At 38.4% G+C, this 72,089-nt stretch overlaps 1 protein-coding gene across 1 annotated transcript; it reads left to right on the forward strand.

The window, feature by feature from the left end:
• Positions 1–12,856: 12,856 nt before the first annotated feature.
• LOC145984120 (vitellogenin-like) lies at positions 12,857–32,104 on the forward strand. Its single transcript, XM_083117555.1, has 21 exons — positions 12,857–12,932; positions 14,447–14,470; positions 15,019–15,164; positions 15,943–16,251; positions 16,466–16,708; positions 17,639–18,621; positions 19,274–19,442; positions 19,806–20,413; positions 21,019–21,238; positions 21,526–21,769; positions 22,493–22,733; positions 22,881–23,169; positions 23,626–23,857; positions 24,417–24,599; positions 25,015–25,187; positions 25,341–25,484; positions 26,883–27,053; positions 27,683–27,980; positions 29,624–30,069; positions 30,329–30,730; positions 31,769–32,104. Exons 1-21 carry the CDS (start codon positions 12,902–12,904, stop codon positions 31,910–31,912), a joined length of 5,700 nt encoding a protein of 1,899 aa, XP_082973681.1. The 5' UTR covers positions 12,857–12,901; the 3' UTR covers positions 31,913–32,104.
• Positions 32,105–72,089: the final 39,985 nt, after the last annotated feature.

Raw genomic sequence — 72,089 nt, forward strand, 5'->3', positions numbered from 1 at the left:
CCCACTGGTGTGCATGAAGGGAAAGTGTGTTTTCAAAAGGTCCCCGACTTCCCAGAAAGGGACGGCCCATAAAATCACTGCATTTCCTACCAATGCATCCGTTTGTGTTCAACCAAAGTGTATGTCACCGTAGGATCCGAGCGCTTCGAGTTCTGTCGGTTGCGGGACTTCTTGAGTCTTTTGTCAACATGGTGTCAATCATAGTTTCTTTCTGACAAGGTCGTTGCACCTATGAATCGGCTCTTCAGCTTGAGTGGCAAAAGACATGTACGGAGGAAAGTTGCACCGGAAAAATTACCTTCTTAAATACGATGAAACCTGTAAAACATCCACAGATATTTATTCGGTTGTGATCCCTTTGACAAAACATCAATATTCTCAAAATTCTTCGAACGGACTGTGTAAAACATTGCAATACTCCAAAAACTGAACCTGCTCTGCAACACAAGGAAAATGCCTCGTTTAGCAATCAATGTGCCTTTGTTAAGTTGGTAAGTTCGGTATGGCACTACATTTTAAATAATGCTGATGGAATAAATCAATAAAGTTTTTTTAAATGACAACGACTCCTTACCACAAGAATATAATTATTCTTTACGGATATCCCCTATAACGGTTGGGTGTTTGACGTGCTGACCCCACGTCACCCCATTACTGGTTAAAGATCTCCACAACTCTAAAATTTTAGGTAGGATTGTGGGAGGGACTGGCAATCGGGAGATAGACCAAGGTCCTTCCAGGGCTGTCGAATCACGGGTTATTATTTATTAATAGATACTTAAATATATGTGCAACCCATGTCTTTCCAGTGACTTATTGCAAGGGTTAGTTATTGTACTTGACTCAACAAAATAAGCTTAGTGTGTGAGGCAGATTCATACGAACCAAAAATACCCAAAATAATAACAATAATAATAATAATAATTTACTTCAAAATTACAAAAATGTATTTACTTGTTCTTGTTTAAATTTTCGATTCTTCGAAAAGTTAGTTAAGGAGTTGAGTTGAGTTGGTGTTTTTAAGTTCACTTTATGCACAGTAAGGCTAATCGGGACTGGACCTACAGTTTAAAGTAAGATCCGGACCACTGTGTACCTCCACCCATGTATCGAACCCGGGGCCCCTCGATTACAAGGCAACAACGCTATCACTGCGCAATCGGGGAGGCATCGTTTGTTAAGGAGGATTCTCAAAATATGTCTTCACGATATCGAGAAAAATATGCGACTCGAGAAATCGTACAGTTTGTGAAGATAATTACTTTTAACACGTTGCGTGTTTTAGACTGTTTCAATAGTAGAATAGATATTTGGTGCGAATAATACTACTTACCCGGAGATATGAGGCATCCTGCCACCATTATACTTATTTAGCGTGTATTGCGCTCTGATTCGGGACCAGTTGTAACTGTTTCCATATATGTGGTTTACCGCTGCACAAGCGGTCGTTCTTCAATCTACTCAAGCTCAAAACATTGTTTGGATGCAACGGCAACACTCAACGCCCAACCCTGCCTGTTGTTGACCTGCGACTGCTAGGGGTGGAAAGACCGCTTCCTCAAAATTTCGAGAAACAACGAAGTTCTAGGTTCCTACACTGACATCCACTATAGCTAGAACCAGGAACACAAGAAAGAAATGTGGTTTTGGGTTCGTGAAACTCAAATTAAGAACAGTGTTTCTAACTGAAAGAAAAAAGTTACTGAAAAATTATTTTGCAATATTTGTCATGAAGGTAAAATTTTCAGCAAATGTAGAACAGTTTGCATGGGCCACGTGACCGTTTCGGGGGGCCAGTGCCCTCCCGGGCCCCCCCCTAACGACGTCCCTGGTGTATGTTTACTGTTCCGTGCAAAGAAAGGGAAGGGTGATTATCAGCAAGAAATGGACAAACCAAGATTTGAATCCTGGTAATAGCAGCAGACAATGCACTCCATTGTATATATCACCAATAACAAATCATGCCTTTTCTGGTGGTATAAACTTAAAGTCTTATAGTAAAGGTTGTATTGCGAACGAAGCAACCAAGTTTCCATAAATGTATTTCTTTCTCAACCATAAACAATAATGTGATATTAAATTCAAGAGGGGCTTATCGTTGTTTACTTTTATCTTCTTTTTTTTTGTGCTCGAAAAATACACACACATGCTGTCATGTTTCGAAGATATTTTTCGATTTATATTAAGTAATGACACATTTATTAAATAATCTATGCGCAGCAAGTACTTTAAAAATTTTATGTTTCAGAAGCAAAAATGCATTCCGCTTGACATGCATGCGGGTTTTGATGTGTTGTGTGCGGTTGGCAATACTGCGGATTTTCTCAGTGTCTGCGGTGTAAATAGCTCGGCGGTTGAGGCAAGACTGGCACGGAAGATTCTGAGCTCAGTTCTCGCGTGGATTGATACATAAAACCTGCTGCAAAGTTAAAAGAAGAAAGAAAGAATGAAAGAAGAGCTTGCGGGGGTGAGTGGTGCCCGACCTGAGTCAACCGGCAACTACCCCTTTCCAGCTTTTAATCTCGCCTAGTGTCTCAACTTTGCCTCGTAAGACTGATTGAGGCGGCCGGGTTTGGTTGCAGCCAGAGGGTAGCCCTCCTCTGAGACAACAAATCCAGGTTTAGCTGGATGTGGCCCCTTTGAGGAGACCTCCATTCATGCACTATACTGTTTTAATTTTCGAACTGCGCTTCAAGGTCACGGCATCGTCTCCCCACGCAGTCGCCTGTTCCCCTCCAAACACAACCAACACACGCCTTCTGCCCGTTCATTGGGTGCTGCACGGGAAATGCATAGGAGTGGGAGTGAGGAAGAGGGAAGCGCGGAGCTGGGTGGATGTCCTTGAACCGCACATTCGAACTGAAAAAAATATAGTAGCTAACTAACTACAGGATGTCGGATATCATGCTTCCTAGTTTATAGTCTTGTTAAAGAAGACTTTTACCAAGTGTCGAGATTAGAAAAGATGTTGGAAAAACTAGAAGAGAGAGATAAGGGAAGCTCAAAGGATAAAAGTCGGCGAGCCGGTAAAAACCTCGGCTGCGTCTGAATTACATTAGCTTCGTTTAGATTCTGATGTGTAAAAAACCCTTACGTTGAAGGGGAGGGAAGAAACACACACCCTAACGGTTCCTAGCCTAAAGATGCCTCAAGCGGAGGGAGGGATAAGGAGAGGAAGGTTTTTGGGTATTTTGGCCTTGCGGCCCACCAATTTTATTGTTAGTAGGACCTACTCATGCATACCTAGTTCCTTCTTGTGGATCTGAAAAAGAGGCAAAACGGCCTTTGTAAGGACCACAAAAATGGTTAAACACCGAGGAACGAAGAGTATGCGTAGGACCTGTGCCCCTGTTCGGGAATGTGACGTGGTTTTTATGGATCAGTTTGGCTTTCAGCTATCCGGCCGCCCGGTGCTCCAGGTCACCTGGGGATGTGGGGGCTCAACTTCTCCCCATCGTGTGCAGAAGTGCACCCTCCAAGAACAGGACATAGTTCAGGAACACGGGAACAGGCTGCAAAGTTAGCTTGACGCGCGGCTTATATAGGTAGCCAGCAGACGACCCTCGGCAAAAAAGGAGCGTTCGGCATTCTTTGTAGATCTTCGGCTCTGTCTTCGGCATAGGAAACGCATGACCGCCACTCATTCCAGCCTCACAGTTTTTTTCGAATTAAATCCGCCTAAAATAAATTATTTTGCAATATTTTTTCTTCATTTACAACGAATTTAGTGTTGTCAGTTATACCAGTAAATTTCATGTGCGTTATTCTGGAGTTTGTATGAAGAACATAGGTTTAAACATCATACTTAACAGTTGACCAAATCAGTGCGGTTCAATTGACTCGAAGGGACTGAATCCACATAAGTCATTCCGGGTCTTGTGGGAGCTAGCTAATGGTCCGGGGGAGAGAGTAGGTGGCTGCTGGAAACACTTTTCGTCCAGGGCTTGAGATCAAGAAGTTTTGAAGAGAAGAGAGGGGTTATTTCTGGTGTGGATCAATATCCGATTTAGACTCTACCTGGTGTATTAGAGAAAAAAATGTGTTAGACATTTTAATCCAGACTAATGTGGAATAATAGGTGGTTGCAGAAGAGCATTAAAACTCTAATGTTGGTTTTGGGTTCAATTTTCAAATGAGTTCTGCTCCTAAGCCCACTTCATGCGTAGACAGGCTAATCGGGGCTGGACATACAGCTTTAAAGTGGGATCCGAAATTCTATGTGCCTCCACCGGGTATCGAACTCTGTATCCCTTCATTACAAGGCCACTCTGTCATCCGGAATGACCTATTTTCAATAAAGAAGTTCAGGTTTCCATGATATGAACAATTTTCTTAAACATCACAGCGTCATCGGCAAACTCAAATCCGCGCTGAAGTTCTCCTGACAACATTTGCAACTATGAGAAGAATAAACTTGCAACAAGATCAACAGCGCAGACTGGAGATAATGAATCAAAAGTAGAGATTAAAGTTTTTACAATTAGTTGATAAAAAGAAGGCAATAAAAGTTTTTCTGAAGATATTTTCTTATTGAGTTATGATCAACATTTGACGTGGCTTGTCACAGAAGTGAACTAAGTGTCGATTATTCCTCAGATTAATGTATCTCGATGGGAGAACGAAAAACTTTGTTTTACTTGAAGGAAAGCTTTTTTGAATTGTTCAAGTTAGGTGACAAATACTTCAACTATCCAACCTTATAGTTGTGTGTACGTTGGTGGAGGGAAGAGGGAGTAGCTACTTTTTGCACATATTCCATGGTATATACATTATATTAGTCTCGACAATTTTGTCACTGAGGGGGCCCCCGATATTTTATTTGCGGGGGTGGGGGGCGCATAAAACTGCGCTACGCCACTGTGTACAGCAGTTGTTTACATTGGTAATGCACAAGGATCATATCATAGTTGTCGAGCGCTTCTTCATTCGGCTTCGCAACCAAACTTTATCAGTTCGAGAATGGCGCAAATGTTGAAATTGAAAAGGACCAACAGGGTGTCTCACATGAATGGAATAGGCGCATCGGAATCAAAAGCGTGTCACAGCGTTCAAGTCACTGTCAAATCAAGATTAAATGCTTATTCTGTCACATTAGAATTTGTCGTTCTGATTGAAATAAAACAAGAACTGCCAGCACTTCCGATTAATATTAACAATTGAAATATTCCCCATAATATTCATTTGGCAGATCCACAATTCAATACACCTCAAAGAGTAGACTTACTGATCGGACCGGGAATATTCTTCGACTGCTTTGCATAGGTCAAATACGTCTTGCACCACCAAGGTTGCCAACTCTACACAAAACCACTTTCGGATGGATCGTGGGAAGCAAATATGATATTACGTCACATCATGCATCACCAAACGTATGTTGTCTTAGCATAGAAGAACAAATCGAGGATCAACTGCAAAGATTCTGGTCACTTGAAGAATGCAACACTAAGTCTAGCTTATCCACAGAAGAGATTGCTTGTGAAGAACATTTTAAGGCTAATTTCAAGAGAGATGAAACTGGAAGATTTATTGTTCGATTGCCAGTAAAAGACAGCATAAGAAAATTAGGTGATTCGAAGGAGAACTAGAAGATTTCATTTAATGGAGAAGAGGCTCGTCAAGAATCCAGAATTGAAGGATGCTTATGTTAATTTCATGAATGAATATGAAAGTTTGAACCATATGCAACGTATTGAGGAAGATGAATGTCACATTTCAGAATGTTTCTTGCCTCATCATTGCGTTACCAAAGAAACACGCTCCACATCGAAGCACCGTATTGTTTTCGACCCACAATACAAGATGACATATTCGCTATTGTCATACGATTTAGGCAACACAAATACGTCATTACTTGTGACATTCAGAAAATGTATAGACAAATTAAAGTTCATTCAGAAGATACTTGTCTACAGAAGATCATTAGGTGTGATGACCCACAGAAACCTCTCAAAACATTTAAGCTCTCAACAGTAACGTATGGGACAGCTTCAGCGCCTTTTCTTGCTACTAGATGTCTTGAACAACTTGCATTAGATGAAAAAAAGGACTTTCCAAAGGCTGTAGAAGTCGTACTCAGAGATTTCTACGTTGATGATATTCTAACAGGTTCCAATACAAAGGAAGAAATATTAGAATTGCAGAACAGCCTCATCGCATTATTACAACGTGGAGGATTTCAATTGAGAAAATGGTGTGCTAATGACCCAACGTTATTATCTCACATTCCAGTAGAACATCAAGAAACAAAACAAGATCACATGATGATAATAATATAGTAATATAGTAATGTTAGTAATATCAGCGGTGAAGGATGCACAACAGTCCAGATCCGCAACAATGTGGTTCAATAGAAATATGCCTAGAGATTGAGAAAACGCACACGTTTAAGTAAGTTAGGTAAAAGAAAAGATCATTGTAGCAATGTGGCAATTCTTCTCCTCTTCACACCTTACCTCTTTTCAAGTTGAGTTTCTCTTGTTCATAACGCTTTGAAACTCTTGGAAACAGTTTCAGTTACTGACAATAGCCACTCGAGCGAAATAATTCATCCATTACCCAAAATGCTAGGTGAAAGAAGCCTAGTCATGAATCGAAGTTATTTTGCATACTATATGGAAGGAATGTGAAGATGTCTCTATTTATTCGTTTGGTTTTACCAGATATTCTTCCTGCATGATTTTGTACTCCCACCTTGGGAATGGTGCATTTTGGCTGTAGATAGATATTTAAATACATACTTGTAGATAACGAAGTGTTAACTCGATCACAAGTCGTGTGCTTGAAGTTTTAAATATGGAATATAATAAATTATAAATACTAAATATTATCCCTGGCAATATTTTGCTACGATTCTCGCTGTTCTATTCGGTAAAACGTAAATTGACAGGCAGCGAAACTTCTTATAGGATGATAATTTGTGAGCCTTTCTCGTATCGACAATATTCGTAAGAAAAATATGCGCCGAGTCAAGACAAGAATATATTTTGTTGAAGCATTCGTATTTTTCTAAATATTTATTAATACTTCTTGAATTTGTTTGGGTGGGCAATTGGGTGGGCAGAGAAATTTTTGGGTGGGCGCTTTTTCACCCGCGCCGTCCCTCCTCCCCACTCCTCCATATCATATAATATTAACATTGGTAACGTATTATAAGCATTAATCATGGTATTATCCTTTTGAACAAATTTTTGATGCATTCTACAACTCTAGTGAACTGGAATATTTAAACAAAGAAAATTAATTAATGCCAACGAAATGGAAAAGGTAAAATGATCAAATATCTTACAAGAGTCATTCAGTTGCATCCTAGCTGAGAACAGTCCTAATTGCGAACAATGCCGAAACGGTCCAAATTGCCAACACATGAAACATAAAAACCTGTTTTCAGAAACAAAACCGACCTCCATGGCGGAGCGGTTGGCACAGCGCGCTACGACGCCAGGGGTCCCGGGTTCGAAACCAGGCTCGGGCATGTGCGTTCTTTGTGAGTGTCCCTTCATCAACTTCATTATATCATATCTTCATCTTCGCGATTAGCCAAACGATGGCAGAAAAGCGAAGGAAAATAAACCAAATCAATCAATCAATCAATGAGAAAAATAAGGGCAGGGAGATAGGTAGTTTAAAATACAACAACCGTAGCCAGCCTGACTGACCAATCATGGTCTTCTGCTTTTTAAACCCCTCCAAGGTCATTTCACCCTTTTAAATTTAATTTAAGTTATTTTAAAAGTGGATATCATCCAGACAGAGAAAGGGGAGTTTTGTGCTTTGTTCGAAAATCCCTTACATGTGAAACTGTTTCAACAGGAGGCACCGGGGCCGGATTAACAATTCAGTGAAGGGATGGAACCACAAAATCAACAGTGAGTTAGGTGGGCCACATCCGAGAGTGGCAGACCTCATGAAAAGCTTAAAAAGTTTTTATGAGGCCTAATGATATGATTCTTAGGATGGGAATGAACCTGGAAGGTATAAGAAGAAGGTATGAGAAGAAATATGTTTCATTGGATGAGAAGATAGCGAGGAGCACTAACAAGTATATGGAGAGCTGTGGCATTCCTAAATTTTTAAGAATTTACTTACTTACTTCTTCTTCCCCTTTGTGCTGTTAGGCGTCGGGGTCCTTCAGCCATCTGCTGAAACTCTTCCTATCTTGCGCCATTCTTTTAACTTCCATTAGTGTCTTAAGGCACGACTCTTCTGAGGTATTTCATCTTTGTTGCTGTTAATCTACTTTTGTGCTTATTTTGGAGCGTTAAGCTTTCTATTCCATATAGCATTGTTGGTATAATTATGGTTTTATTAATCCTTAATTTAGTATTTTCTTGTACCTCCTTTTTTCCTACTATTGTGTTACTTACGTATTTGGTAATATATTATATTTGTTTTTAGAACCTTGCTATTTATATCTTCTTCTACTTTTCCATCGCCTGTTATTATTGTTCCCAAATATTCATATCTATTCACTTGTTCTAGCTATTCTCCTTGCCATTTTATTTCCAATCTCTCTTCACTTCCATGCTTTGATATATGCATTAATTTACTCTTCTTTGGGTTCACTATCATTTCTCTATCTTGTATTGAGCTGGCCCATTCTATTACTGTATGTTGTAGTTATTGTTTAGTTGATGTTATTAATGCTACGTCATCAGCATACAGAAATTATTGTACATAAACTGGTTTCAGTTTCCTATTTCCAACCTTACATTTTCGAGTTCTTCAAGAAGAAGAAGAAGACATTTTTAAGAACAGTGTCATATATTTTGTGTTATTAATTGACGATGCTCATTTCAGTTATGAATTGTGCACTATGACCTCGTATAAAGAAAAACAAGTCGCACTTTCATTATTAAATTGTATATACTTCGACGACGTCTTTAATCATGTCAGATTTTCTACATATTCTGACATGTTTCAATCTGAACATCAACATTTGAACCATCAGTGACCTGCAGGGCACTGACTAGTATCAACTCTGGAACTGAGCCGCTTTAATAATTTCTTAAAAGAATCAGGAAGTGTGAGAAGGCAAATGTGTTCGCAATTAGGACACAACTCTTCCAGTAATAATTTGTTATTCGTGTTCAGGTAGCAAGTGTTTGTAATTAGGACTGTCCAGAAATAAGACTGTTCGCAAATAGAACGACACCGGTCATTCCACGTCAAATCGAATAGGTATTGACCATCATACTCACGCAATTTGACGACATATGCAGAACCGGTTTTGGTTTGAGCCAAAAATAAATTCCAGCTCAACATTTTTTTCCAATTTTTTATATTTCTACTTTTTAGGGAATGGATGTCAAAAATTGTCCGTTTAAAAAGGCACATTTTTCAAACGGTTATAATTAATTGAGTATGGTAGATAGAGAGATGCAAGAGGACTTGTTTAAAAGAGCAAATGACAAGAAATCTGAATCCATATGTTCAAGTTTTAAATTTCAACAATTATAAACACCCTCCTCCACCGTTTTATTTTATTTATTAATATTCTGTAGAACAAAATCTTGCATTGCGAAAAATTCCATTTTGTGCTTCTCCTTTGAAAGGAGAAAAAAAATGTTTACGTTAAAATGGCGACTAGGTTATAATTTCAACTTAGGAGAGCCAATAAATCATATTTACAAACAGTTCTTCAGGTGTCAATCGGAGAACTTTAAACTACACGTTAGCTACAAGAAAGGACCATTTATTTTTACTACAATGGATCACCACCACCTTGGAAAATACCTAACAATTGTAAAACTCAATATGCTGACCAAGGCAGAAATTTATTTTATTATAAAACATAAACTAAACGTAACGTTTCAACCTTCTAGCAAGCTCTTCTTCAGACTATGTATCAAGTACAAATGTAACAAGGTACAAGAAAAGGACGATATATATATAACAATACTCCCCTCCAGACTATTAGAAAGTTCTTCTGGAACATTCTAGCAGGTGGCTTTCCCTTGTCCACATTACTTTCACCTGAAAGTGAATGTGGTTGGATTATTTTTCTCACGCTCTAATTCCATCATTCTTCTTCCTTCTTCTCTCCTCTTTCTCTCTTGTCCTTTCCACTCTTTCTAACACCTTCTTCCATCCTTTGTTTATCATCAGTCCCCCATTCGAATTCATTGTGTCTTCTTCACCTTTCTTCTCTATTTCCTTGGCCTCTTTCCATTTTCTCACTAGAATTCTCTTCTCCCTTCCTATCTGCTTAGCCTCATCCCACTCTATGTCACGTCCTGTTTCTCTCGTGTGTTTAAATATCGCATTTCTCTCTCTCTTAAGTCGTACATCATCCCTATGTTGTTTCAACCTGTCTTTCAGCCTCTTTTTAGTTTCTCCTATGTACGTACACACTCTGACATTCCTTACATATCACTTCGTAGATAATCCCTTCCTCTTCCTCTTTTCTGTTTTCCTTTTTCTTGTTTGCATTCTTCGCTATTCTTAAGATGCTTCTCCTACCCTTCCTGTAAGTTTTAATGCCCGCTTTTCTAAGCACTTTGCATATCTTTTCTGTGGTCTTCCCCATACTCCTTATTCCAAACCTTCTCTCTTTTTCTTTCTCTTCCAATTCTCCCCTGCCACTTTCTTCCTTCTTCTGTTTATGTCCAGTCTATCCTCCTTCTCATAGTCATTCTTTTCCAGCTGTTTCCATAGGCTATTTATTTTGCCTTCTTTTTCACATTATTTTGTGCATATTTTCTTGATTCTGCCCTCCATATTCTTTATAAAATTTATTTTTGTCACCTCACTTACATCACATCTTTTGTGGCAGAATACCCCTGCTGCATACTTCTTCTGATGCCAAGCGGTTTCAATTTCTTGTCCTCTCTTCCTTTTCATCAATATATCTAGGAAGCTTATCTTGTCTTCTTCTTCTATTTCGAGTTCCAATAATATCCGTTTTTCTTCATCTTGTATTCCTTTGGCAAATATGTCGAGCTGCCTCTTTTTTTTAGTGGAAAGGACAAGAGAGAAAGAGGAGAGAAGAAGGAAGAAGGATGAAGTAAATAGAGCGTGAGATAAATAATCCAACCACATTCACTTTCAGGTGAAAGTAATGTTGACAAGTAAAAGCCACCTGCTAGAATGTTCCAGAACAACTTTCTAATAGTCTGGAGGGGAGTATTGTTATATATATCGTCCTTTTTTGTACCTTGTTACATTTGTACTTGGTACATAGTCTGAAGATGAGCTTGCTAGAAGGTTGAAACGTTACGTTTAGTTTTTGTTTTATAATAAAATAAATTTCTGCCTTGGTCAGCATATTGAGTTTTTCATATCATGGAAACAAGGCTTAATGGTGTTATAACTAACCAGGAGTTTATCCAAAATTTTTCATCTAGAGGTGGATGTGTAAGGTCGTGTTTAGGAGGGTATAAGTATAAATTTAGAGCCAAAATGGCCATAAATTAGGGATGTGTTGAGGAAATTGCCTGGGGTGTGGAGCCTGTGTGGATAAATCACTGATCTGAGCCAAAGACAAAATTCTACATTTGGAGACCATCTAGAGTGACAAAGGTTAATAAAGTTTGTTTTCCTGATAGTTCGTTAGGTGTGGATAAATAACTCATGTGGTATCACTTATGTGGCGCGGGATGAATTGAAAGTCCTATAAAATTGGTGCAACGATTGGTAAATTATACTGTACCGTTCCAAACAATGATTCCTATTATTTAAAAATAATACAAGGATGAGAAATTTTCCATTATAAAATTGTGAAAAAACAAGTAATTTGTTGTGTAAGGTGATGACCCAAGGGAAGGGGGGATTTTGACCACCATAACCCCCCTCCTTTAGGTGCGGCCATGGCGGAGGGACACCAAAACTGGCACTATGTCTCTCCATTGAACAATAATACATTTATATTCAATCCCGGAAGAGTATTCTTCCCATTTTCTCATGAACGGTCAGATTTGTAGACGTGGGGCAAACAAATAGAGGGGCGAAAGAAGACTGCAAATATTTATGTACAAGACCATAATTGTAGTCAACCCAAGAAAAATTGGTGGAGATCGTGTCCTGTTATTGTACAATATTTCAACGAACGTCAGTCAGAAAATTTAACAAGTTGATTATGAAATTACTAGAAATGGGTAACGTTAACATCATCATGTGTGAAGTCACCTGTAACGGAAAACATTTGGGGTTGAAGCAGCATAGTGGTTCAAATGCGTTGAAATTAAGTATGCATCGTGTTCCTCGTTAAATTCAATCACATTTCGACGTCTCATTACCACTTTTGGTGGTGGACTTTCGATCTCCCCACCGAGTTCCAGGGTTGGAGTCCTGGTCTGAAAATGGGTGTTCCTTCATCAATTTATGTAACCATCACTCACCTTCATCGACGTGAATTGTCAAAAGTGGCAGAATAGCATTGAAAAATAACAGAAATGCAAATACAAGAAAATTAAGTTGACTCCAAGAATGTGGACTATAAGATGGCCACCATATTGGTAACATGTCCTAAAAAGTTTTCTCCGTTTCCCATATTACGTATCAAGACATTTCATTCGTGTCCCCCTCCCCCCCCCACCCGCCATTTGTTTTGAACAGTTGATTCCACATTTATGGGCCATCCTTTATATTTGTAGTCAGCAGATTCAGGATATGTAACAAAGTTCTTAGTCCATTTACCAAGTATTATCAAAGAGATGCAATAGATGCAGAGCATCATAAAATGTAATCTTCAATCGAGTGGAGATAGCTAAGCAAACATGCAAACGTTTCACTTATTTCTGGTGCTGACTGACCTGTTGACCAAGTGAATGGAAGCGGAAAGTTGAGCAACGTGACTCGAAGGTCATGGCAATTATTATATTGGTATATAAAAACGTTTTGGCTCCGATTTGACAGCACTCTCCGGATTTGAGCCGAAGGAGTCTGGAAACCGGAGCTCGAAACCATGTGGACTTCTCTCCTGCTGTGCCTCCTTGGTAAGTCTGGATCCATGGATTCGTTTCAGCTTCAAGCAACGATTAAGTAGACGGGTTTAACATCGCCTTTTTAAGATGCATAGCGAATTCTTTAATGGATTGAATTACTTCGCGTTGTTCAAAGTAATTGTTCATTCAACGACGAATGGTAGATGCTATGAATAGCCATGTCTCACAGAAAAATCGAACTCTGAATCCTTATCTTTCCCTTAGAAGTAAACATTTGGTGTTCGCTGAAAATATGGACATTTTGCAGTATTTTCTAAATGTACGTTTACTTCTAAAATTTTGTAACCTCGTTTACGTCTAATTTGTGGAAACTTGCTATCCATCCTTACATTTTGTTTATACGTAGTTACCTTCTATTTGTATATTACAGTGCATTTTATTCAAAGAAGCTAATCAGGACTGTGCGAAAATTTTCAACGATATCTGTACCACTTAGTCTGTAAAGGGGGTTACATGAGTGTCGTCATAGACGGGTCTAGATTCTTTCCTAGGGGGTGTGGGGCATCATGTGCTGTAAGCAGGCATGCATGAATATATACATATGGGGGAGTGTATAGGGTATTGCCCTGCCTAAACGATAAACTTTCACAGCATGTGGAGGGCATTAATGCGAAGAACCTTTCTTGATGTTTTACTGGTTTCGATTCTAAGAATCCTCGAAGATCGACATTTTTTATGCTATATGTATTCAACCACATAACACATTATTTCTGTCGGATACTGATAGACTAGGCAAAGTTGGCCGGAGAATGGTGCTGATCACATCGCCTCCAAGATGATCGAGAATGTGTGGAACCCTACCCCATATCCTCTAAATTTGCCTTCATGGCACTGTGCTATATGCACGGGGACCTTTACCTTTACCTTACAATAGAACAATATAATTCATGGGAATGTACAAAATACAGTTCTTTACTCCCCGTTTGAGAAAAAAAGTGTCACGTGACAAATCAGAAAATCCACATTTAAATGAATTTGTGGATGTATATACTACGAATTACAGAGAAAAAGCGTTCAGCAGCCTTTTATCAAAACTGTAACAACTTGCTGTTGATCATGTCATAATGACTAAATATGTTAATAATAATGCTGCAATGCACTAGAAAAATGCTCGGTCTCGTATGCAACTGAACTTGATTTAATGATTGACTTCGTTATTATACTTAACTTTTCTGGCACTTTTGGCTAATCGCGAAGATGAGAATGAGCGGTGTTAGGATGAAATTGATGAATGGACACTCATAAAGAACACCCATGCCAAGGCCGGGATTCGAACCTGGGTCCCCTGGCGTTTCTTTATGTATCTAGGGATATATATGGAATTAAAAACGGGACACGTATACAAAGAAAAGGAACTTCAGCGTTCTGCATTGATGTTAACATCATATTTATTTTTGTTGCACAAAGCTCAAAATCCTAGTAGTACAGTAAGATGTACTCAACACCAATCCTTAGCTATTCAATTATGGAGAAAAATTAACTAAAATACATCTTTTGTCTTTCAGCGGGGTTTGCTGTAGCCGATAATGGTAAGTTATATTCATGCTTATTCTCATATTTCATTAAGTATTCAAAATTTATTAATTACTGGGCATCATTTATAATTTCAAAACAATAATTGCATTTAAGCGCATATGTCTTAACAATATTAAGAGAACGACAATAGATAAAACAGTAGGCTAGTTTTTAAAAAATAATTATGTTTTAGACACTGAAGTCTGAGTTTTAACTTGAGGTTCCTATCAAGGAACATAATAGATCCAAACGTTTATAAAACAGTTTAGTTAATTCGAATTAATATATTAGCGATACATACGTTTAATATGCAAGTTTAGTTAATCAGTTAGTTAATGAGATATTAAACTTTGAAATCGGGAAGATCATTTAGAATAGCCCTGTATATTTGACGTGTTTTGTTGCCAAATTGTAGAGCCTTCAAGAAAATTGTAATGACAATGCGTTTTAATTTATTTGTAATATTTTTTTTACATTTTTGATGACACTGAATACAAAAATATGCCTCTCCTGTAGGGCTATTTAAAAGTTCCGAAATACTAATCAGAATACATTATTTCAGGCTTCAAGAGTGGAAGGGAATATGAGTACCACTGGCGTGGTAGGACTCTGACCTCTCACGATGAAGTCACAAATCAAAATTCTGGCATCCTTGTGAAATCAAAGGTTATTGTGCAGGCCAAAGGCAGCAATACGTTGATAATCAAGGTACGTAGAACGTGATATTTTGAGTTCTAACTTCTAGCTAAACTAGTAAGTAGTATCTGGCCAAATTATGTTAAAGAAGCCTAACAAGGTTTTTTACAAGGAAAATTAAATGAATATTATATAATAATGTGGAAAGAAACGTTGGAAGAGAAAATAAATAATTCAGCCTCATTTATTTGAAGAAATGTTCTATAATTGCTTAACATTTTTAATCCTAACATTTTAAAAGGGTGAGAAAATCAAATCAGGCAGAATTGATAACTTAAATCACAATTTCTTGAAATATGTATGAACGGATATGAAATTTTGGGATACCGATAGAACCGATACGTAAAACAATATTCTGAAGATGTTATGGAGAATTGCAAATGTTTCATGAAGAACCTAAATGGCTCATTCATCGCCTCAATTAATGTATGTAACCACACACCTGTCATATGTTTTGCTATTGAAACGGGTATATTTATTAAAACAACAACACGATGGCAGAATTCTGCAAGAAGTTACTAGGTTATTTGTAGAAATATCGCAGCGTTGAAATGAGATATAAATATATTAATGCATGGCATGCCTGAACCGACTTAATCTGATAGAATACAGATTAATCTGTTCCCAATCCTCAATATTTACAATTAGCTGCTTCAAATGGCAATTGTACGAAACTTTCTTTGTATAGATTCATGTAACCTTAATTTTTCCCACGGCGCTTATGGTTTTAATTCCAAGTTGATACATTTAAATCCGTCATAATAAGGAATGCATATCTTTTCTTTTCCAGCTTGTTCAGCCCCAATACGCCTCAGTGCATACTAACTTGCCTGGTGGTTGGGAAACTGACATTCCAGAGGAAAAACTTAGCTACAAACCCCTTCCCTTGTCTGGAAAAGCGGTGGTAGCCAAAATCCACGATGGAGTGGTCAACAGTTTCGCTTCCCCCAAGGAAATGAGGACATGGGAATCCAACATATACAAGGCCCTTGTCAGTCAGTTGCAACTAGACACACAAGGGGAGAATAAGATCCACAAATCCAACTCCAATAGAATCTCTACTCCAAATGTCGAGAAGATGGTTTACAAAACCATGGAGGTAAGTTCAATTAATTAAATGTAATGTCAGATTATTTTATGTATTTCATGCGGAAAATCGCATTCTCCTTGTCAATTTTACAAGAACTATATCGTGAAACTAAGCTTAACTTGAACTATTATGTTTGAGAGAATTACACCCAAATAAATTTCCGTAACTGAAACACCCTTCCTAGGGAGAAATGTATATCTTTGTTTTTTTCCCCTTTCCACAGGCTGAAGTTGCGGGAAAGTGTCAGGTTCAGTATGACATCTCTGTTCTCCCAGAATACATCGTGCAGAGCCAGCCCGAGCTGGTGCCCGTAGCACAACAGGAGGACAATGAGCAGCAGCAGCACCTGGAAATCACCAAGACAACCAACTTCAGCAACTGCGAGAAGAGACCAGGCTACCACTTCGGCCTCACCGAATTCAGCGAGGGCCAACCTGGACAGACCCTTACTGGAGAATTCTTATCGGTAAGGAAAATTCTTCGAAACATTTCTGCAATGGTGAAATTTCAAATTTGACCCTCCCCTCTTTTGACACACGTTACTGAAACTAGCATTATGAATGACATTTATTTTTGTCATACAGCTTCAAAGTACAGTCTATAAGTATCTGCACAAGAAATGGGCTTAATATTTCATATTTCAAGGACTATAATTAATAAAAATACTGTGTTGTTAAGTGTGTGTCTTAGTAAACAGTTGTAAATTTGATAGTTTCCGAAGTTTCCATTCATTCCATATTAGGACATAATAATTCATATTATGTTCCGTACAGTACAGTATATAACTTAATTAATTTTTGTGGATATAAGGAAGGAATTACGTTTTGATTATGTTAATTTACAAGCTTGTGAACGTTATATCCTCGTGAACCACAAATATTATGTGTAATAAACCTTGGGGATGCTTCCATGCGACATTTCATCATTGTTCCTTTCATCTTCCATAACCATCCATGGAACTCTTCATTTCATGTAACATTTTGAAATGCGCTCCGTTCGAGTCTGCAAATTCGATTAACGACATTTAGTAGCACTTTGTTACCAGTGACAAATAGGCTACGTGCAAAAGTTGATTGAGACTAGCCAGAAGAGCTTGACTTTGCTCTGATCTTCTATTTTGAGCTTTAATAAGAAGACAACTTTTAATAAGGAGACAAGCTCATATTTTGTTCATTAATTGCAGAATTGAAAGGTCAAATATTAAAACTTATAAATTACTAAATTAATTCGCATTATTCGAGACGTAGTGTATTAATACTGAGACATCTATAACTATAATAGCCACAATGTGAGAATTTCGTGATGCACATTTCGTAAGAACAAATTTAATACATATAATTAGGTTCTTTTTTATTAATTTAGAAATGATATTATTAATATTATGTTTGTTTCACAGCGATCGTCTGTAAGCAGAACCATAATTTCTGGAAATCTGAATGATTATGTCATCCAATCATCAGTTAAAATTTCCCAGACAGCTGCAAGTCCAGCACTTTACGATCAACAAAAAAGCACAGTTACATCGAAATCGAACATCACTCTTGTAGCAGTGCACCAAATTTCCAGTTCCATAAACGAACCAGAGAATTTGGAAGAAACTCCAGACCTCACATACGACTACAATGAAGCTTTCCCCGAACACGAGTCCAGCACACGTTACAGTCAGGGACGAAGGGAATACAATGCTAACGATGAGTACAGTAACTCAGCCCAGAGGAGTCAAGAAGATGAAAGATACAGCAGCAATCAACTCAACGACGAAGGTTACCCTAGGCGCGCTAGAAGCATCAGAAATGAAAGGAACAGTAACGAAGGTCAAGAAAATGAATGGATGTCAAGAATGGAAATGAAGAGAAGATCTAACGATCCCGCAATGGCACATATTCTCGCAAGAAGGGCTAGCTCCAGCAGCAGTGAGTCAGATCAAGTTGAAGACCGCCTTTACAGTCGCAAGATGAAGCAAATTGGTGACGACGATATTTCATCACAAAATAGGTTTGCAAGAAGAACATCAAAGGAAAGCGACAGCAGCAGCGATTCCAGCCAAAGCGATGAAGCAGCCTCCGTGAATGAAAAATTCCAGGACCTACCCACCATGGGTCACCCACCTCAGACTCCATTGAACCCATTGTTCGTGGGTTATGAAGGGCGATCTATTCAGGCTTCCAGTCAAGTCAATTTGGTTGCTTCTGCCAAGAAACTGGCACAAAGCATTGCTTTGGAGCTTGAAAATCCTAACTCAATTCCAGAGAAGAATACCTTAGAGAAGTTCAACATTCAGGCAAAACTTGTGAGAGTCATGAATGTGGCTCAGCTTCAGGAATGCACACAAGAGCTTCATGCCTCTCCTTCCAGCCCCAAGGACAAGAAATTTGCTTGGTAAGAAATTCAAGTTTAGATGTCATATGCTACTAGTACTCTAAGTAGTCTGTTTAAATGCTTAAATGCTACATGCACGATAACACAAATATGTGTTTGTGTGTGTATATATAAGTATAATTGCTTGCAAAGAACTTACGAGGAAAACGTAACAAATTGTCGTGCTAAGTAACAAATTCTAAAGAAGATAAGATTAGTCAAAATTTCATTATTTGGTGGTATTTTCATTTTAACCTCGGTATCACGAAGTAAAGAAGAAATTAGCACTGGCACATTAAAATAATTTAAAACAGTTTCTAATTTAATTAACCTCCACTGACAGTGAGGTCTTACTGCGGCTGGTTGATTTAGAAAATGGGCAGCACTAAGGTCACATACTGTAGAGTGACCTTTTCAATTAGTAGTTGTGATATCCTAGTTTGCGTGCAAGGAATTGCTTAGAAATTTCTTTAAGCACACATTTCGCTATATTATTGGAACTTAGTACTTCTGGCAATCTTATGTGCATACGATAAGTAGTTTTATTTCATCAGAGATTATTACATATATCATATATAATAATATTGTGCTAAAATACTTCTGAAGACGTAGGTAATTAAACTTATTGTCTATTATTGTAATGAATGTTCGTAATGTAAGAATTTATTTGCAGGAAGGCTTTCCGTGATGCAGTAGCCGCTGCTGGAACTGGACCTGCCCTTACAATTATTTCTGAATGGATTAAGGAGCGAAAGCTGGAGGGAGAAGCAGCTGCTGAAGTTTTGGCTTATTTACCACAAACAGCTAGACAACCAACTAATGAATACCTGAAGAAATTTAGGGTAATTGAAAATTGCATTTGTCCTTTGAATCAATTATCATTTCGTGATTGCTGATCTAGATAATTCTGATCGAAGTAAGTTACACAAATGTGTACAGAAGATCATTAGATGTTAGACATTTGGATACGATAATAATAAATAATTCAGATAATAAATCGAAATAATTCAGGAATGAAATTAAAGTAAAAACATTAAAGTCTTCATTATTTATAGATATACAGTCATGGACACGTCCCTGTTGTTACTACACCATTCACTTTCAATGTAGTATGTAATACATGAAAGTGCCCGTGACTGTTAAATTGTACTAAGCGATTATCAGAAACTTTACTGAGAATGTTTTCGTTTCTTTTCATATTGCAGCAAATCGTTGAAAGCATTGAAGCTGAGCAACGAAACCTTCTATACGTCCCAGCTCTCAACAGCTACAGTGAATTGTTGCGCAAAACTGTTGTAAATCCATCTACAGCCCACAAGAGGTTCCCTGTTCACAGCTTTGGTTTCATGGGAGCAATGAACGACGAGCCCGCTAAGGAGTTCGTATCCTATTTGACTCAGAAGCTGCATCAGGCTGTTGATAGCGAAGACAGCGTTAAGATTCAAATCTACGCAACGGCTTTAGGAAAAATTGCTCATCCTAAGATTCTGGACGCTTTTGAACCATACCTGGAAGGCCAGAAGAACGTTTCCACTTTCCAAAGGCTTCTCATGGTATCCGCACTTAGCGACATGACCAAGGTTCATCCTGAACTTGCCAGGAAAGTTCTTCTCAGTGTATTGCAGAACAAGGGTGAGACACATGAAGTCAGATGTGCAGCTGTTTATCTGATAATGAAGACAGTACCTCCAACCAGTGTGCTTCAAGGCATGGCCGCCTCCACACGGTTTGAACAAAACCCACACGTCAAGTCAGCTATTGAATCAGTCATTTTGAGTGCAGCTTCACTTAAAAGACAAGGCATTCATCTTCTGTAAGTTCACATTTTTTTTATTTACGTAAAAGAAACATACTTCAATTCTAATTAATAATAAGTTTAAAAAATATATGTAGTGCATGTTTACTTCTAACTTAATTTGACTCCTTATTTTATTTCCATGAAAAAGCATAAATATTACTTACAATTTGTTAATCTACACACTATCGTTTACAAGAAAAATATTTTTTGATAATATTAGTTAAACGACAACAGTATTACAATTGGTATTATCTTGTATTATTTTAAATGGCTTTCTGAAAAATAAAATGCCACTGAATTATGTACTAAATAAATTGGAAATCAAAGCAGTTGTGAGATGTGATTGTTGATACATTATTAAGTTTTGACAAGATGGATTGATTGATTTGATGTTTTAAGTCCACTTTATGCACAGTAAGGCTAATCGGGACTGGACCTACAGTTTAAAGTGGGATCCGAACCACTATGTGGCTCCACTGGGTATCAAACCTGGGACCCCTTGATTACAAGGCGACGACGCTACCACTGCGCCATCGAGGAGGCCGTGTGTTTTGACAAGAGAATAGTGAATTAGTAACATGCTTAGTGTTATTCAGTACATATAAGATTTTCTATCACAGGAAGAAGAGAGCTCAAGCTGTTCTTTCTCTACTGGACGATACCGACGACCTTAGTTTGCATCTCTCTCGAGAGTACCTCAGGAGTTATATTTATGAGAAATATAACTTGGCCTACAAGCAGAGACTTGCTTGGATTGGAAGCTCAGATAGCATTATTCCATCATCTTTGTTTTATGAGCTTATTCAGAACATTGGTGGATTAAAGCTGAAGGCAATTAAAGTAAGTAACTAAATAACATTACTTCAGAAATTTAAAAAAAAACTTTCTTGATGTATAAGTTCACTTTTCAATTGGAAAAAATGTACTTGTGATTAGTAGAAATAAATAATTTCAAATTATTGATATGCCATCTTCCTGGAGTGAATAAAACATCAAGAAAATTGTATTTCTCTCAACTGACATTAACATGTTTTCTAATACATGCATTAGCCCACGTTTTTGGTTACGAAGTAGATCCACAGTTTTCATTGCAATCGATATTGTCTTATATAATTTGTCTCTTGCAGGCACATGTAATGACATCCAGTGTTGATAACTTAATTGAGCTCTTGAATCATCAATTCAACGATGAACAATCTTCTGGATCATCAAGAAGGGGAGACGACCAGTTCAGTCCAAGGAGAATTGCTGAGCTATTGAATGCTAGGCCATCTGACTCTGAACCAGTTGAAGGAAATATCGCCATTAAGCTTTTGGGTGGAAACAGATTCTTTGCTTATGACAGCAAAACCATTAGGAACATTCCTCAGGGTGAGAATAATTCATATTTTCAAAATAGTATTCCTTTCTTCAGACTTATTTTACGCTTAAACAATAACTCAAGTACTAACGACATTATGACTTAATACATTTACATAAAAAAGTAAAAACTAAGTATACTATCTCTTCTAACAAAATGAATATGTAATATGACAAAATGGGAATAATCATTTCATTCAACTGTCTTTTCTGACTTTGCATGTTGGAAGTTGCAAATCGACAATTTAAATATGATCAACATTAGATCATATTAATGTCATTCATTAACTTCAAAACAGGGTATATGAAGCAAACTAAGGAAATCTCACGTATCCAAAAATTCAAAACTTTAAAAATTTACCTATCGGACTCATTCTAGATCAGTAACACAGAAACTTGATTGAAATGGTGTTTTAAGTCCACTTTATGCACAGTAAGGCTAATCGGGACTGCACTTACAGTTTAACGTGGGATCTGAACCAGTATCGAACCCGGGCCCCCTTGATTACAAAGCGAGAACGCGACATCGGAGAGGCACCCACAGAAACTTTGTGAGTCGGCTATCGAGGCGAACGTTAAATAGCTTATTGGCTAATATGAATAAACGCATTACACAACAAAAAATTAATTTAAAGACAGTATCGTTAATTTTTCTTAATTCCATGACTAAGATAATTCTCATAAATCAAGGTTATAGTTAAAATATAATAAATATATGTCTTTTCGTTTATCTAGTTGCAAAGGCAATTGCAAATGTACTTCAATCTGGTCACGACATGCACTACAGCAAGTTCTACAACCAGTTCTCCATTACCATTGCACACCCATCTTGCATGGGATTGCCAGTTTACTTCTCCGTGAAGAAACCAACCCTTCTCTCCGTGACTGGCCATGTTCAGGGTGCCACATCTGGTTCTGCTCGTGGACCTAGCAATGTACCAGAGGAAATATCCGCAAATGCGGACATGAAATTTGTGTAAGTATTTTTGTATATCATTTATGAAAGGATATTAATTTGAGGCGCAATTTTAAAAATGAATAATATTTCAAAGAAAAAAATCACTACTTCAGAAAAAAATCTGAATTGAAATAAGTAGACACTTGACTTTCTTTTAATTTACAGGTTTGCATCTCAGATTACATCCAAGGTTGGATTCTTCTTGCCATTCGAAAACAAAGCTTACTACGCTGGTCTGGATAAGCTGGACTACGTCCATGTTCCTATTAAGGCTGATCTTAAGGTAGAAAGCAGGAAGTCATTGCTCGAGGCAACTATACAACCACCCAGTGCGGAAATTCATGTCTTGCATTCTCACACTCGACCTTTCACAACTGAGCACAACATTTTGAACTTGATTCCTTTGATCGAGGACAGGAACACAAAACCAGTGCAAGCCAGAAATCCCCAACCAGTAAGTTTCTTATTGAGTTATAATATTACAATTTTTATATATATTCAAAACAATTTATACGAAGGGGCTCTCTTAATATAACAGATTCATATTGTAATATTTTATTGGGTTTGCTGGATGACGTGCTTTATGTTATGGATTCTTCTCTTTAAGATCGCGCAGTCAGGTTCATTGTAGCAACCCAATGGATATAATTTTTATGTTAGGGTAATTCTGTATAAATGTACTTGTCATGGGTATAATTTATATAATTTATAATTTGTTCCAGAGAATCTTAGTGATTGATTTTAGAATTTTGTTTTTATTAAAGCAGTAATTGATCATACGTTCTTTCAAAGGCTGTTATGGAGATCTATCCTGAAGGTAAGTAATTTAATTGGCCTACTGAGAGTATCAGGATGACATGTGATTATTTAAATAACACAACTTCTAATGAATATGCTCTATTTTTCTTAGAGGGAAGAAGTTTATGGTGAAGAATCTACGGGATTCGCATTCCGTGTAAAATACATTTCCGAGAAGTTGAACCCAGAACTTATGCCAATGTCCCGCAAATCAGAGAGACAGGTCGCTATCTCGATTTTCAATTCCATCTTCAACGACAGGAACACGCAATGGAGTGACTTGAGCGTTTACTTTGATGGTCAGAGGTCCAGATCAAACTCCATCACTCTATCTGCTAAGTATGGTATGTTCCATGAATTTACTTTAATTTTGTACCTTCAAATTACAATAGCATTTCTTCGTAATTTTTATGTGCAATGTCACGATATTCTTTAACACCATATCCGAAATAATAAATGCATTACTTTTTGTTTTACTTTTTCAACTCTAGAGAATTAAGTAGTTTTTCAAAATAATTTTATTTTCAATATGACACAAAGGAAATAGCGTGTTAAATCTTCATACTCAACATATAGTCATTTCTATTGAGAAATAAGATATTTTTGATCATTGCAAAATTAAACTATTAATTATTTACTGATAAGGGTAGTCACGTCTCATTCGTCTCGTTCATATCCTAACTTGTTAAAGAAGCGAGATATATCGAATATGCGAGTGTCTATCTCCCAGCTCAGCGTGCTGTATTACTTCATCTTCAAAGATGCATTTTCATTCTGAAACGCGTCAAAGCATTGAAAATATTTCCAAGGCAACATTTAATGAATTGTAAATATATATACAAGGAATTAAGAAGCTGTTATAAGCTAAAATGTTCTGTCATTTCTATTGTCAATATCTTTCAGAAAATGAAAACGAAAATGAATCCGAGGGTAGTGATGATCAGACTCCTTCCAGCAACGAAAGGGCTGAATCCCAGTCGCAGTCTGGAGACTGGGCCTTGCCATCCGCCGACTCTTCATCGCCTTCTCCTATGAGCAGCCAGAGGCAGAGAGAGCTCCTCACGAAGGTCAAGAGAAACATTCGAGGTATGTGTCTGCTGTATTTAGGAACATAGTAGAAAATATAAATAAAATAGTGCATTTAAACATCAAACATCGCATGAGAATTACTTACTACATATAAATAATGCATTTTGAAATGCATTATTATAATATTTTCAAATTAATTGGACAATTATCAAAGAATAACGTTATTTGGTTTTGCAGCAAAGAAAATTGTTCCTATTTGACACAAGAAATTTCGCACCTATTGCAGGCACAATCTCTCTTTAAAGATTTCAACAGACTTGCACAAGAAGAGCATTTTGAGGAGCAATTGCAGTAATAAACGAAAGCACTTAGTAGTGCTAATGTAGGCAGCCATGTTTGGAATATGTTCCATTAACTAGAGACGCGATATTTTTCTTCAATAAAATAATCACAATTTTCCTTAATTTTGCAGATGCTAGTGCCGGAGTCTTGGATACTGCAGTGACCATCAACGAAGGCCAGAGTGGCCAGGGGCGTTCTTTCGTCGCCACCGTTGCCTACGCTTCAAGCGAAGTAGATCCAAAGAGCCGTGTCCTCGTCTTCCTTGCTAAGAATCCCAGATCTTCAAGTGGTGCCGACTTCCAGGTAGAGTTAGATAAATATTTTCTTGCATGGGAAACATTATAACCATTGAATCGTTTCGTAATTTATTCTTAAGAATTGGCTTGTAGTTACTCATAGAGAACTTGGATTAATGTATCGGTGTGTTTCAAAAACAAAAACTTGTGTCCATTTCAGGTCTGCATGTCCGCCCAGTCTAGCAGCCCATATGTTCCAGAGCTAAACGCTGCCCAAGCTATAAGCTTCGATGCTCAATCAACTATCCAAGCTGCAATTAAATATGGGCAGTCCTGCCAGTCTGATCATTCTGTAGACATAACTGTAAGTTGGAAAGAATTTATTGTTACAAGTTTTCTTTATCTTATATTTAATTCTAAAAATGAAAGAAAATGTTTGGAAAAATATTTTGGAGATATTCCTTGAATATTCGGCAACTTACTTACTCGTACAAACTACAAAATGTATTTACATATTTGTGAAAAAAGAAGATAAAGAAACAGAGTCTGGAAGCAACTTTTCTTGAAATTGAAGCTGTAAGTAACTTGTTTGTAAGAAAGTACAGAGGGATTCATATGAAACTGACACTTTTCGTTATTAATGCAGTGAACAAGAATACAACTAGTAACAAGTTATTACATCTGAAACGTAGGACAGACATGGGAGTTTAATAACCTTTTCATTACACGCAGAAAATCCCCCCCCCCCCCCGGTCCAGAAGGCACAGCTGGACACGTTGTTTCATATTCCAAGCAGTTCGTTGAACTGTGCTGTTGCCATTACCGATGATTTCGTTTGTAATGTTCTCCTTTAATTCGTTCAATGTCTGATGGAGTGTAGAGTAGAGATAACTCCACAGAGAGAAGTCTGGAGGTGTCAAGTCAGGTAATCTCAGTTACCATACGTTTCAGGAAATTTCCGGTCGTCAAAGAAACATTGTATCAGCGCCAGAGACTCACTTGATGTACGATCTTAGTGACTAGTATGACATATTGATTTTTGTATTATGTCCTGTTGAAAATATCTTTGACGCAGCTCTATGTCATCACTTGCTCAACAAACATGATGAAAAATCGTAGTGTGTACAGTATCTTCACAACACCTGCGGCAATATGGGGATGACATCTACCAAATCCTGCACAGCTGGGCACACTCTTGAGAATATATGTGTCTCCCAGATGTCCCGCGCCGTCTGCAACTAACACGGATCATTACGATGTATTACTGTTAGTTTTATATGAATCATCCTGTATGAGTCACCCTTCAGGTAACGTCCTATTTCATCCTTCTCTAATCTTCTAATATATTATTTGTCTTAACAGTTAATATTTCAACATATACCTGATGAAGCAAGTATGCGAAAAAATATAAGTGTTTGCATCTGAACTTAAGTAGCAAAATTAACAAATGAATTGACAATGCACGTAATTCAATTCACATTTACATAAAATACAAATAAAATATTTTCATTGAAGTAGTTTAAATCCTCTAAAAAACATTAGTATTGTCTAACAAAAGAAGGTTACTAGAATTTAAGCCATGTACAAAACTGTAAAATTATTTTAATTAGCTCCTCACCATGCCACTATGCAAATGGAAATGATTACCATAGAAATCAAAATTTCTTACACTTTACTTTCACATTAAGCTTCATAGTAGCGCACTAGTGACTAGTATAACATATTGATTTTTCTATCATAAATGTGCTTATCATCATTATAGGTAAAGCAAAGGCAGTCTGCAGAACGCAAGCAGTACGTTAACCAGTCACCATACGTCAAGCAATGCCAGCAGCAAATCCAGGAGGGCCAGAACTTACTCCCAGCCTGCCAAAACGCTACGATCTTAGCCAACTACTTGGATCACACAACGTTCACCGTCAAGTACAATGAAGTAAGTTTGCAGCTGGAATTACGATTTCATTATGTGCATTGTAAAGTTCATTAAACGAATACTTATTGTACAATAAGCATTGCGATGCTCTCCAAATGCCTTTTGTGCTTCAGAACATCCAAATGTGATACATTACACACTTTTCTGTCAAAATTTGGAACCATTTGAAATAATATAGTTTAAGTAGTAACTATATAGCGAGAAGAAAATGCGGAAACATGTTTTGTGACCTCTTGTCTTACAAAAATTTGAGTACTTAAAATTAAAATTAAATAATTTTAAAATTTTATATAAGTAGATCTGCGAGGCCCACAATCCATATAGAGAAGGAATAAGATAGATTGTAAAATTAATAAATTCTCGATTTCATAAGAAACGAGTTTGGAGAAAGTACACTAGTTCGGCCATTTTGTTGATGTCCACAAGATCACATCATAACGTATGTCTGGTTCGAACAGAATATTTCCCTTCCTCTAACAGTAAAAGTTAAGATAAATAATAAAATAAATGTTATTTATGCTCCAAGGCTTCCGTAGAGAACTAATTCAAAAAAATGCGATAATAAACACATCAAAATAAACACTCCAATAATGCATCTCACGTTTCTGACTGAAACATTGTTTGTATAGGTTCCAGAAGGTGTAAAGAAAGTTGCTTACCATGCATATGAACTTGCAAAATACCTTGGATACCCATACTTGGATGAGGATGCTATCAATGTGAACAACCCTCAAGGTCAGATCAGCGGAGAGGTGAAATTCAGTGCAGATCTAAATGATGTCTACGTTTCCCTGGAAACTCCACAGACAACTGCACACTTCAACAAGATTCACGTACCACAAGAATTGAAGCCCGCCCTTGTACCTCATCTTCAGTACAATGCTTGGGAAATGCTCTGGCAGGATCAGCTCGCTATGCAGTACAACCGTAAGTATCTGTATTCAAGCATACATTTATTGGAAGGTATATTATAGTTTCTCAATATCATAGGTCCAAATTAAACTCCAATTGAAGGAGGATTCCTGCTGAAGTATTTATCAATATACATATAAAAATACCTCACTTCTCAAGGAAATCTTATCTTTGCTCTCCGGATTCAAAATTTCATATTTCTAATAACAGGTATTAATAACGTCGATCATTTATATTGTTGCTTATGATAATTGATAATGCCGCAGGATAACTTGCCACTATGATGAAGTTTCATCACCTCTCTATTCTACCAGCAGTGGGATATGGCTCTTAAAAATACACAATAAGAATATGTTAAAAAACAGATAAATATCAATCACTTCGAATAAGTCATTATTTTAGTATAAATAAAATGATGGGAAGCTAGAAATGTTGTTTATAAAGTCTACACAGAGTTATAGTGTGTTGGTCAAGATTGCAGTGTGCTGGTGAAGTGGGTGTGCGAGCAAAGACTTATCCTATTTCCATCACGATAATTTTCTAACATTGAAATATCGTAAACACAGATTTTTTGGTACAATTTTCTACCGATCATTACTTCAAGATCAAGACTTGATTTTGGTAATTTCTAACGCTTAAATTTAGCTGGTACTGAGAATGTAGCCAGATGAATATAAGTATTAGTTTCAATATATTTACTAACCTAGTTGCATTTGTAAAAATACATTATCATGTTCTAGGTTCTCGATTTTGTATTATGTATTAGTGCTTGACATATGTTCGTTTAATGCCTTAGGAAATGGATAACTTTAAATTATTGAGGCCATATATAACAGATATTGCATAGTATAATAATATTTCCAGTCTTCTTTCCTTTATATAATATGCCATCAGTGCTACCAAGTTATTCTCATTATAACTTAATGTTCCTAAGCATGTCTTAAATAAAAGATAACATGATACCTGTGAAAATATTAAGAGAAATGAAGTGGAGTCGATAGCATTCAAATTTTCCTCGATATACCTTTACCATTTATTTATTTTAGTTAGTTTCAATTGATTGATTGATTTGATGTTTTAAGTCCACTTTATACACAGTAAGGCTAATCGGTACTGGACTTACAGTTTAAAGTGGGATCCGAACCACTATGTGCCTCCACTGGGAATCGAACCCGATACCCCTTGATTACAAGGCGACGACGCTACCACTGCTCCATCGGGGAGTCCCCAGTTAGTTTCAACTAAGCATCTGTAGTTGCATGGTGCTTTCTCCTTGATAAATCTTGAAGTTTCACTTCTTAATTGAGGACTAAAAGTGGTAAAAGTTGTAAGTGCCAAAAGTGATAGTGTTGGGAAATCGCATCGCTCAGCACATCAGCCCGTAAGATCGTTCACACTAGTGACCTCTTTACACGCCCTTTGAACTACTTAGAGGGCTACCAGCCACATTTCACGTTTAACACATTATAAAGCATGGCACATTTGACAGTTTAACGTGGAAAACGGTGTTTGAATTATAGTGGCACTTACAGCTTTTACCAATTTTAGTCTTCAATTACAACAGAGAACTGTTTCAGCATATGCTTGTTTAGATATATTTTATTATCCGTTCATTGCCTTGATAATTTTTAAAATAATTTTCTATTCGCTATTAACAGCTCAGTGCACGTTGGAAGGACAAGTATTAAACACTTTCGACAACCAAACATATTCAGCTCAACTGGATAACTGCTGGTATGTACTAATGACGAACCAACCACAAGATAACGAGTATTCTGATGATGACGCAATTGCAGTATTGGCCAAGAACGTTGGTTCCGAACATAAGGTGATCAAGGTATCCCTTGAGAACACTGTTATTGAAATGATCCCCAAGGCAGTTGATAACCAAAACAGCCAATCCAGCAGCGAGAGCTCTGTGAACGTGTACGTGAACCAGAAGCCAATCCAGGTTTCATCACGACGCGTGTCTTACGCCCAGCCAAGAAACAACCAGGATGAAGATGAAGTCTGGGTCTACGCCTTACCAGATGAAGCTGTTGTTGTGAAGGTGCCAGAATACGGCGTTCAAATTGTCACTGATGGCAAGCGCATTGAACTTCAAGTGAGTTTCATCCACTTTTATTAAATTATCAAAGAATTCCTTTGAATGTAACTTAATGCTATGTGCATGTACATAAAGATTCCATGTGCATTTTAATACATTTTCCTATTAAAGTTGATTTTATTACAAATTTTGAAATACTAAATCGACAAATACTTCATATGAAGTGTCAACTTATCTGCAAACTTCGTGTCAACTCACAAACATTTAGCAGTATGATATGATATTAGCTGACACGAGTTCTCGATTATTCTTCCAGGCCAGCAACAAGTACAGAAGTGATATAATGGGTCTCTGCGGAACCTTCGACGGTGAGCCTGAAACTGACTTCACCAATCCACAGAACTGCATTTTGAGAAACCCACAAGATTTCGTCCAATCATACACGGTGTCTGATGGCTCAAGTGGTTCCTGCTCAAGCGCCAACCGCGAAGTCTCCGGCAGATGCGTCCAAAAGGAAATACTCTACACCAATGTCATCTCCCAGACCGACTCCGAGTATTACCAACAACGCTCTCGCTTTGCCCCGCGGCCAAGACCAACAAGCTGCACTGTCCACGAGAGGAAGATTATAACTGAGGAAGGCCAAATTTGCTTTTCAAAGGATAGAATGCCATCTTGCACACGAAGGTGCAAACCAAGCGGCGAGTCACTTAAAGAGGTTTGTCTGTATTCTTTATTACTATTTTAAAGGATATATGTATGTGTGAACTTTTTGGTATTATTTTAAGATAAACAAGGTTAACAATATTATTTAAAAGTAGTGTTTAAATTTTGAATTTCCGTTGAAGTCTAGAATAAATACCAATAAATTTCACCTATTTAAATATTTGAGCTACATCGTTTATTCACGAAAATAATTCATAATCTCAACCTGAAAACTTACCGCATAAATGGGAAGAATGTATTATATCAAAATTGTGTACATTGAGCCTTAAATGTTGAAACTTATCTTGTATATTATTGTTTCATATGATAATTTAGGCACTAAATATGGGAACCTACCACTTCGAGATGTAACTTAGACTTTATTATCAAATTCTATGATGTTGCCTCTGATGTTTGAAATTGGAACATTATAATAGTAATCTTCAAATAACTTCCTGGCAATTCTGGCACTCATTCTGAAGGAAATATTTTTGGCAGGACTAAAGACGTTTATCATACATATTCGTATTTTTTGTGCATGGATTGAGAACATCAGAACACCGAGTCACATAGATAGCATTGTGATTAGTTTTTCTATGTAACAAATTTAACGCTTGAAAATTTGCCAGCAAGTGTGAACAGACTTAATATAGATGCAATTTGTAACTAGAGAAGTAATTCAGACATCGATTTACCTTGACATGGTGGCAAAACTTGCACTGATAACAAACATATTTCCATGTAGAAATTTGATTACATTTACTGCTGGACCTACCTATTGCCACCGAGAATAGTAGAACCCAAAACTATATTAGAAATAACATTTTTATTTTGTCCATCTACACTCATACGTTTTTCTTAAACATTGGCCGTAAAAGATTTTTCCATCCGGAATTAACGTTTCCTCACTCTCCAGGAAGGTAATTGCAACACTAGAACACCGTAGGATTGAACGCAGGTGCAGTTCCCAATATTTTATTTCTGCAAAACCACATTCACCAATATTAGCTTGTTCACAAATTTAGATTACATCTAATATTTATGTTTTCAGATTGAATTCTACTGTGCCAACGACAGCCCAGCGGCAAGAAGTTTGGCCCAGAAAGTTAGGCGAAACTATGACGTTAACCTAAGTCAACAAACCACAAGCATGAAGAGAGAACTATACTTGCCAAAGACTTGCATACCTGAGTAATAATATTAATTTTATGCAGAAAACTGCTCCAAGTTAAATATATATATATGTATATATATATATATATATATATATATACATATACACATGTTGTTACATTTTAACTTTATTGAATTTATATATGTTGTGTTGTTGCAGCTTGAAACAAAACCCTCTTAAAATATTTATGAAATAAAACTGTTTTGAGGTTTATATTAATTAGTTTTACTTTGCATTCTACTAAAACATTTGACCCGTTTCTGCAGCCGTGCTCGTTGAAGATTCCGAGATCGTGATGCAAATAGTAATTTTAGAAAATCTGTAGTTCACATTCACACCTGATTTCACAACATGCTACATTCATTTACATTGCTCTTCTTTTTAGTTGACAAAAGCTCAGCTGGAATGTAAAACCGTAAATTTATGCGCACGACGGAACTAGTAATTCGGTATCTCACTTTTAGTGCGTGCATTTACAGTTTCATGAGCAAAGGAACATTTAGACTTAAACTGTTATTTCAAGTAACATCAATGAGTAATTGAATCACCTAATCATGTGTTCGAATGTAGAGGAGATTGGCCTAGTACCAGAGAGGGGAGGTTCACGTATTTCCATGCTCCATGGCAGTACTTTATGGTTAGAGAATGTAAAGGACATTCGAATGTAGTCGTTAGAGCCATTTGAACTTATGTCTTGCTATTGCGGAGGAACTCGAGAACTGCGCCACTTATTTACACTACGCAGTTATTTTTTACGCTATTTGCTGACCGTCTTTAATTGACTTGAACAAATTTTATATGTTATTAAAGATTGCACATAATTAGACAATAAGATGATATGATGACATAAATGAAGATTTCTTGAGAGGGATTATTTTCAAATTCAGACAAAGTGAGATAGTTGTATCTTTTGCAAGGCCTCCCCGATGGCGCAGTGGTAGCGTCGTCGCCTTGTAATCAGGGGATCCCGCGTTCGATTCCCGCTGGAGGCACATAGTGGTTCGGATCCCACTTTAAACTGTAGGTCCAGTCCCACTGTGCATAAAGTGGACTAAATCAATCCAATTGTATATTTTTGCTAACCGTGAATTTTCTTTATGTTGAGGAAAATCATGTGAAATGATTACTGTGCAATTTTAGGATCCTTAAAATGTTCCCCTCCCCTGTAGAATATGCTGAATTTCAAGTTCGTGCTACTGACAATGAAGTTCTTACACCTTTCAAATGATCAAACTAAATTTAATAAAATTTCATGTTCTAACTTTTTAACCAACCGTTTGATTCTACGCTTCCTGGATGCTTTGTGATCAGTTTTCAGGGATGACTTCTCTGAGGAAGCACATTTCGGTGTATACATTTAAACTGTATGCTCCAAGGAAAATTAAGAAGTTAATTCGAAGTGAAAGAACTGAACAAGTTGATAGCTTTAGATATATGAGCTGTATCGTAAGCAGTGACATGAGCAGCCAGGAAGTCAAATCAATGGCAAATGAAGCCTTTAAGATAATAAGTTATGGGATTGAATGAAGATGTAGAAACCTGGACGATACAAAGAATTGAGGAGATACTTCAGAAACTTTAGAAAAATGGCAACGATGAACAGGGAAGCGTATGAAATTAGTAAGACAAAATTTAAACGAAAGTGTGGCGGAAGTAGTTGGTGTAAAACGAGCAACGCTGGAAAAGGCCAAAAAGGGGAAAAGTATTTGGCTTCTACCTTGTCTGAGAAGAAATTATCTGCTACAAAATGTGCTAGAAGGAATTTCTCTGGACGATGATAAATACTAATAAATTATTTTAAAAAGAAGCTGATCCTATGCTAATATGAAGCCGAAGACGCAAAATCGGAAGCTTAGAGGATGCAATGCAAAACTTTCCAAATTCATAAACAACAATGAGTGAATGAAAAGGTGTCAACATTTTCAATAAGTATGAGGAAATTCCCAAAGTCAGCAGTTTCAATGTGTGCATAAATCCTGTAAAATCAGGAATCTGGAACAGATGAGGAGAGAATATGGTGAACGTGAATCGGAGGCGCCATAAGGAGTTCCTCTCTTTTATCCTGCTCATTTTCTCACACATTTTTTTTATTACTGTACACACTCTTGTGCTGTTGCGTGAGAAAACAGAGACGATTCCTCCATGTAGGAAGTGAGAAACTTCCTGCAGTTCATCTGTACTTATTTCCAGTTCTCTAGATTTTAGGAGTTTAATGCGCGTTACAAAATTATGAGCGTAATGTTCTTACAGTTATCTAGGTTAGCTACTGTCATGAGTTGACTGCTGTCGCTCAGCCGCATCCCAAAGGCGATGGACACACAGACTTTGCTGCCGCTGAAGAACCTCGCTGGTCACACTACACTATGTCCTGGTATCTCTGGAGCAAACGAACGAAAGTAGTGACGCGAGAAGGCTCCACCAAGGAACACGTGAGAAGGAATGCGATTGCGTGGAGGGGGAAGAGCGACTGCAGTTACCAGCTTTCAGAGCAGCGTGTACTGCTTCGCTCTGCCAACTCGATCCCTCCCTATCTGCCGCTATGCGCGGCCTTCCTCCAGAGATAGCCGAGAGAGAGTATGCAGCTATATGGATGAGGAGTGGAAGGGGCAGTGCAGGAGAGGGGGGAAGGTTGCGCAGTTAAAAGATTACCGAGGGACCAGCAAGAGTTTCCTCAATCAGCGATGCCAACCCCAACAAAATGGTACTAAGCCTAGCACAGTTTGATCTTTGTTGGCACCTAGCACTCTGCTTTTGGGATAATGGTGAAATCTACTATACTTTGCAAGCAGGATTCCCAGGGACAGGAAAATCGAATTCAAAGGAATATGTGTTCAGGATATAAGAATTGATTGATTGATTGATTTGCTTTATTTTACTTCACATTTTTGCCATTTTTGGCTAATTTGCGAAGATGGGAATGAGTGATGATATGATGAAATTGATGAATGGACACTCACAAACATCCATGCCCAGGCCAGGATTCGAACCCGGGACCCCTGGCGTCGTAGCGCGATGTGCTAACCACTCCGCCACGGGGCCGGCTGGTATATGAGAATAAAATGATGTCCAAATACTATTTCTACTTCACCAGCGTACATGTTTCAAACAAAGAGGAGTACGCAGACCCAGCTACAAGCTTTTTACAACCAGCCAGAGTCCATTCTCTATCTTTTCTTCATCCTTCCCAATTTTGTTCGTGAGGAAATTTTATGGCGGGAAATCGGTAGAAAGTTGGGGGTAAACAAACAATTTCCCCAAAACTTTCATATATTTTTATGCATAACCCATTTCGTTTGTTGAGCCATTGTAAACAAATTTGTGGGAAAATTTACAATATTACACAACTGTGAATAACAACGCAAGTTCAAAACTCGAAAAGTAGATGCATAGTTACAGTTATCCGAAAATATAAATAATTAATAAATCCGAGCGCAATTTAGAATCATTTAGCATAATATCAGAGTTTAAGCAGAACTTTTTATTATCCTCAATCCACACGACGATAGGAAGGAGGACAAGATCGAAATTCTTGCAAAATCTGAAACATCGTCAATGTTATTTTCGTAGGTTTTTATAGGTTCACATTTAAATATTTTATAGTACAAGGGGGAGGGGCATGGGCCCACTGCTAACTTTCTAAATGCAATGGATACTACAAGTGATACGTGTTTACTTCTTCGGTTTACTATGACTTGTTCCTACATCACAAAAAAGTCAGTCGCTACTGTGAGAAAATGAGCAGGAAAAGGGAAGAGGAACTTTTTGCATAAGTACTCATTCCTCTATGACGCCTCCGATAAATTCGTGATATTTTCTTCCCCTCATAAATACATCATCCACCCAATATCTGTGTTTCCGTTTGCGACGTTTCCTTTCTTCGTGTTCCGCTCCTACACACAAGCTGTAAGCACGAGCTCTCCATTGCACCTTATGGCTAGTGCGGTGCCTTGCCGGTCGTTCATAATAGTCCAGTAAACCAGAGGCGCAACCACGAATTTTTGTCTGGGGGGGTGCAAGTAAGAGCATAAATGTACCAATAATAATAATAATAATAATAATAATAACAACAACAATGATAATGGCATTATTATTATTATTATTATTATTTATAATAATATATTGTTACTATTATTATTATTACTACTACTAGTGGTAGTAATAGTAGCCTAGTAGTATCAAAGACGTTATTATCCTCATAAATTACGCAAGAAGGGGGTAGAAGTCGATGCTAAAGCATTTGTTTGGAACAAACGATTTGAAATATTTTTTCAACGCCGTCAATTTCACATTAGCTAATAATGGAAAACAAGCACACAAACTGTATTTTTGAATGGCAGACAATGAATGACAAATGCATTCCAAAGATAATTATTTTTGTATATAACATGTATAACTTTCTCGTACAACATATGTTTTACCCATATGCAACATGGAGCGACATAAATAAAGAAAATACATATGCAACATGCTAACACTTAATTGTGCACGTATTCAAATTTATTGAATACATATATACACAACACACATTATTTAAATACATTACATTATAGAAAACAAATAAATTGCGAGCGAAGCGAGCTAAAAAAAATTTGAAATGTATTTATGTATTTTTATTGCATAAAATATGAAATATAGGGGAGTAATCGCTCCTCTGTGCCCCCTCCAGTTGCCTTTAGCCGTCAATGTTTGCCCCTAATAGAGCGCAAATAATATCACAGGGCGGCATCGCATTCTCTCCTTCACAACTTTTTTTTCCATTTAGATCATTCAGTGCTCATGACCGACTCCCGCCGCCTCTTAGCTACGGGTATGAAACTTGACGAGACTGAGAAAAGCAGGCATTGCGAGCGAAGCGAAATGTATTTTTATTTGCATAAAATTTTAAATCTAGGTGGGTAATTGCTCCTGTGACACCCTGCAAGTGCCCTTAGCCGCCAATGTTTGCCCCCCGTAGAATTTACTTCCGTCGAAGGTTGGTGGGGGGGGGACAATGCCTCCCTCTGGTTGCGCCACTGCAGTAAACGAAGGATTTTTGTCGGAACTAATTAGGGTAAAGCTGAATTTTGGTGTATTCTTAGAACATCATAAGAGGTGCATTTTCCCAAAAAGTCTCCACCCCTACTCTCGCTGCCTCCCGCAAAAATGTTGTTACTTAGTGTACTGATATTTTTATGTTGTTTGTTCATATGTGCTATTAACAACATATTTTAATATTTTGTAAGATACATTTCAAAGTAGCCCATGTGTTGTACATAGATAGATAGCATATACAATTCTAATTGTCTTATTTTGAAAATATTAAAATGACCTGTATGCAAATATTTGCTTCACTTACCTCAGAAAAATATCATTCTTGTCTGTCATTTTCAAATTGTTGAACTCTAAACATGATTGTTTCAAGTACTGTTTCGTAGCCTAGTTACACTTTGTATCAGGAATATGTGGAGCAGTGCGCATAACAGTAAAGAAGGGGAGAAAGCGAGTAGACGGAGCAAAGGAGTGCGCGCTACTGCAAACTGCTGCTAGCTGCAGCCGCGTTCTCCCTTTCATGTACTCACTTCCACTCTCACGCGCTCATTGGTTGAACCCTCTCGAGTCCTACTTGGGCATAGGACTAGTTTTCGTTTGCTTGCTTCAGAGTTTCCCGGGACAGTGTAGTATATCTAGTCCTCTTTGAAAATATTATTCATCTCATGTACACATACGCATGCACGCTATTTAGAAGGGTATATGATATTCTACAACTAAAGTTCATTTTCGTCAGTAAAAACTGGATAATTATTGTGGCTATAAAGTCTGTTGCAGCGCTCGCACATAGCAATGCAGCTATATCCTGATCTCCAACAACAACAGAAGTTTCCACAAGTTCCCCTACAGTCATTAGGCGAGAAAGTCGCCGAGCAACAGATTGGGTGGTTGTCATTGGTTTCAAACTTTGGCCAAGTGTTTTTTCCATCCATAGTCAGTGTGTTGAAGATTGTTTCCAAACCATATCTGGATTTGTAAGCGAACCCTGAAAAAATGTTGACGTGCTGCTGAGGCAGTTAGAGAGAGCTTAGCCAAATCAGAATGAGCTTTTTAATACGATTTGTTTGTTTGAATTATGAAGCTGAAGCCAGATGTTTGTTTTTACTTAAACCAAACAAGGCAATAAAAATACTTCTTGCCTTTTGTAATTAATTATTCTTTAGAGAATCCTCCTTGGCTGAAGATGGATTCATGATCTTTTGCATCAGATGATAACACGTTCCACTGCTATTGTCTTCCCCGAACACACATCCCTCCTAAAAAAAATAATTCCTGTAATGGCATGAGGAAACAGACATCTCTGATCATCTCCGTAAATTTGAATGAGTTTTTGGATACTGTAAAATACAGGGTACTTCGGGGCCAGTGCAACTGCTAGGACCATCAAACCTACATCTGATCCAAAAATTATTACTTTTGACTAATCATCAATTTTTGTATGCCCACATGAATTATGCCAACATCAGCATCCGCGTCTGCAAGAACTACTCCTACTGTAAAACAGATTTCTGAACAACATCAATAGCTAGTCTCCTTTTGTTGGATGCATTAGCCTGGCTGTTCTTTCGGGCCTCTTAGTCATAAAAAAAAAAAAAAAAATAGTGAAGACACAATTGATGTTGTTGTTTCTGAAAGAGACTCGAAGTGAGGGTGGATGTGAAGGGATGGTATTCCCCAGCTAGCAAGATTTTCGCATTCTCACAGGGGGGCGCCAAGGGGTTGTGCAACTCCTTCTCAAAACCTCTTTTCAACCAAAAACATTAACTTTTACAATGTCATGTCATATTGAGCGCTGAATGTATTGAAGTGAGACCGCTGATATTGTACACAACAGCCAGCCATTGTTACTACTCTGAAAGAGAAGCCGCATTTACTTTCCTGTACCGCCGGTGTCACAGTGTAGAACGTCTCACATGGCAAATGTTCCCCCGGAAAAGTAAAACGTTCCCCCGGAAAGAATACAATAGATTAAGTCCATTGTAAACTGTCTCCTTCATGGTAGAATTTCCCCCTCAATAAACACAAGGGGGGAAGAACACAACGGGTTCTCATTATTGTATATCTTCCCCCCGGAAATTCTACCGTAGCGGATCTATGGTATTTCGTCCCCCCTCCAAATTCATAGATATGCTTGTCTATCGGTAGGGGGACATTTTACATCAGTGTACTTTATCCCGCCGGAAATTATACCATAGCCAACCTATGGAGGGGGACGAAATTCCATAAGTCTGCTACGGTAAAATTTCCGGGGAATAAAGTACACTGATGGAAACATCCCCCTAACGATAGTCAAGCGTATCTATGAATTTGGAGGGGGGACGAAATACCATAGGTCGGCAACTGGAGATTTCGTCTGCTACATCTGTAAGCGATCCATTGTCTTTTGATACCAAAAATACTTTTTTTCTTTACTATAGCTTCCTCACGGTTTAAATGTCTTGTACTGTGTTCGGGTGTAATAAATACAACAGAATGACTAAAGGAGATATTAACTCAAGAGATAACTTGCGAAACCAATGTATTTCGCTTTGCTAGAGCCGACAATATTGACACTAACACAAGTATTTCTTCTTTGTTTTCTTATTTCTCGAATGCATGGAACTAAAGTATTTAAGTATGATTTATGTTGTTCGTGCATGAAAATGCATTAAATATATGGTAGGTTTATACAAGTACAGCGGATGCACTAAAACAGTACATACTCTGTTTTGCATTTTGCCACCTAGTTTTTACGAGTTCTCAATTTAATAAGTTGGTACATAAACATAATGTATAATGTTCAACGTAAGCAAACATTTATTTTATCAGTGTAGTTCACAAATATTTATGTATTTCCACTTTTCAGCGCGAATCTGCTCTATTCACATGTCTGAAGAGTGTCTCATCAGGGAACGAATTTATTGTTGTAATCATATTATATACGAAAAGTGTTAGATATGTAAATTTATATATTTAGTTATTTTATGGGCCTCCCCGATGGCGCTGTGGTAGCGTCGTCGCCTTGTAATCAAGAAGTCCTGGGTTAGATACCCTGTGGCGGAAAAAATAGCCTTACTGTGCATAAAGTGGACTTAAAACACCAACTCAATCAATCAGTTATTTTAATTAAAATGTGGAGTTAAATATGGACTTCTAACAATTGTAAAAATTGCAATTTTCAAAAAGCAAGCGGCAAACCTGCTAAATGAAATGTATAAGGCTTATATAGCATTAATCCTAATGCAAAATTCAGTTACGAAATGTGCTTAGTTTTCTGTTGCTAAAACGATGGAATTACCAAACCAGGCTTACGTGGCACGGTGGAATTCATTTTGTAATGCAAAATTCAAATATAAAATATGCTTTACTTTTATTATTAAAACAATTAATTTGCAAATCTGCTTTTATGTGCTGAAACGTTAATCTCCTGTGATCCAAAGACAGATTTACAGCGTGAGCACAAAAACACTCCCTGCTTTTGAAAGGGTATAACTTTAATACCAAAAGTAGTATTCTACAGAAATGTTCATAGTAGTTGTAAAAGCTCAAAGTTTTTGTGGTGTTCATGGGAATTACAAATGCTCAATGTGCGCGCCACCTGTTACGCGGGAAACATCGAGACGATAATCCAGCTCCAACCACACCTTCTCAAGCGTATCCTGTGTGATGAAGTTGACAGCTGTACTGATGCGTTCCTGAAGATGATTGAAGGTTGTGGGTAGTGGAGGTACATAGACCAGGTCCTTCACGAACCCCCAAAGGAAAAAGTCACAAACTGTAATGTCCGGTGATCGTGGGGGCCACTTGCATAGATTTTGATCATTGGGTCCAGCTCGTCCTAACTATCCAACGGTGTGGGAGGTTGTCATTCAGAAAGCTGCGTACAGATTGATGCCAGTGTGGGGGCGCTCCATCTTGTTGTAGAATGTAGTCACCTCTCTATGCAGCAAGTTGAAGAATTAACCAGTCACGTAGCATTGTTAAGTAGCTTTCACCTGTGATTGTTGGCCCCTCAAAGAAGAACGGACCGTACACTCGACGCTCTGACACTGCACAAAAAACATTCACCTTGGGTGAGTCACGTTCCACATCAAGAGTGGCATGCGGATGCTCGCTTCCCCAGATACTAACATTATGCCTGTTCACTTTTCCACTCAAGTGGAAGGTCGCCTCATCACTAAAAATGATCTTTGTCAGAAAGGTTTCATCGTCCTCCATTCAAGTGTGGATAGTCTTGCAAAACTCACGTCGCTTTACTTACCTTGTCTTGTGGATATAACTTTTGAACCAATTGCAGCCGGTATGGGTGAAAACGCAAACGCTTCCATAAAATCTTGCTTACGGTAGTTTGTGGCACCTGCAACTGCCTGCTGGCTTGACGTGTTGATTTTCTGGGACTGCGTACAAAGGCTTCTCGCACACGCTACACAATTTCGTCAGAGGATGAGGAGAGCCTTGCATAGCTACGCAAGACTGGACGGTCGGCCAGAATGTTCTTTTCTTTGATCACAAATGCATCCTCTCTCAACAAATGTTTTATGCCACTGCAGAATGGATTTGTGTGTAGGTGGATCAACATTAAACTTCCGTTTAAATGCACACTGCACTCTCACAACACTGCTTGTTTTGGCAAATTCTAACACGCGCCAGCTTCTTTGCTGCGGAGTGAACGCCATTTTCGATGTTACTGCCCTCTAGCTACCTAATTCCTAACTAGCGATTCTGAAAAGAAAGATATTAAAATATTTTGAGTTAACTGAGCTTTGGATATCAATTTTATCAAAATATTCAAGTAACTATTAATTTTATGACATCTTGAAACCAGGGACTGTTTTTGTGCTCACGCTGTATTTCGTATGATGTAATGGGATCATATTTAAAATATGCAATGGATTTCACCGTGAAAGCGTGAGCTTCTTTATTGTAGACAAGAATGTTAGAATAACGGATGCAGTGTCTATTGTCAAGATTTAAAATAAACAGAGTACAGATGGATAAAGATTACAGGAAAACCTTTGGTATTTGTCTAATCGCGACGGTAAGGATGAGTAATGATATGATAAAATTGATGAAGGGACACTCACAAAGATCACTCATGGCCAGGGCGGAATTCGAACCTGGGACCTATGGTGCCGTAGCCAGCTTTGCCACTTCGGTGGTCCGCTATGAAGGAAACATGTAGTAATAACATGTGTATTGGTCGGAAAATGTTTGAAAATATGGAAATTACGTGTAAAAATTAACTAAAATATGTAAAACGTATGTAAAAATATGGAAATTTGTATTTTCTGAGCTTACATTCAACAATTCGCAAAAATAAAGCAAAATTGTTTAGCGCTGTCAAAAGCTCGTGCCTGTTTCATGTTTGATTTCATGATGAATAGAGAAACTGTACATAGTGAAAGCAAAAAGTTAAAAAAAAAGTAAAGTTCTCCCCTGTGCATAGCACTACGCCATGAAGGCGTATAGGGGGTGTGAGAGCAGAGATCTAATATTTAATGTTGTTGAATTTTTGGAGGGAAGTTAGCTGCAAAGCCTGTAGCAACTGGAGCAATATATAGATACGGCGGAAGGGAAGGAAAAATTCTGAAGTACGAAGCAAGGCAGTGTGAACTGAGTGAGTACTGTAATTTTTTTTAAGATTTATTATTCTCTTGATTTCGCTTGATTTGCTTGGTTCGATCAGTCTGTCATTAGAAATAAACAACAGCTGGATAGATTACAATTGATTTCCTCCATGTGGTAGTTGGATCGTCTTCTTTGGTGTACGCCAATGTTATTATTCTCCTTGTTCATTAATATCAGCGGAGCGGAGGAGGAAATTTTTATGAAATATTTTGCAAATCGACAATAGTATTGATTTGTAGATCGGTATTTATATGTATTGAGTGATTTTGTCAGATTATCGAATGCTGAATTAAATATTGCACAATAACATCGCTCTTCTCGTGATTGGCTGGATAATTTCCGAAATATTTGAAATTTGTAAAAAATCCGTTTTAAAAAAATCATGAAATATAACTCTATCATAGCCTCATTTTCAGTGAAAGTTGAACAAACTTGAGTTGCCAATATATTAAGCATCAATATGTGCTCAAAAACGGGTGCCAGAATTCGACAGGGGTGTTATAATACTTCTGGATGCGAGACTAAAATGCACACCCATAGAGCCAGACCACGAGCCGCCACTGCTTGTATCAATATATTCCACCCATTGCATCTGGCCTTGAATCGTTGAATACGCTCGTCACTACACGCCACGAAACGTTGATTGCAAAACATCCAACTTCTGTTTCTTGAGAAGAGTTTTTTGTTCTTGTTTCACAACATTCTTCCTCCCTCGCAGATCCACTCGAAACTTGTCGGCAAATACATGCTTTATTTCCTTATACTAAGCAAAAGCAGCTCATCGCTGCAATGCAACATTTTTTTTACAACTCCGGTTTCACTGTCAGCTGTTTCCCCCTCTCCTTCCTTTCCCGCTCTTTCCTCGTTCAAGTCAAGTCACCAAATGCTTGCAGATTTCTATGCTCGGAACAGCGTGAGGTGATAGATATTATCAATATTTCCCTTTCTAAAAAAAATCCTCAATTTGTAACGGGGTTGCACTCGAGTCTCTACTCCGTCACACGACAAGGAATGGAAATGGATTACAACACTACATAACGAAGGGGGAAGTCAGCGCATGCCTGTACGTACTATATCTCATATCTCAATTTTACCGGCCCCCGTGGCAGAGTGGTCAGCACATTGCTCTACGACACCAGGGATCCTGGGTTCGAATCCCCGCCTGGATATGGATGTGTGTGAGTGTCCATTCATCAATTTCATCATATCATCACTCATCCCCATCGCAAATTAGCCAAAAGTGGCGCGAAAAGCGAAGTGAAATAAAGCAAATCAATCAATCAATAATCTCAATTTTTTGTGCGAAGCGAGTCGCTCATGTCAACCTCATTCGTAAGAATTGCTGAAGCAAGGCAGTAAATGGAACTTGATGTGAACCGGGAACATTTGATGTTTTTAAGAAATGGCATTCAATGAATAAATATTATAAAAATTAATTGAATTACACATTTATTTGGGTGTTGCACGCGCAAGTGTGCAAATAGGCAGCAGCCGCTACTGTTATGACCAGCTGGTATTCGAATACTTACCTAGGTACATTTGCGTTATCAAAAACATGAGGAACAATTTATCATCATCTGTCTTAGAATTAGTGACTAAGGTAACCTCCTGATATGACGAGGATATAGCCTGACCCTGTGCCCGAGTCAGTCTAGCTGCACACGCGGCCGCGTGCAGATCGTGTTTTCGCGTTCGCTGTTTTCCGTGTGGCAGGTAAGGCAAAATACTCTTGAGTTGAATTGAGCAAGCACTGTTTTGGAGTACGTACATGCTAATTGAGAAAGACTAGAAGGAAGACAAACATGCCGGTACAGAGACAAAATACGTTGAATTTTATTTTTCGTAGTGTAAAATCTAGACCTACTTCGCTGGATTTACATAAGTGGTTTCATAACACGTACGGTGTGACATCGAACCAAGTTCAAAGCTTTGAAATTGATTACTATCGAAACTGTATTTGTGAAATTTGTAACGAGAGTTGTGGGTGAGCGATTATTGAATGATTATGGAACTGAAGTGCCCTATTATGATGCAGACGGACGGCATAAAATAGATGTGAAATGGGCTGACCAGCAGAGTGTTTTTGTAAGTGTGCATGTAGTGCCAGACGAATTAAGCCACGATGCGATTCGTAATGTAATTAGTGAATACGGTGAAGTGCTGAACGTAAAGGAAGAGAAGTATCCAGAAGAATATATTTATAGAACACGAACGGGGCGCATTGTTTTTAAAATGGCCCTGCGGAAAGCAATCCCTTCGTACATTACCATACAAGGAGACAGGTACTGGGTAACTTATTCTGGTCAAGTACGTACGTGCAGCGGGTGTGATTTGGAGGGACACAACTTCTCAGAATGCCCCTCGCGACGACCCCGCGTTAACAGAACTGGAAGAGTCCCTGTTAATTTGACCACTGGAACGACCCCTATGGTATACTAACCTCATAGTACTTCAAGTACTGACAAGACCCCAAAACTCGAATACAACATCAAGCGAAGAGGTCAATTCCTATAGATCCAACCCCCATTTCACGAATGAAACAACAGACACACCCGCCACGGAACCAGAGCTTCAAACACAGTTAACACCAAACGACCCAAGCCAAAAGAAGAGCACCGACAAAGACAAAATACACAACGAGCAACAAGGTGAAAGTGTAGGTGAAAATGAAGAGAGTAGCAAACTTTCCAGCTCCAACTCCAACTCCTTAGCAACACTAGACAGACCTGACAAGGAACAACACACCTCAGGAATTCCCTCACAACTCGGAAATGAAGCAGACAAGAAGATCGAATTCCAGAAAGTAGAAACCGGCACAGAAGTTTGATCCAGGATGAATCGAAAACAGAGGATGAATTTCCGGCAATTAACACGGATAAAGGACAACGACGCTCTTCAAGACACAAGCTATCCAGACCACGATTCGTCCCGCCAATAAGCAAGAAGAAAAAAACTTGGAGGAGCTCTGCCTCAACATCCACAGGTACAGTCATGTTAGAAAAATCTGTCGCATGGAATTTTTCTAAGTCCAACGTCTTAGCAAATTATGTTGGTAGCTCTGCAACAAGGAAGTGTTGTGAAATAAGGTGGGTGTGCGCAATTTCACCATGTTTTCAATTCTGCCAGATACCTGTATTTCCCAACACGTCGGCCTAAGTCGGCAGATGGTGCTAGTGTATAGGTAGGTAGCGCACGCTGATCGTGTTTTGTCTCGTTTTGATGGGGAGGAGCTAGACGGAAAAGACAGGCAGCCATTGTGTGTGCGAGACGTAGCGTTGTTATAAGATCGAGAGCAACAAAGTGCGGTCCTTTTGTCCAGGAAGGAGGGTTCGAAGCTATGTAGCAAGTATTGCATTGTGAAGACGAACGCTTTCTGCCTACAATGATATGTGTAGTGTTGTGTCGTATACATTGAGAGTCATATTTTCACCCCATTTGTGTAGTCATTGGAAGTGCTTGCAATTTCGCCATGTATCGCATGCCTACCTTCCTATTTACAAAACTGGACTTGTATCCAAGATGGCGGCTTTCAAGATGGCCGCCGTCAAGGGCACCCCCCCTTATGACTTCCCCTAGGCCTAATGTGGTCACACATGGTTGTTATTCATCAATTTCCACTAAAACGATTTTTACAAGGGGTGGTAAGGGACTTTTGGTCCACCCTGTATATTATGTATGTCATTACTATCTATACTTTTTTCATTATATTTATGGGGTGAAAATATGTTTGTTTTGTAGCGCGGTTTGTCCTGTCCCCTCTGTTTACAGTGGGTGGCAAAATTGTGTACAGGGTGTATGCAATTTCGCCAGTTGCAAGGTTTTTTTCTTTTGTCTTTTGAAGTACCTGATTAATAGCGCATGAACGTGATTTTTTTTCCACACATACCGTAACATATATACTATCAATTTCCAGTACAGACGTTATCATCATACTTATCAGGAATTTGTAACGGTCGTTCAAAGCTTAACGTGGCGAAATTGCGCACACCTACCTTATAAGATCCTCCAATCAGAGTGAAGTTCGATTCGGAGGAGCAGGAGGCGTGACTCACGGTCTTGTCCACAGGAAGTTCAACCAATGCAACATTTTCTGACATGATTTATACACATACAAACCTAAGAAAATATTTATTTTGATATATGTGTGTGGGGAAGGGGGAAAAGAGAGGAACAGAAAGATATTGGGAGAGATAGGGCGAAGAGGTAATTGTAGAAAATGTTTTATTTGACGTTCAGTAATAAAAACAATCAAATCAATAATTATTATCTTATAAATACCATATTTCATGTAAATTTGTTTTAGAAAAGGAGGTGGGGAGCTGTTTGTTTAAGTTCAGTGCAGGATAACAAGTGGAGACACATAGTGGTTCGTATCTCACTTTAAACTGTAGGTCCAGGCCCGATTAGCCTATCTGGGCATAAAGTGAACTTAGAATTCAGTAGGAAAATAACGTCGATCTAGTATTTTGGATTTTAGATGCGTTGAGACCACTAAAATTACCAATTCTTATAATAAGAAACCTGTCCTCATTTTACCATTCTGAAAGAGAGAGAGTTAATTGTATAATCTTTCGTTGTTAATTTCAAAGAATACTAATTCAATTAGTAACAAAAGGAACGAATAAAGCTTACGAAAAGTTTTTGTCACCGTGGGGATTTGAACCTACGACCATTAGAGTGACAACTCAGTGCGATAACCACTACCCCACGAGTTCGTTCCTTCATACGGCATGATTATATGTTAAGACCAATTCGTTCAATGTGTACACTAATGTGTAATTACAGTTGAGGAACTACAAGTGAAATATTCTCTTCAGTACTACATGTAATGTTGCATGTAGTGTGTTTGAATTTGAATTTGAATTCAAAATTTTGGGTGCGTCAGCACTTAGGCTATTTTGCACTTGTCACTTTATACGGGGTCCAGCCCCTTACCAGAACTAAACTAACATAACTGTAAAATATTCTGAATTCGGTTAAAAGCTGAGGCTGTAAAGAGGCACTCAGCACCCAGAACGACCAAACACAGGACAACACAGAAACTTATACTGTCGCCAGAGCCTCGTTCGTCTGCAAACTGCAGTCCAGGGTGTACTACGTGAAAGCAACAATTGGGTGTACTTCGTGGAAGGTCATCCCTTTCACCCCTGTAGTGTGTTTAGCTCAGCATGATAACTGTAAATATAACTTTTTATTCCTCTTGATTAACAATTTGTTTTATACCTATTTAAAATCTAAATCAACCTCACTTCCATGTAGTACACACTGAACAGCATTTTGCAGACTAACGAGGCTCTGGCGACTGGACCTACTGTTAGTATAATCTTCGTAGGACTGTGTGTGTGTTGTCCTGTGTTTTCTCCTTTTTTGTGCTGACTGTCCCTTTTACAGCCTCAGTTTTTAACCCAGGTAAGGATATAATTTAATTTTTCAGACACGCTTTTATGTTTGTCATGAAAATGGGCTGGGCACCGTATAGCGTGACGGGTGCAAAATACCCTAAGTTTTGATGCACACAAATTGTAATTCAAATTTAAAAAATCTTAACGTAGATGTTTCAAAACACCTATTGATCTGCTGCAACCAGTACAGTAGAGAAACTGTAAGTGAAAATAATTTATTCAATATAGTGTATAATATGTTAAGCTTAATATTTTGGCTGTAAATATTAATTTCATTCCCCTTATTATTTTTTGTATTTATATCTTTTTGAAAATCTGAACACAGTAGATGTTTCAAAACACTACTGAAAACAGTAGACAAAAGTTTCAGAGGAGTAAGTAGAAAAGAGACATGAAATAATACCCAAAGAAGTCAACCATTATGAATTTATGTTACATACTTTTTTTTATTTTACTTTCCAAAACCTAGGAGCTCGAAATAATACATGGCATGCGATTTACTAGACAGTCTGTTTTTCTGTGATTGATTCGTCGTGCCCAGTCGGGGATTACTACCATTCAAGGTAAAAGGGGAAGGAGAAGAAATCTACCACAGTACCATGACGTATGAAGTAACATGTTCACAGGCATCCAATACAACTGATAAGGGTTCACCTGACCTTGTAAATGTGGGAAACACGTTTCACACTGGTTTCCAGACTGCAAATACGCGGTGGCTGTGGCTAAATCTGAAACGAACGATGGAATGAGAAATCGTTTGTAACATTTAACAAGGACATTTCGCATTTACAAAATATGAGATATGTAGACTTTGATTTATTTATTATAGTAGACGGTAGAGAATTACTTACCACGAAAGTCAAGTTCTAAATTGCAGACATCAAAATCTACTCCAGGTTGTAAAAAAGGATTGTGATAGACAGCAGATAGGTTAATAAGGTTTACAAGATTGCTAACGACTCTTAAGACAAACGTTCAAGGAAGGTTATTGAGTGAGAAAATGGGAAATTGTTAAAAATAGCGGCCTACTTGACTGAAGATCGAAGGTTCGAATCCCTTATAGAACCGGCTATATTTTCCACTAATTTTTTGTGCGTAATAGATTTAATGTATTGTCGCCATTTATAAGAAACAAAATATAAAAACTCTCCTCCTCCGTAGCGGTGCGGTCTAAGACTCTGTGCTTTGGACTCCGACTGCCGCGGGACGGAATGGATTCGAGTCGTCCTGGGTTCTCGGCCTGTTATGTGTATAAAACCGGTGGCAACCCACCATCCTGAGTAAATTGGGGAGCGTTCGTAGTTGCGACGTGTGCAGCTCGTCAACGATGGCTTGCCTAGACATTCAGTGAGAGATTTTGTCGGAATGAAAAGATTACGGAAAACGGGTTATCTCTGAGTACAATTGTTTGACTTCGAAGAATAGTCTGTCTCCACTTTCGACGTTAAAAACAGATAATTGTTTATCCTCGTGTATTTTATATTTGTTGGTCGCGCCGTCCCAATATGCGATCGGTATTTGAAGCGCTCTGAATACCCCGTCCTTTCTTCGTATGGTGAAAAGCGGCGCCTGAGGAGGCTTTCCATTTTTCCAGTATTTAAATTTGAGAAACCGGAAATTACCGTCGAGGAAAAATTCGTGAGACTGGGTGTAAGAATATAATTTGTAAATATTACGTCCAATGCCCTCGAGCATTTGGAACACTGTGAAGCCTGACAATCTCGAAGGAGAACAAATCACGCGATTCTGAATCGTCCAATCTGCTCAGCACCGGTTCCAGGTGTTCCCCGATGGTGCGAACAACCTCGTCGTAGCTGGGTTTGATCCTCACATCGACGTGCAGCTGCTTGAATTGCTCTTTCAATTCATGAAGCTTCGTACTGAAGTCGGCCAAGGCAGATTCCTGGTTCGCTTCGACGGCGCCCATCTGGAGCTTGATGTTCGCGATGATCTGCTGCAAGCTTCCCACGAGCCTTAATTTGGAACTTTGGGTTGCGAGGTCGTGGACTTGGGTCCTGATCTCAGCAAACAGCACATTGAGGTCGGCAACATTCTGGTTGGTGGGTAAAACAGCGTGTCCCGAAGTTGCGCGATTTCGGCTTGGATGTTTTTGACGTCGTCGGATTTGAGTATTCGGTTCACGGCCTGCTTCACGGCTTTCAGTTCCTGCGACGTAGGCATGGTGACCACCGTACTTTGAAGCGACTCAAGAGCCTTTTTCACAGCACCCAGCTTGGTGACATTCGCCACGGTACGCATGGCATCTTGAAGTTGCGCCATGTCATCCTGGGTGGGCGTCGATCTCTGCAGTGTTTCAAACTTGTTCTGTATGTCGTCTATCAAGTGGTGGAAATGCGAAAGTTCAGATTCGGTGTTCAAACTTTCCAGCTTGGAGATCTGCTGTTGAACGGTGGCCAGAGTTTCGGCGATGCCGGGCAATTTCGATTCCAGAGCTTCCTGAACGTTCGAGAATCGCTTTTCATGGTTGCCAAGGTATCCTCGATGTGAGGCACGGTGCCTTGAATTTTCCCGAAATCCTCGTAAGTCTTGAGCTGGAGTTGGATGTTGGCTACGCTTCGAGCAATGACGTTCAGTTCGCCAGACGAAGGCAGGTTGTCTATGAAGCTTTCCAGCGTTTGGAGTTTGGCTTGGACCTCGGCGATGGCCGTGTGCAGGGCATCCGTTTGAAGTTCCATCTTGATGTTTTCCAGCGTGGGAATTTCCAAGGATTGAAACTCCTCGCGCAAATCCGCGTAATCATCTTGAGTCTTGATACTCTGAACGATGGATTGAAGTTTGGTCTGGATGCTGCTCGTTTGATCCTCTAATCGCTGTTTCAGTTGTTCCACGTCGTTGTTTCGTGCTTTGAGTTCGTTTTCCAACTTTCCAACGGTCACCTCCAAGTTTCCGAGGTTGTCGATGGACGCAAGATCGGTGTACTTCTGTAGCAGTGATTTGAGCGCAGCGTCGATCTTGAGAATGGGGTCCAGGCACTGAGATTGCAAGCTGGGTATCTCGGTCTGGAGGCTAGAGTTGAGCGTGGACTGCAGAGCCTGCAGGTCGCTTCGCAACTTCTTGACCCTGATGGTCGCATTTTGTGTAGCCAAAGATGTCGTTAGGCATTGCTCGTACTATGCCTATTTATTATAGTGTAGGTGATTTGCAACTCGATGAAGAAAGGGATGAGTTTGTCGTAATCGCCCAGAAGTTCGATATACAGGCAATCGTCGGCAGACACGTCGTATGTGTTAGCGCTGTCCATCCTATCGTGCTTGATGCGATAAATATTATTGTCGAAGGAAATCTTGACTTCACCCGCATTCTCCGGATTCACGATTATCTGAAGTTTGCCGCTGATCCGAATCTTGTTTGTTGTTGAAGACATAAAAAGTTTTGCCAACATCATCATGGTATTTCGTCCAAATGCTGTTCAAGTGAATGATTAACAGGCCATTCAGTTTGGATAACATGGACGGTAACAGGTCGAAGCTTGCCGGTGCAGTCTGACTCGGGGCTTCCACGACAGTCTGCTTTTTGAACTCGAACAAGTTCATAGGCATGGTTATTTTACATATATGTTAGCATAGAGCAAGGGTGTCAGAGCATTGTCTTAATTTGTAGAAGCATTGCTAGCTGTAGGGTTAGTTGGCCCTCTTTCCCTTTCACAAATTAAAAATTGCATTTTCATTATGTACAGCTCTCTGTGTATGTGTGACACAGGCATGCATGTTCCCATCCAATGCACATGCATTAATTACAAGAGAAAAAAGATGGCCAGCCTGCCCCAATATTGCTTAAGGTTTGGTTAACATGCAATAGATCGTGGTTAATATTGGTAATTGCTATTGAAATATTATATTAGGCAACAGCATGCCAGCTGCGTATTGCACAGGACTCAAAAAGGGGGGTCATCAGCACTGCACCACTGTTGCCAGCCGTAGGTTTGCTTAACATGTGTTAGATCATAGTCAGTATTGTCAACTCTTCATCTTACGAGTTAAAACTGCACACTCATTAGCATAGAGAGCTGCAGCAAGCTAGAATACACAGCGTAGAAGGCTACACCAAGCTAGAATATACAACATAGATCGTAGTCAGTGTTGCCAACTCACTAGTTGTAGGTTCACCTATGAAATATCATATGGGGAAATTTTCGTGAGGTGGGTTGGCAACACTGACGAGCCTCAAATGAGGGCACCTTATGTGCTCTTTGTCGTAAGGCAAGCCTCACGAGCCTCAAATGATGTCTGTGAACCCGAGGACCTGCTCTACTATATATATATATATATATATATATATATATACACACACACAGACACACACACACACACACACACCGGGTGAGTCACCTAAAAATACCACCGGATATATTTCGTGAACAACAATAAATAGTGAAAAACTGCTTTCGCAGACATAAAAGTATGAGAGGGGCTCGTGAAATTAGTGGTTCTCAAGTAATTGAACTATCCCTGTCGGCAGAGCCGAGCGTAAATACTGTCGTGCATACAGCCCGCATGCTTGTGCTGAATTTTTCCTACACTCGCCATAGATATGTATCATCTCGGCCTTTTCAGAGTTTGAAAATACTATTTTCTCAGCAACAGTTCTGACGCAAATACACTATCACAAACGTCTGGTTAATCACTGTACTTTGTTGCGTCCTTGCTTTATTTGATAAATTGATAAATCAATTTGAAAGAATGAAAAAATGTATCAGGTGCAATGTTTAATATTTGAAAACTTAAAGATTTGTCATGACCAAACGAGAAAAGTTGATTGTTCCGATGTACTAAAAATTATGAAGTAAATTAATGAACGTCAATTTAAAATTAGATAGACGTTAATGTACTAACAGTTATGTATGTAACTGATGACGGAATGTTTGAAATTTTTACTTTTAATTAACAAATATTAAAAAACTCAATATGCTGACCAAGGCAGAAATGTATTTTATTATAAAACATAAACTAAACGTAACGTTTCAACCTTCTAGCAAGGTCTTCTTCAGACTCTGCACCAAGTACAAATGTAACAAGGTACAAAACAGGACGATATGTATACACAAACATTACTCCCCTCCAGACTATTAGAAAGTTGTTCTGGAACATTCTAGCAGGTGGCTTTTCCTTGTCAACTGTACTTTCACGTAAAAGGCTAAATATATTTTCTTCCATCTAGAATGTGGTTGGACTCTTTATCTCACGCTCTTTTCCCTTCTTCCTTCTTCTCTCCTCTTTCTTTCTTGTCCTTTCCACTCTTTCTAACACCTTATTCCATTCTTTGTTTATCTTCAGTCCCCCATTCCAGTTCTTTGCGTCTTCTTCACCTTTCTTCTCTATTTTCTTGGCCTCCTTCCATTTTCACACTAGTATTCTCTTCTCCCTTCCTATCTGCTTAGCCTCATGCCACTCTATGTCATGTCCTGTTTCTCTCGTGTGTTTAAATATCGCATTTTTCTCTCTCATAAGTCGTAAATTTCTGCCTTGGTCAGCATACTGAGTTTTTCATATCATGGGAACAAGGCTTAATGGTGTTATAACAAACATTTGTTAACTCCGAAAGATGTATCAGAACCTTTTAGATGGGTTCGGGACACTTGCACGGAGTGACACTTGCACGAATCCTGACCCAGATCAATCGACCTTGGCTGAATCGCTATTTGGGTTGTGACACTTGCACGGAAAGTAAGACGGAGAGACACTTTTAGCCGACAAATGTCGTTTCCAGGGAACACCACGTGGAGGTAGTCTCTCTTCGTCCCCCATAAATTTTGTTTCTCTTTTTCAAAGCTAGTCATTTTTTTTGTTGTTGTTCTTTTTCCACTATGTTTCTGGTTCCAGTGGAAATCATCGTCTATCTTTTTCAGTTCATTTTTTGTTCAAATACATTTCCATTTTCCAGGCGATTTATCCAATTGCTGAATATAAGCAATTGCTTTAAGAAATTTTTCCTCAAGGCTTCGCTTATAATCATGTCAGTCCTAATTGCAGATTGCTTTCTTCTCTTGCCGTCCTGATTGACAGTTATCCTATCGTAAGTGTGGCCATGGTATTCAGCGTCTTCTCGGAGTGTGTTCACTAACGTGTAGACATTCGGATGAGCCCTTGAAAACAAATTGTTCAGCCTCCTGTTCCAACCTTCCGTTCGGTGGCGTCTACCAGAACAATTCCACATACGCCTTGGAATAGTTCTGTTTTCAAGCCACTGGTCGACGAAATAGTCGTAGAAACTTCGTAGCTTTTCGTTTTCGGGTGTGTCTTTTTGGATGCATAACCAACCATCGTCAATCATATGAAGTGGTACATCGGTTAGTACAGCACACATTCGAACGTGAAGGCGAAGTTCTGTGTTTTCTGCCCGACCCTGTGGCCGAGTGGTTAGCACATCGCGCTGCGACGCCAAGGGTCCCGGGTTCGAATCCCGGTCGGGCTTGGTTGTTTGTGAATGTCCATTCATCAATTTCATCATTTCATCACTCATCCCCATCTTCGCAAATTAGCCAAGAGGCACAAAACGCGAAGTAAAATAAACTAAATCAAATCAAAATCAAATCAAATTCTGTGTTTTCTTTGTATCACTACCCCGGACCTGCATAGAAGGTCTGCATAGTGCAAGCGAATATTGCCTCGAGGAAGTCTCTGATAAGAACGTAAACCAATCATGCGTGGAGGAGGGGGAAGACGCCTCCCAAGGTTTCTGGCGAGGAACGAGTTTATTTTACACTTCCGTGCAAGCGTCATCGTCGCAAATTAAACAGTCATGGATATTGACCTCTCCGTGCGACAGTCACTAAATTCACCTCCGTGCAAATGTAACTACGAGCAATGGATATTGACCTCTCCGTGCGACAGTCACTAAATTCACCTCTGTGCAAATGTAACTACGGGCAAGTGTCACAAACTCCTTTTAGATAATTTGTCAAAGCTTACCCATGTATAAACTACACACTTCATTGTAACCCACAGTTGTTGGAACGTAACAACTTTGAACATGTTTGTTACGATACCCGAATGGCGTCAAAAGGGGGATGTTACGACATACAAATCAACTTGTGAGAATGTTTGTTTCAAGCGTCAACTCCACGTTACAATTACTTGAGAACTACTTGACGTATTACAATGTAACAAACGAATTTTTCCGTGCTTTCAAATGAGCTAAATAAAATAGGATTTCCATTTAAAAAACTAAGTTTGTGTTGAAATCCTATTTCCTTACGTACTTGAACGTATTGTATCCACTAATTTCATGAGCCCCTCTCATACTTATATATCTGCGAAAGCAGTTTTTCAATATTTATTGTTGTTCACAAAATATTTCCGGTAGTACTCTTAGGTTGATTGATTGATTGATTGTTTTAGTTTATTTTACTTCGCGTTTTGTGCATTTTGGCTAATTTGCGAAGATGGGGATGAGTGATGAAATGAGTGATGAATGGACATTCACAAAACCATGCCCGAGCGGGATTCGAACCCGGGAAGTACTCTTAGGTACCCCACCCGGTATATATACAGGGTGTCGCGAAACAACTTCAACAACACGTTAGTGCTGGTAAATATCATAAAAACAAGTAATTTTTCCTCATGAACTTTACCTCGAAATCGCTTAGTTTCGGCGCTACGAGCGCTTAAAATATATCCTGTATGTATGTAATCCAACACAGCAAACAACCGCTCTGACATAACTTCCAGGGGCGCGCGGCAGGGTTGCCACTAGCGTCACTTGTGAGTTTTACCTGAGAAATAATAAAAAAGAATGACGATACTTGTGATGATGTAAGAAGTATTTACAGTACTTACAAACTTACCAAGCAAAGGATTTCCAATAAATTAGGACTGAAATTCAAAGTCTCCATGGTGTTTCGACAGTCATACAGTATCAATAATCGCAAGAGAGGCTTACGACAGATGATGAAATCGACGAATGAAGAACAAATGCTAACATAATGTGCTCTCTGCCTCGTTTCTAACACGCAGTCTGTAACAATTTATTTGAAAATTATACCTTAGAATGTAGCGTAATTTCTAATCTAATCCGTCAGATTTGATTTGATTTTAAAATTTTGGGTGCGTCAGCACTTAGGCTATTTTGTACCCGTCACATTATACGGTGTCCAGCCCCTTATCTTTACAAAGAACAACTCTAACGTTGCGTAAGTAAAATCGTAAAAGCTTAAAATGTTCTGACTTCCATTAAAAGCTGAGGCTGTAAAGGGGCACTCAGCACACACAAGGACAAAAAACAGGACAACACACACAAAATTATACTGGCCAGAGTGCCAGTCGCCAGAGCCTCGTTCGTCTGCAAAACGCAGTCCAGGGTGTACTATCGTGGAAGTGAGGTTGACAGTTGGGTGTACTACGTGGAAAATCACCCCTTACACCCCTCTAATCCGTCAGATAATACGAGAACAAGCCCCTTACTCAAAACAAAATAATGTTATTGGCTCTTGCAATATAATGAAAAACGTCGTTTAAAGAAAAATTAATTCAGAATAAAATTAGTAAAGGGATGAACTTCACATTAAGAGCAGGTTTCCGTGGTGGAGTAGTCCTCACAGCGCGTTACGATGCCAGGAGCCCTGGGTTAGAATCCCGGCCTGCGCATGGATAATCTTTGTGAGCGGTCCTTCATCAATTTCATCATATGATTACTCATCCTCATCATCGCGATTAGCCAAAAGTAGCAAAAATGCAAAGGTAAATAAACCAAATCAATCAATCAATCCTTATTAGGAAGTAAAACCAAATTATCCATACTTATGTCAAGCGCCGAGCTGTATAGAGTGCTTGGAATACACAATGAGAAAACAAAAGACAACATAGAACCCCGCGAAGGAATATTCTCGAGCCGAAAAAGTGACTGATTACGTTTAGATGATCGGAACACGATCTCGCTACCAAAGGTTTCGGATTCGAGTTCCTGCCTGGACAAAGATGTCATTAGGTCATTTTTGTTATGGTTGTCATCTGCCTGGAAAACCAGAAAGGTTAAGTAAAATTAGGAAAATAGAAATAAACGACAATTACGTTAGAAACTGCTCAGTGGTTCGAAGCAGCAATCGAAGTGAAGTGTTGAGGTGACTGAACATTTATTATAATATCGTTTTCTTACATTTGGATAATAAGGAAAACCTTGATTGTAATTAGTGAAAAAATGTGTTTTACTATCCTTCGAAAGATGTGTGAATATTGAAGTTGCAAGGAAGATCAGAAAATAAAATGTGCTAAATAGAAGGGAAACTCCCATGATAAATATTTTATCCCAGACAATATAATCAGGAGCTAACAGATCAGTGATCCTGTCTTTCATCAGACAGGTGCTGCACTGGCGGCCGACTTAGAACCTCTTCTGCCAGAGAGGGTCACCTTTACTGACAATAAGGGAAGTTGTAGAATTCACACCATCTGGAAATACCTCAAGCGTCAGCGGCTTAAATGTGCCTATGGTTCCTCCGCAGCCGAGAAAACCAAGGTCATCATCCGACACTTGCCAATGGATTTGGACAATGACTACATCTTCGCCATTCTGACTACACAGCACAAGCTGCAGGTACATAGCATCGGACGACTTACTACCAAAACTCGACCCAAAGAGGATGACAACAACATGGAAGCTTCTTCTCCAACCCCGACCAAACGACCAATACCTTTGGTACTGGTCACGCTGCAAAAAACACCAGACAGCCAACGGATTTACCAACTCCGGAAGTTTGGACTTTTCAACATTGTTGTTGAGAAATACCGTTCACAACAGATTCTGCAGTGCCACAGGTGTCAACGCATCGGGCACGGTCAGAGACACTGTTACGCCCGACCCAGATGCGTCAAATGCTCCGGTGAACATCGTTTCGACGATTGTCCAAATAAGGATCAATCCATTCCACCCACATGTGCGAACCGCAAAAAAGGACATTTTGCCAGTTACAGGGGATGCTCCTTGTTCCAGGCAGTGAAGAAAGACAGAAGGCCTCCATCGGACCTTCCAAAACGAGCCAGGCCCAGGCCAATTCGACGCCCCACGCTGCCTACTAAAATTGACTCTCCGGCAGCACCATTGCTCCGACGACCAGAACCCGCCCGACGGACCTATGGGAAGCCCACACCAAAACAGCAGAAGCTTTCCAGTGCTCCGCTGATTCGACAGGATGACTGCCAACTGCCCACTGCCATGCTGACGTCACCTCGACAGAACTTACTCGACGTGCTTCAGATGCTCTCAATGCCCGACGTACTACCGGCACTCATTGTCCTGCTTCAAGGACTGAACACAATAAGGCAGACGTCTTCACTTACCAGCGACAAGAAGCCATTGCAGCTCTTGCCGCTCAACTTTGATATTTTTTTGTATGTGATGTTTGTACTGTATGTTTAGGGAACAACACAGATTTTTCCTCCCTGCGACAGTTGCGGGAGGTATAATAATTATATGTAATGACACAAGAAATTCCTGTAATTAGCTAGTATAATGACTAATGAGATTTCAGTTTATGAATAATAAAGGCAATTGATGTTAAAACCACCCTGCCAACGAACAAAAAAAAATCAGTGATCGGTTAGTTCGTATGAACTTTCCAGCCTGATCATTGCCAGTGCGTAGTTAGAGATCCGTTAGTTCATTGAACTCTCCAGCCTAATTATTGCCTATTTTTGAGAGAGCAGGAACATGTTTATAATCCATTTTGCCTTGACTAATCTCACCCAACAGGTTAATAGGTGCCGGGGCTTGCCCCGAGTTGATATTTTCCTGGAGATGAGGCCTTGCTCGAAAAGGTTTATTATCCATTCAAAAAGAATCTGGTTACCAGTGCATAGTTACAGATTGATTGGTGCATCGAACTCTCCAGCCTAACTATTGCCTATGTTGGGGGCAGTTTTATAAACTGCAAAGAGAAACTGTGAAGTTACAAACATGGGGGTTTGCTGTTAATTAGCCTCAATTGCTTTTAGTTTTGCTGTTATGTATATATACAGATATATATATAAATTTAGCTTGAAGATGCACATTATGGCTTATGGCAGCAAGCTGTCTGTGCTATCTGGGTAACGTTGCAGCAAAGTTGAAATAAATGACCCTTAAACGTTGACACAACGTTTTCACAACTTTGTTTCAACATACACTGAACATTGTAGCAACGTTAGGTATGTTAGGAGCTAACGTTGGCACAACGTTGTGGCAACATTACTTTATTGACTGGGAGATCTGCTATTGGTCCTGATAAAGTGGCTAGTTTTATTTTGAAGGGTAATCAAGAAGTTTCGGTACCATTACTGTCAATCTTTTATAATAAATCTCTTCAAAGTGGTTATTTTCCTGAAATTTGGAAGGATGTTTATATAGATCCAGTCATTAAAAAGAAAGATAGAAATTTAAGTGATATTGAAAATTATAGACCAATAACCATTCTAAATGCAATAGCTAAAATTTTTGAACATATAATTGCCGAATACATAGGATTTTGGCTCAAACAATATATACATGGAAATCAGCATGGGTTCATAAAAGGGAGATCTACGGTTATAAACCTTTTAGTATTAATTGACTCTATAAAAACAACTCTCCTAAAAAAATCTCAAACTGGTATTGTATTTATAGACCTGGCTGAAGCTTTTGATTCTGTTAATCACAAATTTTTACTTCATAAACTTGATATATTGGGAATTTCCCCAAGTTTTTTGAAATGGTTTCAGAGTTATTTAATGAATAGAACGTTTAGAGTAAAAATAAGTGAAACAACATCCAATAAAGCCAAAATATCGTGTGGTGTACCACAAGGATCTCCTCTTGGTCCTATTTTATTTGCAATTTTTATTAATGATCTTATATTTAGTGTAAAATAATCATCCTGTCTTTTATATGCCGATGATCTAAAAATTTTCAGGGAAATATAAAATGGATCGGACGTCATTAAATTACAAAAAGATTTTAATAGAGTAGTACAATGGTGTGACATAAATGGTATGCAAATCAATTTAGCTAAGTGCAAACTAATGAGATGTTCGAGAAAGGCAAATTGTATTGTTTCTCAATATGTTATTAAATCTTATAAGGTCTCTATTTGTTCTAGTCATAAGGATTTTGGCATAATTATTGATTTTAAATTGCTATTTGATGAAGATATAATTGAAGTTTTTAAAAAGGTAAAAAGGTTTTAGGTTTCATATTCTTTAATTGGACTTCATATTGTACAGAAACTGTAAGAAAAATGTTGCTTAACTATCAGTACAATAGTTACTTTCATATCAAACATGTAGTCCGCATATCCCACCTGTGACAATGAAATGCCCCACTGGTATATCTTTTTCAGCGTACACATGGAGTAGCGGCCTGATCTGGACTTCGTGTGTCATCTAGTATATGAGCAGGGAGAATAGAATCGGCTATAGGACACATCCTTGTTTCCATTCAACTTTATATTTTGTAGAACACTTCATCCTCTCATAGAGCATGCAGAATACAACAAATACATGAACATATTCTAGGAAAACTTTGGAAAAATCTACTCAAGCAGCGCTTGCACCGCCTCCCTTCAGTGCACGCTACTATGTTTCTGTCACCTTGACCTTTATATTTGATTGATTCGGTGTTTTAAGTCCACTTTATGCACAGTAAGTCTAATCGGGACTGAACCTACAGTTTAAAGTGGAATCCGGACAACTGTGTGTCCTCACCGGGTTGATTACAAGGCGACGACGCTACCACTGCGCCATCGGGGAGGCCCTCTTTACCTTTATAAATTGGACAAATTATTGATATTGTCAAATCCTTCGAAAAATAATCCTCTTTGAATATTTGCCCATTAGCCTGTGCTGAATTTCCAACGTACTTCCCTCAATGATTAAAAAGCACTCCACTCCTGTAGAATCCAGCCCCATTCGTATGTAGTCACTCCAATAGGTCCCCATTCAACTTCTGTCCTCTTTCCTAAGGAAGTGACGGAAGTGGACTAATAAGTTTGCTGTTTATGAGCCCAGCTGTTTTCTTTCTTTTTTAGACCCCGCAGTTTTCGTGATATCTTCCATAATGTTGACCCCGCCAGTAGCGTACGCAGGATTTCATCAAGGGGGGTGTTATTTCTAAAACTTTTTTTCCAAATTCACATTACCATTGTTTAATTATACTTTAATTAAATAATAATAATCACAATTAATAATACTTATAATTAATTAATTAGCTAAATTAATACTAATAATACTACTAATACCACTACTACTACTATTAAGTAGTAGAGATCTACATAAATATAGTATTTATGAAAACATTAGAACGAAATTACTTAATCGTCATTCGATTATTTTATCAAATCCTGGGAGCATTTGTTTGTTTCTTTGTTACGAAATGTTTGTCTGGTCAACGAGGTGAGACATATCAAGGGTGAAGAAGATCCATAAATACAAGAAAATATATTAAAATAAATTGAAATAATCAAAGTATGGAACTCATCCAAGGAGCTGCGATGGTCTGGTCGGTAGAGCGTCTGACAACCATGCGGGCGATCCGGGTTCGATTCCCGGAATTAGTCGGAATTTTTCCGGCTTCTTTCCCACATAAATGTCCCTGATAATTCACATCTGAATTGTCTCCCTGTTCTTACCAACAAAACATTTTGTAATAGTTAAGCTTATTGTCGTTTGAATAATTGTCTAGTCAACAAAGTGAGACATTTTAAAGAGACATATTCAAACGTGCTGCAATAAACAATACAATGGGAAGGCGGACTGGTGACTGTATTCTTGTCCGCCTAGCCTTTGTCTATACATTAGCCTCTTACAACGAACCAAGAACTTTATTTAGTTAATTCTCATTGTTCACACACAAAAAAAATACATGTTCGTTGAACACTGGCGTACGTAGAGGGGTGGCCGATGGTGTTCCAGCCCCTACCGAAATTTTGAGAAAATCAGAATTTTCAAATAAAAATCCGTTAAGAACTTTAAAAAATCAAAATGTGTAAATGCGAAACCTCTTTTAAAGTGAGTCCCGATTACCATTTTTGTCTATGAATACAATTTTAATAGACTGAAAAGCTCCAAAAATACGAAATATTTTATTATGCATCCTGCCCTCCAAAACGAAGCCATGTGCTATCCACATTTACTATTCCAGTCCCTCCCAAAAAAAAAATCCTGCGTACGGCAGTGTATTGAACATTGTTGCAACTGAGATACAAAACAACTTTTTTCTCTTTTAAATCACAGTAATCCTAACCTAACCTCATAAACTCGTGTTTATTTTCAAGGCATCACTCTGAAAGACACGTGTGTTTGGAATGCTGTGCTTTTCTCCATGCTGCATGGAAATAATAATTCAAATTATTATTATTATTAGTAGTAGTAGTAGTAATAATAGTAATATTATTGTTCCAGATCTTTGACTGAAAAATTGGTTATTTAATTTTATTCCCACAGCATTTTTCATAATATTTCACAAGCTCAAGGGGGGGGTTTAAACCCCGTAACCCCTCCCTTGCGTACGCCACTGGACCCCGCATATGATTATCTTTTTAATTTAGTCAAAATGTTGATTTTGCCATATTTCTTCATTTTCTAGCATGCACTGTTCGCGTCCCTGTCCAATTTAAGTGAGATATCTATGCGTTCATCCTCTCCCCTCATTTTGTATTTCTCATTGTACTACCATCCCCTGTTAGCAGGTTTCGTCGTTTGCTCCCTTCCCCCTCATTTTATGATATATCTTCCAGCTCGTTCTAAAATGAGATATTCCAATTCAACTACGTGTGACTGCTTTCATGCGTCCTTTTTGTTGCATCGTTCTTCAAGATTCCCTTGTACTGTTCCTCGCACTCCTTTGCCGTATGTTCGCATACTATACTCTGTCCCGGATATATCTGGAGCAAGGCTGCTAACTGGAGTCGCTTTCCCCCTCCACGCAATCCCATTCCCTCTCACCTGTTAATTGGTAGAGCCGCCTCCGGAAGAAAGTATACATTCCCGAATTCTATCTTGAGTTTCGGAGTGCTGCTTATAGTTTCTACAGCCTACTCGGTTTGAGTTTGAGTTAGTTTAAAGTCCATTTTATTCACAGAATGGCTAACCGGGACTAAACCTACCGTTTAAAGTAGAATCCGAACCACTTGTACTTCCATCGGGTATCGAACCTGGACCCCTTGACAGCCGACGTTCGAATTCTGGCGTGGTCATGGATTTTCTCTGTGAGTGTCCTTTCATCAATTTCATGTAATAATAACTCATCCTCATCGTCGCGATGTTAAAAGTGGCGTAATATAATAAAAATGCAAATATAGTTTCCACATTATAGTGCTATTTAAAATCTGTGGAGTTTTTGAGAGCGTTTGCCCCTGCACCTGGAAATTAGAATTTTTCTGTAGAAAGTCTAGCGAGCAAATGACATAGATGTGTGAAGTTCTCCAGGCAGTCTGCAAAGAAATTGTCATTCCCATTAATTGTAATGAGCATAACTTGAGTCGCAGTCCCCCTCCCGTGTTAAATATAATATTTTAACTCTGTTTTTTGCAGGATGCCCGAAGTCTGTCATGTGTCATTCGCTCTAGGCGGGCACGTGAACCAAAATTGCACGATGTGGGCTCCGAGTTCCAGCAGTGTGCAAGGTTTCGGATTGAGGAGTTTCTTTTTATATAAAGTAGGGATGTGCCGAAGCCGATTACAGATGTATGAAAATCGGCCGAAATTGACATATCGGCATCGGTATCGGAATCGGCAAAAATCCGATATTTAAACCGGTACAGATTATACTAGAGTTTTACCTTCTAATAAGTTTCATATTCTAGTTTTGTAAGATTTATGAAAAATTTGGTTATGATCCGTTATTATTGTAGAGTTTTTGTAATAAAATTATTGCAAACTCTCATTCAGAGGATCAACCTAACTATAAATCAGAAATAAAACAGTGCATTGCTGAACCAGGATCTGCTGTTGTATTGGAAATTCAAAAGTGAATATTCAAACCTGAAGCAAGTGCTAAGAAAATACTTGGGCATACCTGCTGCATCAGTATTCAGTGATTGAGTGTTCAGTGTTGTTGAACAGATTTGAGATAAGAGAAGAAGTAGGTTACTTCCTGAAGTGCTTCCAAATCTCGTATTTCTGAAGTTGAATCTGGCAGAACAGGAATTCATTTTGGATTTCAAAGAACTGCTTGTGTACTAATGTTAAATCTCTAGGTTCACATAACCTTTTGTAGATGCAAATGTACATTCGCATCTCTTGAGAATATAGTATATGTATATACATGCAATAGAAATGTACATACCAAATTTATTTTTGTCATGCAGAAAATAACATCCCATTTCTGTTTAATAATCTTATGTATCGGAATAGGTTAAATATCGGCATCGGTTCCAAAAATTATCGGTGAGTACATCGGCATCGGTAAATTTTCAGCTTCGTCACATCCCTAATATAAAGAGTAACCACAGGAGACAATCACAGGAACTAGTAGTGTTCGTGGTCACACTGTCCCACATTGACGGCACTGAAGGGATCACACTCGTTCATCGCAAGTTTCAGGCACAAAAATCCTCATTAGCTGCGTGGCCAGGCTTCTTCCATCATGAACCATTACGTGGGCAAAGAAGGTGGGTTAGATAATGTAGACTGTCATAATGTATGGAAACAAATGAAGGTCGGAATGGATAATACGCTGAACAGAACCAGGAAATATTCCGGATCCTCTGCAGCTCGTCTTCTTGACGCAGCCTCTACCTTCTCCGGCTACAGAACTTTTGAGAGAGCGCTGGTGTTTGCGCTCCAACGCTGTCCCTCGTTTCTTTTGCGCAAGTTCTGTAGATAGTGTTTTTAAGGAGACCCTACACTGCACGAAAATGCTCAAGGAAATGTCTTTCTGCCAGAATCAAACAGTTCGATTGCACTTTAAAACAAAACGAGCAATAAAAAGCAACTTTGCTCTCTCTAGACAATCAGCCGTCCCATATTGCGAACTGTCTCGTCACTGCCACTTCCAGTTCAGTTGAGAGCTTTCCATACAGCACTGCACTTTAGTGCGTTGTAAATGGTTTAAAATTTCGTGAGTCACCCTACAAACACACACACATACGCGCGAGCGTTCCTTCTGTGTGTTTGTTAATGGAAGGCAAACAATACAATACGCCTACAATTCGGATATTAACATATGAAATATTATGAACTCAATATGAGTTCTCTCAGTTGCTCTCTATAAAAATTGGTATAATACAAATATAAAATTTAATGTCCTGAAAAACTATCAAATATCAATTTATTATGATAGAAATAAACCTGAATGAAAACCGCTATTAAGTATAAACGAATGAAATATCGAGAAGCCAAGGTCTGATGTAGCACTTTCGCCTGCAAAGCCATGTCAGCATCTCTTCGTCATATTCAGATCCTTGATTATTATTTTTAATATTAATAAACAAAATATTATGATACAAAATATTATATATTAGTAATGTTTCTTTTCACAATAACCTACATTCTCTTACACACACACACACACACACACACAGACATATACTATATACCGGGTGATTTTTTTTACCTGAATCAATTGAATATCTTGAAAAAAATCATCCTACAAAAAAATGTTCGAAATAAAAAGTTGACAGTTTGGAGGGGGAAGTTTAGTGGTGCAACAAAAGAACACCCCTCCCCCTCTTGTAGGTGAGGCGGGGGGCAACTTTGAAATTTCAAATAGAAACCCCTATTTTTTATTACAGATTCGGATTTTACGGAAAAAAATACATACGTTTTCTCTGAAACATTTTTTTCGATTTTTGATAGATGGCGCCATAATCGACAAATTTTCATTTCTTGAATGTTTAGACTTTAAAACCAATGTGTATATATATATATATATATATATATATATATATATATATATATATATATATATATATATATATACACAGGTGTAGGATGTGGTTTCATCGAGGTTAATAGACGGTACGTTTATTCTAAAAACACACTTTTGGAAACTCTGAAGAGTTCACGAATGTTTTTCAAAACACTTGCTAACTTATCTTCTTTTCTTATCTAAAGATAATATTTTAAATTATTTACAGGAGCAATTCCCCTCCGCTTCCCTCATAACTTTTGTAGAATGTAGGATCGTCAGCAGCAAAATATAAGTCCACCATTATGCATTACACGTACCTAACACAGTATACTGATACGTACGTCAGTATAATTCCCTTCTCTACAGTCATTTTCTTCATAATACCTAAGAATCATTAAAGGATGTAGCTTTGTGTTTAGAAAAATAATTGACAGTTTTTCTTATCAGAAACGCAATAGATAAGCGCCAAGGCTGTGGCAGTTTACAGGAGAGGAAATGACTTTTATATGTTGTTATTACGTGTCATGTCAGCACAAATTATGAATTTATTAGATAGCACATGAACCATGAATAGCTTAATCTTTTTAGTTTAATTACTTTATGTAGCATCTTCCAAAGGGCCATTTTCACTACGCTGTTTGTTTCAGAGTTTGTGTGGTTGGTTTTAATTTTAATTTTTTTATAATTGTGACAATGAGAATGAATGGTGATTATATGAAATGAGCGTACACACAAAACACAATGAGACGATCCCCGTGGCGGAGTGGTTAGGACGACGCGCTACGACGCCAGATGTCCCGGGTGCGAATCCCGGCCTGGCCGTGACTATTCTTTGTGAGTGCCCCTTTAATCTCATCGAATTCATCCGCATCTTCGCGATTAGCTAAAAGTGGAAGAAATGCTAAGAAAAATAAACCATACAATCAATCAATCAATCAATCAAACTATACACAAAGCTTTCATAGGATAATACTAGATTTCGTATGTCGGTACAGGCGTCAAAGCCTCGTTTGCTTCCACAAACGCAGATTTCAGGATGTAGTATGTTGGATTAAAGTGCTTTCCTACTTTCCTTACACCCTGGCTTTGATCGGGGAACACGTAGTAGAGATCATTCTGCTTTATACGCAAGGAGTGTCGTTTGTTACTCACTCGCCTCTATGGTGTCTACTACAATGTTCACACGAAATAAAAAGTACAACTGTACTTCTTATGTGTAGCGTATCTCGGATTTTATTTCAGGAGAGGCTTAAACTAGAGCCTAAGATTCCATAGAGTTCCTTATTATATACAAACACGCGCGCGTTTGTGTATATAAATCCTATAGCAGGTTTGAGCAATTAGCGTGCACTTGTGGAGCCAACGAGTGCTCGATGCTGTGCGAGCGCTTGCACACTACACTGTTACGAACCAGGTGACTAGAGGTTTCGCACTACACGAACGCAACACTCACTTCCCTTCGTCCCCCTCTTACATTACATCTGTAACACTGCTCGCTCTGCACTCGGCATGAGACAAATGAGGCGGGTAGACAGGCTTTGTCTTTCACATTAATTGATGTGCGTCACAATTATTATTATACCCGGTGGCGCAGGATTTTCTTCCGTTTGGGAGGGTATAAAATTAAACTTACACACATACATACATACATACAAAGTGCTTTTTACTGGGAATAAAGGTTCCGGTACTCTTCAGCTTGGTTTGCGATCTGTTCACCATAAGAACTCATGACCGTCAGCAGGAAGGACCAATCGCCTACTTCCCTTTCCTCCCTCCCTTTTTTCGTAACTCCTTTGTCTCTTCCTTTCCTTGTCTCTTCTGTCAACCTTTCGACTCTTTTCTCAGATTTAGTACCTTTTAGTTCGTGTTTACTACCTTTCTGCGTGACCAAGGTGGATTGATTTAAATTAAGATTTAAATCACTTTAAATAAATAATTTATAGAATAATGCACATAAGGATTTTGTAGATATCAGAATCACCTTTGGTGAAAGTACATTAATCTTGTAATCATTTAATTATGTTTATTAGGCTCTAGGAAAGAAAAATGAAGGAAATGAAATACATATACTGATGGTGTGAAGCTCATACGAAAGGAAATGTAAACACATATTTGTCTCGATTTAAAATTCAATAATTTTCATACGCAAAAATAGCAAACATTTTGTGTAGAAAAATATACAAAATACTAATTATGTTAAACCATATATAGTGTCATTATCATAAACTGTAAATGAACATGACAGCTAATATTTTTGAAACTACCATTAAAGAAATCTCCAAAATTCAGCTACAAAGTCTATAAAAATATTTAAGTTAATATTTTTAAGTTACAATTACAGAGTACACCCAGAATGTTTTACTTTCACTGGAAGAAAAGTTACTGAAATGATTATAGTTTCATTAACACACTCAACAAAATATTTCCTTGGCAGGTACAGTACATATTTTTTTTTATTTGCTTTAAAAAAACTGTTCAAACATTTTACAGGGCCGTTTACCAGAAAGAGCCTTTCTATAAGAAACATATATCTATATGTATAGTGCCAAAAACACACACAAGCAATTTTAAGCGTGCTTTTTAAAAAAATGAGAAAAATCGATTTAAATAAAAAAAATTAACAAGAACGATTTTTTTAAATAAAAATCATGATTTTGTTCATGTTCGTGACCATGTTTTCATTTCAATTTTCTGTCAGTTTTTTCTTTATTCTATCTCTCTATCGATATTCTGCGCACTCCTCTTCCTTCCCTCTCTCTTTTTCTGCATCATTTTCTTCTAAACTTTTCTTTATAGCTTTTCTATTTTCTCTCTCTCTCTCTCTCTCTCTCTCTCTCTCTCTCTCTCTCTCTCTTCTTTCTTTATCTGAATTCTAAATTTTTCTCTCTCACTCTCGCCTCTCTTTCTATCTCTCTTGCTTCTGTTTCACTCTTTCTTTTATCTATTCTTTCTATCTCTCGTTTTTTATTCTCGCTGTCTTTCTCTCTTCTCAATTTCTGGCTTCTCTATTCCTCTCTCTCCCTCCCTTTTGCTTCCCTATCCCCCCTCTGCGCGCGGGTGTCTCGTTTCTTTATTTATTTTCCATTTTCTGTCTCTGACTTATGTTTTCCTTCTTCCTTTTCCTCTCTCTGTGGCTTCTTTGATTTTCTTCCCTTCTCTGCCGCTTCTTTCATCTCTCCTTTTCCTCTCTCCCTTAAAACACTTCCCTTCTTAAGATGACATGTAAATATGGTATCAATATATCTAACTTAAGGATGGAAACTTCGAAAATTTTATGTGGTCGCTCATGTAAGAACTACTCAAAATATTGTATTATGTTAAAAAATGACCGTGCAATCATTAGTTACAAAGCAAACACACAAAAACACACGCGCACCTTCTTTTCGCTAAAATAAAAGTATGTTTTTCAACTATGAAAATTTCTGTATGGCGTTCCGTTGTGCATATACAAGATGTCCCAAAAGTAATAAGACTAATTCTGGAAAAAACCTTTTATTGAAACGAGGTTCAAATACACTTAATATTCTTCAAAGTAGGATCCTTGAGCGTATATACAGCAGTTTCAGCACTGCTGCCACTCTTCGTAGCAGCGCAGTAAGTCTTGACCTGAGATGCCTTGCAGAGCACTAGTCACGGCTGCTTGGACTTTTTCAATCGTCAAAAAAATGTACCTTTTCAGGTTGAATTTGAACCTCGGGAACAAAAAAAAGATGTCGGCCGGAGTGAGGTGTTTAAAGTATTTTATCCCCCCGGACATTCTACTATAGGTGACCCATGGCATTTCTTCCCTCTCCAAACTTAAATAGGACTTTTCTACTACAGGGGGACGTTTTACACCCGTGTACTTTATCCCCCGGACATTCTAACATACAGGTGGCCCATGGTATTTCGTACCCCCTCCAAATTCATAGATACGCTTGTCTATCGGTAGGAGGACGTTTTACACCAGTGTACTTTATCCCCCCGGACATTCTATAACAGGTGACCCATGATATTTCGTCCCTCATCCAAATTTGGTATAAGGTTCCTTTACTACAAGGGGGATGTTTTACATGAGTATAGTTTGTCCCCCCGGACATTCTCCCATAGATGACACATGTTATTTCGCCCCCCCTCCAAGTTTTAGATGGGGCTTGTTTACTACAAAGGGACGTTTTACTTCAGTGTACATCGTCGACCCGGACATTCTACCATAGGTGACCCATGGGATTTCGTGCCCTTCGAAATTCTAGATAGAGCTTTTTTTTACTACAAGAGGGACGTTTTACGTCAGTGTGCTTCGTTCCCCCACACATTCTACAATAGTTGACCCATGTTATTTTGTTCCCCCTCCAAATATTATATATGGCGTTTTTATCACTAGGGTGGACGTTTTATATCAGTGTACATTGACATTGTACGAAAGTTGATCCATGGTATTTAGCACCCCTCGAAATCTTTATGTATTGTAATTTTATCGTTACAAGGACCTTCTTTCTACATGTGTAATGAAATTTGTTACATTTTCACTCTGACTTCTAAGGAAGTGGTAATAACTATAGAAAATTTTTAGATATGTATCTTTTGTGAACTAACAATCATAGTATTATTATTAAAAGGCCCTAATACTTTCGCAGGGCACCGCGACGTTTACGCTTCTGGAACTTATTCTTCTTTTCTTGTTCTGTGTCTCCACCGCTTAGGCTTTCGGATTGTCCGTATCTATGCCCACATACCTACGCCTCTGAAGCTTCCTCGAATTAAAACCAATGCGTGTATGGTGAACTCGACCGCAAGGAGAACATAATGCAAATTTCCCATTGTTATATCTTTTCTTGCTGTCAGTACGTGGTACCTCATCAACTACTGTCTAGCCGAATATGCTATAGACCTACGATAAAATTTCAGAAAATGATAATAACCAATTTAATTTAATAAAATACCTGTACATAAATTTAAATTTCTTGTCATTCGTAGCACTGTTACAAGAGCCTATCTAATAAAAACTCTGGCTTGTCGATGCATTTAACTGAAACCATTCACCTGAATATTTCTTACACGAGGATCTGGTAGGCTGAGAGTTTTCACTCGTATCATTCAACAAGTTAGCCATAGATAGACAAACAACAATATTTTAAGTATAGTGAGTGTAGCATAATGAAAGCGATGCTTTTCACTGTGACGCATGCCTTTGGTTTGATTATTGACACCCAGCAAAAATATTAATTTGGAAGCAGTGCAAACTAAATATTTGCAAGGTCCTTACTACACATGCGCCTAGCAGATGCATGAATCATCATGCGAGCAGCGACAGTGCAAACCCCTTTCAAACAGGGTGCGTATGGATCACGCGCGTTAAGCGTCCATTAATTTTAATTTACAAAATGAATGTTCATTTAATGGTTCACCCCTGCTAAATATGTCCCTCCAACAATTGTAATGTAAGATGCAATACATGCATATTTCTTGTAACATTAATCCGAACTCGACGTACGAGGTCAAATTTTATAATCACAATATTTGGCACTACATATTCACCCAACAAGCTAATACTACAACAAGAACACAATTCGTGTTTGCAAGGCAATCGTGCACGTACCAACGTACATTTACTCGAATGGCTTATTAATGCTCTTAATGGTTGTTCATTCGGAATGCTTATCATGCTAGAACGTTATCAATTAATTGATGCTACCTTTTTGGCATTTTATCTGGCAAGCGAAAACTAATTAAGGATGAAATGTTAATGAGTTGATATTTACGTAACCTTTCTTTCGTAGAATATTTCTCAACTTTCATTGTTACGTTCAAACCAGTGAACATTCAATCGATACGTAATTAAAGATGATAATTATGGCCTTTGATTCGTTGCACGATTCCACATTAGCCATACTTAAATCAAATGTCAAGAAATTCAACATGCGGTCAGAAGCTAGCAATCAGGCAGCCATTTGCAATTTCGGTCGGGATTGATTTAGCAAATAGAAACTCGTATATACACTTCAATTATTACAGTATTATGATTTTCATTGCTCCTTTAATGTTCTACTGAATAACGAAAGATTTATTGTCGTGCTTCTTTTAATTACGAGACAAAAATATCAAAAGTCACGTAAGTACTTTCATCGTGTTAAAGTTCAAAGATACTATGTCAGGTTTCTATGTTGCACTTTATCGTTATTATCCAACATGCGATTTCTACGTACCTTAAAAAACACAAAAACATGCATTTGTAGAAGTAGCATTTAGATGCAGCACCGTCGAGTTAAATAACTGTCCAAAAGATTGCGTGTTTTAAACACATGATTCAGTCCTCAACGTGTAACGGCTACCAGTTCTTTCTACAAGGTACAAGAACATCGCTCTGG

The sequence above is a fragment of the Lepisma saccharinum genome, chromosome 2 (assembly GCF_977018435.1).
Source record: "Lepisma saccharinum chromosome 2, izLepSacc3.1, whole genome shotgun sequence".
In the NCBI taxonomy this organism is placed as follows: Eukaryota; Metazoa; Arthropoda; class Insecta; order Zygentoma; family Lepismatidae; genus Lepisma; species Lepisma saccharinum.

Excerpts from the sequence above, each read along its gene's own strand:
- LOC145984120 (XM_083117555.1), top strand. The coding sequence starts at position 12,902 with ATGTGGACTTCTCTCCTGCTGTGCCTCCTTG. Across the intron at positions 25,485-26,882 it reads ATCATTCTGTAGACATAACT|GTAAAGCAAAGGCAGTCTGC; the intron begins GTAAGTTGGAAA and ends TCATCATTATAG. Across the intron at positions 30,070-30,328 it reads GCAAGCGCATTGAACTTCAA|GCCAGCAACAAGTACAGAAG; the intron begins GTGAGTTTCATC and ends TTATTCTTCCAG.